The sequence below is a fragment of the Poecilia formosa genome, unplaced genomic scaffold, assembly GCF_000485575.1.
Source record: "Poecilia formosa unplaced genomic scaffold, Poecilia_formosa-5.1.2 Scaffold11, whole genome shotgun sequence".
NCBI lineage: Eukaryota > Metazoa > Chordata > Actinopteri > Cyprinodontiformes > Poeciliidae > Poecilia > Poecilia formosa.
The window spans coordinates 1,260,069-1,330,164 of record NW_006799950.1 but is presented as its reverse complement, the minus strand read 5'-3'; the positions used below and the strand labels follow the sequence as shown (position 1 = coordinate 1,330,164).

Below are 70,096 nucleotides of genomic sequence, written 5' to 3'. Positions count from 1 at the left end.
TTTTCTGGTGATATTCACCTGGTCAAACTTCTTCTGCTTCTTCTCCAGGTTGGACACAATCTGTCTCTGGTTGTCCAGGTCCATCAATGTGTCCTCCAGTTCCTGCTGCAGGCGGTTCTTGGTCTTCTCCAGCTTATCGTATGCCGAGGCCTTCTCTTCGAACTGAGTGCTGGCCGCCTCCAGGTCTCTTTGCAGTCGCTTTTTCCCCTCCTCCAGAAGCTCTATGTTGCCCGACATCTCTTCCATTTTCTTCTTGGCATCTGACAACTGTCAAAAAATAGTAAGACTATGTTGTTTTTACACTCAACTCTGTTTTCTACATTTATAAAAACAACAACTGTGTGGAAAAGGTAAATGTGACTCCTGACCTGGATGTTGAGGGTGGAAACGTGTCGCTCCACGTTCCTCTTGGCCTCCATCTCCTCCTCCAGCTGCTCCTGCAGGCTGTTCTTGTCGTCTTCTGCTTGACGCAACTTTGTAGAGATCTGCAGTTTCTGACGCGTCTCCTCGGCCAGCAGCTCCTGCAGATGCACAGCGGCTCAAGAGAGTCATTGCTTTCATCACAAACTTGCGCCGTTGGAAAACATTCACGCCGGAAAAAGTTACACACGTTTCAGCACAAACCTGCGTGTCTTGGAGCTGCGAAGAAAGGCTGGTCACATCTTTGCTCAGCTTGATGTTCTTGCCCTCTGCTTCGTTCAGTAAGTTCGTTACGCTCTCCAGTTCAACCTGCGCAGAGAAAATTCTCAATTATTTCTGCACCCTGATACTTTAAAGTTCCCACTTTATTTCTGCACTGGTGCTTTTAATAAAAAAAAAAAAAGGGGAACAAAAACAAAAAGAGAAGAAAATAACTTGCAGTGATCTTGGAGCAGCGCTCTCCCAGCTCAGCCTTCTGCTTCTCGCTGTCAGAGAAGCGCGACTGCAGATCTGCCACCTGACCCTCCAGCTTCTTCCTCTTGTGCTCCCCGTCCTGTTTGGCCTGAGTCAGTGAGCGCACCTCCATGGTCAACTCAGAGGTTTCCTTCTCCAGAGCTTGTTTAGCCTTCTCCAGATTGGACTTCACCTGAGCAGAAGATGGTGACATTAGCATCTAGTGGGATAAAAAAAAACAAAAAAAACACTGCGCATGTGTTTAGTGACCCAGGCGTACTCGTTTGGACTGCTCCAGCTGCTCAGTCAGCTCCTCCACAGCTTGGGTGTGTTTCTGTCGCATTTCCTGTATTTGGGCCTCGTGCGTGCGGTTCTCCTCGTCAATGGCTCGCTTCAGCAGGGTCACCTCTTGTTCTCGTTTGGCTCTGCAGATGGACGGCGAGGCACAACAGTTTTTATGTTTTGTTTTTTTTTAGAAAGAAAAGCTGTTCTTAACATGTTCTTTTCATTTCCATTTGACCAACCTTAACTCTTGTTGAGTTGCTGTTGTGTCCAGAGTGTCTTCCAGCTCCGATTTGAGCGCCTCCAGCTCCTCGCCGAGGTCGCGCTTGATCTTCTCCGCCTTGTTCCTGGCCGCTCGCTCCGAGTCGAGGTCCTCCTGCAGGTCGGAGATGTGTCCCTCCAGCTCTCTGATCTTCTTCAGAGCGTTGTTTTTCTGGGCCGTCTCATCTTCTAACCTACGAGAAATGGGGGTAAACCTGGCGTCAACTTGAACTCAAGCCAATACTTGGTTACTTTTGAGATCTGGTTTATTTGTCACGTTGCAATTCCAAGTTTCATTTTATGTAAATAAACAACTACCTGCATATTTGTGGTGTGGAAGACAAAGGAAAGACGATACTTGGAACCGTATTTCGCTTAATGTCCAGTTTAAAATATAAACAGTTAATTTGCATCATGCACAAACCTTTCGAACACCCAAAGCCTGACATTTTACTCACCACTGTTCTCAGAATGGATGAATAGCACCTGAGATTGTGTCAAAACCTTAAAAACGATATTTAAAGTTAAATTTAACTCCATCATTCTTTCAATTCTGGCCAGGCAGATTCAATTTATATGCTAAAATACTTCTGAGAGAAATCAGCTTAACTTGATCTTATTTAGGACAATCTGAATGAAGGTTGTTGAATTCAAATGAAAGCCAACCTTTTCTGATCGTTAGTAAAAAATCTTTTTGAAACGACGTACCATTTTTCTTCCACCTCATGAATAGAGCAACAGAATTATGCCCATCACATAAATTCAAATACTTTATAACAAGACAAGAAAAATCAGTAAAAGTCCAAGGGGTATGAACGTTTTGCAAATGCAGGGCGTCACCTGGACAACGCGTTCTGTAATTCTTCCTCCTTCTTGGCCAGCTGAGCCTTAAGGTCGGCGATCTGGGCCTGCAGGTCGGCTATTTGCTCTTGCAAGTCGTTGGACTCTGCCTCCAACTTGCGCTTTGCCTTATCCAGCTCCTGCCGAGTTTTTTCTTCTTTTTTCAAGCGGACTGGAAAGGCAGAAAAGTCAGCTCAGCAATCTCTTAAACTTTTTTTTTTATTTCTTCACACTACAAGACCTGACTTGGATTACCTTCCAAATCCGAGATCATGGACTCGTGTTTATTTTTGAGCTTTGTGAGGTTTTTGGATTTCTCTTCTTCCTCTGCCAGATTGGCACTGAAATCAGCAATTCTTTCCTCCATCAGCTTGCGCTCCTAAAAAGCCATCACAAATAAAACCCCCTCAGTGTGTGACAGCCAGAAATCTGGAATAAATTATTCTGGGTTTGCAAACCAGACCTTCAGCAACTTGTTGTTTTGGTCCTCCATAACCAGGATGTCGTCCTCCAGCTTTTTTATCTTCCCTTCACACGTCACTTTCTCCAGCTGCAGCTTTTGACGGGCATCCTCCTCTTCTTCCAAGTGCTCCTCCAGTTCCTTTAGGGGGAAAAAAAACAAAAAAAAAAAACAGCCATTAGTTTCATCACCTGCCAATATTGACAAACGAGCAGAGAAGAGACGGATCAGATCAGACCTGCATCTGCTGCTGCATCTTCTTCTTGTCCAGCAGCAGTGTCTGAGCACGTTCTTCCTCTTCATCTAGCCTGGCCTCCATCTCATGGAGGATTTCCTCCAACTCCTGCTTCTTTGCCGCCAGGCGGACCCTCATCTCCTCTGCCTCTGCGTACAGCTCGGTCTCGGCCTGGAGCTGCTCCTGCAGGGCGTTCCGCTCCTCCACAATCTGCAGGGTACAGAGTCAAATAGTCAATTCTTATTATGTTTGTTTAGAGATGAAAAGAGCTGGAAACTTCATGTCTAAACATCTAGCAGAAAGGTCTGGAAAACTGATTGTAAACCATGCGATTGGTTGCGTCATCCTTTACCTGAGTGTGTTTCAAGGTGATTTCTTTTAGCTCCGATTCAAACTTGGTCGCCACCTCCTTGGCTCTGTTCAGCTCTTCCTCCTTCAGACTCATCTCCTCCTCTTGTCGGGTCACTTGCAGCAGAGGCTTCACCTGTAGGTGGCAAACGTAGGAAAAATATTTTTAAACTGATTTTAAATTTAAAATCATTTTAAATCGCTTATCCAGTTATTTCCGGGTAAATTAAAACAGATGTATGTAGTGCACAAAAGTGCTTAGATGAGCACGTTTGTAAGTGACAATGTTTTGTAATTTAACTCAATAAGGTTTATTTAAAATTTTCATGCAGCATAGAGCTGCATCATTTCCCTCAAAGCGAAAAGCTTTCCATGTGTGACAACGTTTTCTGTTGAAGACATACATTTGTGCTGAATTATTGTTGGTAAATTATGCCTCTCTATCTATTTTAAGCTTAATTTAAACTGCAGGCTTGTGGCTCAGCTCTAATTAAAGCAGATTATATTGAGTTGTTGCTGCATCAAAGTTCTGGTATTACTCTGCAACACCTGCTGCAGGCCAGGAATCTCCAACTGGAGAAAAAAAACAGAAACTGATGCCGACATGTTTCATCATGAGGAAGGCGTTTAAATAAGTTAATATTAAGTGGTGTGAAGAAAACTCAGAACTAAGGATGATCTTGCACAACACTAAATATAAGCTACAAAACAACGCTACACTGTGACATTGTTGTCCGTTAGGAGCAGACCTTTGTGAAGAGTCTCCACCACTGCCAGTTCCTGAGTTTAAGGTAAGCGGCACAGTTCCTTTGGATCACTTTCATGGCCGTTAACTGCTGCTGCCTCTTGGCAAATGCCCTTTGAAAACAAAGCGGTTAAAAATAATTAAAAAAAAGAGAACATGAAATCATAAATATAAAATCATGTTAATGTTGAGTAAGAGCAGACAAAATTTTGTGCGTGAAAGCTTGTGTGCTCCCTACTTTCTAGCCAGGAAGCCTCTCGCCTGAGCCTGGAAAGCGATGATGATCACGGTGATCTTCAGATCTCTCTCCTCTTCCAACTGGGCAAGCACTCCAGTTCGGAAGAAGATCTTACTCTGTCCAATCCTGTACAGGTTGGGGTCCAAGTCAAGATGCTTGATCTGGACAGACGCAACATGTTAAAAGGACTTTTTAGGAAGAGCAGCAGGATGAAGGTCGCTGTGAAGATGAGATTAAAAGTTTTAATTGTTCCCACCATGAGGCAGCAGGCTTGTTTACCGTCCATGAAGCCTTTTGGAATAGCACTTGCAGCCAAGATTTCATATCTGTAACAGAGACGGACAGAAGTCGCAATTACCCAGATTTATCATAAGCTGGACATCAAGACCGATACAAATGGTTCTACACAGACCTTTGACGGAACTCCTGGAAAACAATACGGTTTGGAAAACCTTGCCGACAGATTCGGATTCCCTCCAGCACACCGTTGCACCTCAGCTGCTCGAGCACCAGGTGTGCATCCAGCTTTCCTGCCTGAAAAGGTTCGATTTTAGTATTTTAACAGCAAGAGCTGTAGTATACGATGCAAAAGCTATGCGTTGTGCTTAACCCTCTTCTCGTGGTTCGGGATGATGCATCTGACGAAGTTGGGCTGGGTGTTGTGTAGTGTTGTCATGAGTTTTGCCAGAGACTCCTTGTAGAGCTGTCCCACAGTACGAAACATTCCCTTCTTGGTTTTTGAGCCGCCCGCGGAGCTGTCCGTCATCTTGGCTATCGTGTCCAGACCAACCACCCGGTCCGCTGGAGAACAAAGCGTAAACAGAGCTTGTACATTTACACAATAATATGTACGTTTCCATGAGGTTAAAGTAGGTTCACTTATCAGAAATAATATTTTTTTTGTGCATTTCATATCTCACAATCTTTCCAGAGGTCCTGCACAAATTGGCTGGAGGAGTTGTTGAGCAGTGCTGTGACGTTGTCATTTAGAGGGTCCATGTTCTTTGTCAGCCAGGCTGTGGCGTTGTAATCTACCTAAAAAACAAAATCATTACACAACCTTAGTGGATTTTCCTCCTTCCTAGAAGGTGTAAGCAATCAAAGAGGAAACTGTTTTCAACAATACAGTAGAAAAAGTTTTAATCTAGTCTTCAGAGATACACATTTTAGCTTTGTTAAAATAACTTGAAGGTATGAACAGTTTGATAATGAACCCATTATAAACCAGCTTTCTCTGTCACAAAGAAGCAACCTCAAGTCGTCTTAATTGGCCTCAATGTATGAAAATTACAAAACAACGATGTGACAAAATTTTAGCTCCGACAGTCATTAATAATCAAGAGATGAAAATTTGGGCAACGACATGTAATTAACTGAAAGATATTTATTACAAAAAATGTAAAAAAAAGAAAAAAAAAAAAGAAAAATCACCCAAATTAAAAAGAAAATTCTTCAGAAACTTTATTTTAAAAAAAAGACCATTTTAGATTAAAAGAAAATCTTTCTTCTTGAGAGCAATACATTTAAAAAAAAATGCATGAGTAAAACAAGAACGGGACGCATTTGCCTCGTTTCTTCACATTCACCTTTCCAGCATAGTGAAGAATGGAGAACTCTGTTTTGTCTTTGAGCTGCTTCGGTTTGGCAAACTTCACATGGCTTCCTTGAGTGTTCATGAGTTTCTCCACAAAAGAGACATCTGTGGCTTTTGGGAACCAGCACTCTTCATCCAGCAGGGCCAAGATGCCTGGAGGATTGTTCTGCAGAGGATACAAAACGGGGCTCAGCAATAAAACACCAACTAATTTTACATTTTAAACTTCCTCTGTGTATAGAAGTGGAACTTGTGGTTGCAACGTGTTCATTCCACGGGCTATTTTTAACGTGTCGGTACTCGTTACCGGCCTCTCAATGAGCTCGATGCAGGGCTGCAGGTCAAGTCCAAAGTCGATGAAGTTCCACTCGATGCCCTCCCTCTGGTACTCCTCCTGCTCCAGGATGAACATGGTGTGGTTGAAGAGCTGCTGCAGCTTCTCGTTGGTGTAGTTGATGCACAGCTGCTCAAATGAGTTGTCCTAACACACACACACAGCAGAAGATGCACATCGCATGTCCTCCATCTGTGCAAAGCATTTGTAGTCACGCAGTGATGAAATGTGACTGATGTTTATACCTCAAAAATCTCAAAGCCGGCAATATCAAGGATTCCCAGGAAGGAGGCTCCCTGACGTTTGGTCTTGTCCAACGTTTTGTTGACGCGGCCCAGGATCCAGCGGAAGAGTCGCTCAAAAATGGCCTTAGCCAAAGCTTCGATAGCAAAATCAGCCTAATTTAAAAAAAAAAAAAAAGATAAATAAATCCACAATAAATCAAAAGCACTGAGTGTTATATGGACTTCAAAATTAACCTGCAGTGTGTAGTTTTAATTGGTTTTACCTGCTCTTTGGTCTGTGCCTTCTGCACCACCTCTCTGCCCACTTTGATACGAGGGGTGAGGATTGCTCTGGTGAAGTCCGTCACGTTGATGCCCTGCAGGTGGCAGACCTTCTGCGCCGCTGGGGACGTGAGAAAAAAAAAAAAAAGAGGTTAAGTAATAAAACCAATAAGCACAGAAATTTGTAACGAAAACATTATTTGACTCGTTGGACATAAAAGTTTCTAACCAGTGTTGTCCGGCATGGTGGCCTGCTCTTGATTCCTCTCCTTCTTGAACTCAATGTTTCCCAGCTGCATTACCGTGGAGCAAACCTTCAATATATCTGCATCATTAAGAGCAAACACACAAAGTAGACCGATAAAGGTGCCGCCGCTGCGTGAGATTTGCAGGCATCTCCATGCACAGGAACAGAAAAGCCGCCGTTACCAGTTCTTTCCTCCTCAGTGAAGCCCATGATGTTCATCGCCTCCATGGTCTCCTCGTACAGTTCGTCGTCTTGCTGTCCAGAGATCTGAACGTGGCCTGCGCTCAGGAAGCGGTAGTTACTGAAGGGCTCCAGAAGAAGGTCCTCTGATGATAAAATAAGCAAAAAAGTTAAAAAAAAAAAAAAAAAAAAAAACTTAATTACTTCTTTGGGAGCATGCTCAGCTTTCATTTAATTTTTTATTTTTTTTTCATTTGTAAGAATTTGCAACTCTTAAGTACGATGTGAGAACAGTTTAAAAAAGCTTAAAGATAATAATCATCTAACCTTTCAGTTTGTCTTTGGCGCCAGCGATCATGTAGTAGAAGATGTGAAAAGCTCTTTCCGTCTTTGCCTGCCGGATGCACCGGGACTTTTCCAGCAGGTCTGAGAGCAGCCCCTAGTTGAGGATCACAAATGTGCATTCAGAGTAAACGGCATATAGATCCCTGTTCTCCCCCTTTGCAATTATGGATTGAATACGCAGACGTTTGTGTTCGCAACAAACTACGGAAAACTTCAAGCGGCACGACTTCATATGCAAGACACAATCTGCTAGCCGTCATTTTAATCTCTTCTGTACTTCTTTTAAAAAGAGTTGTGGCGCGATGAGACTGCAGGTGGGTTAGTAGCTAGAATAACTGCAAAAAATCTCATTAAAAGGATACAAGTCTCAATGTTGGCTCCAACGATGTAGCCCGTCACATCAAAGTTAATGCGGATGAATTTTCCCTGAGAAAGAGATGAAAAGGAAAAGTGAACTTTCCAATCACGGACTGGAAGATATTGTACATAAATAAAATATATATTTCATTAAACCACAAACTCACAAATCGAGAGGAGTTGTCATTTTTGATGGTCTTGGCGTTTCCGAAGGCCTCGAGGATGGGGTTGGCCTGCAGGAGCTGCTTCTCCAGCTCACCCTGGTGACACAAGCAGGTGGCTCTCGGTGAGTGTTTACCACGATAATGACATGGGATAAGAGGAAGAAGGCATCAAATAATTCATCTATTTGATTCGCCGCTACTAAGGCATTTTATAGCGAGCAGTAAAAGGCATAATTACGCAGAATCAAGAAAAGTCTATATTAGTTTAGGGAAACTTATTTGATGGATTTCGATGCATTACGAATTATCCAAACATATTTTCCAGAGATGTAATTTGTCTCCAGCAGAAGTAGCTGAGTGAATGTCTGTAACCGAGGCGGACAGCCCATCACTTTGAATCGAGATAATCCTCCTGATCACAGTGGCTCCTTTTGTCTGCATCGATGTCAGGAGCTCAGGACCTCTACATAAACTTTCTTAATTAAAAACACCCACTGTGTAAATGAGCTAAAGCCTGGAAGAGAAAGGAGGGAAAAAGGAAAACTGTATAAAGAAGTAGCTCTTTAGATAGACGGTAATTGATTTGTAGTCAAAGTTCATTTTACAAAGGTCTCTCTTATTTGAATCCCTGGAATTTATTTCGATCGTATAAATTTGATGTTTCTGGAAAAAAAACAACTTCTGTACCAAATGTGGCAAAATAAAAGTCACTCTTATGTTTTAGGGAAAAGGAGAAAATACAGACTCACTGATGATGTGCAGTTCAGAGTTCAGGAAAACTAGAAAACAAAGGGAAGAAGACAGAGCACAGCAAGGTGGAAGTAAAGGGAAAAACTTGCATCTCATGAAATGCAAATATAAACTTTTAAGACAGATAAGCAGCAGGAGTCATAAAAGCCTGAAAAGGACAGAGAGGAAAAAAGGAAAAGAAAAAAAAAAAACATTCCTGAAACTATTTCTGTTCAAACTGTGGGAGCTTCTGGAACTTAGAGGAAAGAATAACCAGGCAATATTTCCTCTAGACACCCAAAACGTGTGTGAGATTAGTAGAAAAGAAGTTACTCAAAACATTAACACACATAGCCTAATGCAGAATATGATCACCAAAACCTTTTCCCCTCGCTAAGTAAAGGCTTCTAAGATTAAATGCACACCACATCAACAGCACAACCAGGAAATTCACACAAGATAAAAAAAGTAAAAAAACAAAAAACTCCATGCAACAAAAGTTAAGTGTAATAAACTGGAACGACACAGGAAATAAGCTCTGAACAGAAAGTACAAAAAGAAAATGTCTGAAATCTGCAGTATAAAGCATTTCTGCTCCTTGTCAGAGCAAATGAACATCAGTGGGTTTAATCCTCACTGAAATCCCATCAAATCAAAAGCATCTCATGATGGATAAAAACGGAGAACTCAAAAGCTTCAAAACTTTACTGTGGCAAAAAATGAATGGCACTGGTTTCAGATTGCTTTAGAAATTTCTTAGCCATGACCAGGTGCTCCGAGGAGTTGGTTTTAGAAAAACCTGGAGGCAGGCACCGTTCCCCCCGCCCCACTAAAAGCAATAAGGAATGAACTCCATGCACAGTCACTGCTGAAGGATGTTAAAGTTTACCACAGAACATTCGGACAATCCAATGAACTAGAGGGAGAACATAGTCTGGTCTTAAGAGACCAGAATTACATTTCTGAATGTAACAAAATGCACCGTGTTTGGAGGACAAACTGGAGCCAAGGTCAAGTGACGGTGACGTTTGGGTTATTCTCGACAAGGTGAGACAAGTGTGGATTTCAAAGCAAAACGGACTGAAAAAACATCAAAAGGAAGCTTTTAATTGGTTTCAAAGCCAGACAACAAAGCCACTGATGTCCTAGTTAATCTGACTCGAGCTGAAAAACCTACGAAAGTGTGGATGAATCTGTTATTTTACCTTTTCTACCTGGTGCTACAGAAATTTTCAGTAAATATCTCCTACACTTCTATGCTGTGTGACTGCACCCAATTTATGGAATATTTTTGTTTGTGTGATTGTGGCAGAAATCTGGTGCAAGTTTCATGCCAATGACCACATGAAAAAAAAAAAAAAGAAGAATCACTTCACTGAGAAAAGATCGTTTTTCGCTTCATTAATTTTTATGAATCCTCTTTTTTGCGCCGTTTTGTCTTTAGGCAATGTGCCATCATGGCATGAACACTTTCAGAACATATGTCATGAAAACATAAGATAAAACAATAAAATCTATGTTGTTAGGGGATCTGTTAAAAAAAAATGTGATGGTATCTGGCAGCCATTCATGTCTTATGTTGAAATAATATCAGCAGATAAATTTGTGTAAAGGTCAAATGTTGGTTGTTTTACTTATGCACAAACCTCTACCTTTCATGGGCTGTTTTATGAATACAAGGTGGATGCATGTCAGGGTGCTAGATCTGGTATAGGAGGGATTTCTGTTGTGTGTGCATGAGTCTTTGTCACCGTTTTATGAGGTCTATGTAAGAAAACAATAAAAAGACATTGATAAATAAAATCTGCAAAAGAAGAGTCAGTGAACACTTCCCGTGAACCTCACAGGTAGATTATATGCTTAGGAGTCAAAAGGTTGTTGAATTTTGACAGACAAAAACAGGAGATGGGCATGCTCACACTGTGCTCGATGATCTGTGAGAGACTGTTTCGCTGCTGCAGAGAGTTTGGTTTGATCTCCAATTTGGTTGAAAACCACCAATTTGACAAAAATCCCATCTCAAGTTAGGAGAAGGGGCCACGTTCATCACTGCGTGTCAGTACTCTACTAACCATCATGCAGTCCGAACAAGCCAGTCGCCAGAGTAAAACGTTGCATTTTGTTTTAGGAGGACTTCCAGGAAGTATGCCATCATTTTATTCCAGCGAGGAGGCCGTTCTAAATAAGCTACAGCTACTAGTGAGAAATGTTGAAGAAAACACCATCTGATTTTAGAAAACTGGACACCCTGGAGGTAGAATAACACCCATTTGGTGACACTAAACTTCATGCACTTTTCTAACACACAAATGGCACACGCAAAAAAAAACCAAAAAAACAGCACACTTCAGGCATTCCCCTTTACTCACGTATGCAAACTGTGATCCTGTTTGTTGCTATTTGAAGGAAATATACAGAATTAAACTGGGAAGGTTTCCCTTAAGAGTGAGGGAAGTGACTGACGGATCCGAACACGAGTTCTGCACACAGATACCTACAGCGCTGCTGTCCTTTTTGCCTTTGTGAGACGAGGCCACAACAGCCAGATACTGGATGACCTTCTTGGTGTTCTCCGTTTTCCCGGCACCAGACTCTCCTCTGAAGAGCAGGGGAAACAAAGTAAGAACAGGATTAACAGATCCCAAGAGAGAGAAAGAGACATAAGGATAAATAGAACTGACAGGATTCTGTTCACAGTTCAACAGTCCAGTTTAATTTGATGGGAATCATGTGCTGCAGAGATAACTTCACCATTGCCTGACCCAAAGTAAAATCTGACTTGCCGTTATGTAATCTGATCCTTTGATAAGGTGGAATTTTTCAAGTCTGAAAATTCAGCTGATCTGGGATTATTTAAGTAATTTCAGTCTTTCGGTTTAGCATTAAAACAGGACAAGTAGGGATCAAAGTGCAAACGTTTACCGACATCAATCATGGACATCAGGTCAAAAATGATGCATATAGTGGGATGCATCCTATATTTGGATAAATGCCACTTTTCAAGTCACAAAGAATTAAAACATGGTTGTGGGAATCAAAAACAACCTGGAATAATTCTGGCGTGATACAATTACTCCTGTAATAAGAATGAGCAGAGATAATTTAAATGAGTTGTTGTCCTACCAAGAATTTTACTTTTAAATATTCTCAAGAAATTGGCAACAAGGTCGAGATTACTCCAGAAGCTTGATGTTTGCCGGCTTTATTAGTCAAATAGTTTATATATCAGGTTGGGTTTATTGCCCCTTTAATATAGTGTTCAGGTTTTAACCATCCAACCCCCAATTTCACCCTCAACATTAAAAAGAAATCTCTTCAGGACGTAAAGAAAACGCAAGAACCACTAGCAAAGATTGACTGAAAGGATGCCAACACCTTCAGGCTTGACTGACATTTACAGAGGCTCACATGGACGAGGGAAATGTTTTCTGCAGATAGTTTTATGTTCAGAGGAGACAAAGATCGGGTGTTTATTAAAAGCTGCAAGGGTCACAATGACAAAATAAAAGTTTGAAGGAGTCCAGGTGGCTTTCAAACCTCAACACACCATATCAGGCAGGCCAAACTAAGGCTCGTTACTCGTCCCTTACAAATCTCTTTTGGACCTAAATGAAAGTTGCGGCCATCAGACCGCTCCAACCTGAAGTATGTGCTGCTACGCCTTTTCAAAGTCACTCAAATGTTTTCACAAAGCAACACAGATGGATTCCTTCCCTCCACACAACAAACTTGGATGCAGGAGTCTGATTAAACCCAGAGACGTCAGGCAGAGCACACGTGCAAGCTTGTTCGAGGGTCCTTAAAAGGCATGGGAAACTCTGTGTGTTAGGGTTTGGCAGCTCCGAGAGGAATCCGACTGTGGTGTCATGTTTGGGCTGAGTAAGGACGTACAACATCCAGACTCGGGCTGCAGACATTTGAGAATGCGGATTAAAATGCATCCAAGATTTTCTTATTCATTAATTGGTGACTCGTCATCACTGGAAGTGACTTGACACTTCCAGCAGCAACTTTATAATTACGTTCAAACTCGTGTTGAGAAACGTCTATGGAGTTTTACTTTTTCCTTTTAAAGAGGAAAAATACCCACATTAAAAAAAAGATAACATTTTTAGACTTTAAACAATATGCTGACAGACTGTCGAGTGTCAGAGCACAAATATGGCAATGCGGTTTTGTTTTTGCTCTTTCAGATTAAAAAAAAAAAAAAAGTAAAATATTATTGGGGGGGAATGTGTGTGGGAAGCTCCTTGTACTTTGTACTCTTCATAGATTTCACTCGCATGTCCTGCCCCGGCCTCCTCCAGCTGTCCATTACACCGGGTTTCCATCTGCCAACTTCTGCCTCAACTTCTGTCCAGCATCCATCATTATTTAATCTCCTTCAGGCCTCAAGAGTGACAAAAGAGGAGGCAACTAAGGATATTTTGCAAGCAAACTTTTTATACTTTCCACCAAAGCTGATCTTTCCATTCTGCATTATTAACATTAATATCTAGAGAAAAAGAAACCATGACATTGCTGATATGTCAACATCTACAAAATGCTTTTACTACATTTCTAACCATTTTCCACACTAAACTGAGTTGAAGGCTATTATTTAATAAAAATAAATAAATCTATTGCCAAATATTTCCACTTATTACTCCAGAACTGTAACATTAACTTGTCGTAAAATATCACATAAGACGCAAAGTAACCAGTGAAAATTCACAAATGTTCCGCGGTTTTAAAGTAGAGGCCTGTTGAGGTTTAGAAACCACAATGGTCGTATAAATACGAGGTACAGTTCAACATCCTGACAACTTCTCCCTCTAAACCGTTTTCATTCATGCTCCACACAAATTTTCCCTCAATAGCGTTAACCATCTGATATTTGCCTGCTGGTATAGAGTTATCTACACTTTTCCAGTTTCCCTCTGATAAGGAAGCATAATCGCTGAGGAAATTGCTTGATGGGAAAGAATGCACTGCATCCTGGTTGCAATAAATTAAGAGCAAAGATGGGGAAAGCCCTTTTCTCTCAGCTGGTTCAGTTGAACTCAGGACACCGAGACGTTTCTGTCCAGTTATTGAATGAAGTTATGCAATCAGATCTCTCTGAGCTCACTTTGAAAATGGAAACATTAATTATGCATTTTATGTAATCTGTTGATGTGTGCATTTCATTTGTACAGCTAGTCCCCTCCGCCCCCCTTGTCTTTACTTTAAGTAGTTGCATGCAACACACCTGTACTGCCACTGGATGAAGCTGGGATATGACATTCAGCTTGAATGATAAACCTCATTATTATATTTCTTTTTTTTTTTCAGCAAATAAACAAGCCAAAATTTAATTAAAGATGATGCACCGATTATCTCTGGATGTCTCTGCAACTGTTCAAAAACTCTCAATAATTTGCTCAGCTCAAATAAACAGAGCTGAGCCCAAACATTTGGAGAGCTAATCTGGTTCCCCCATCAGAGTTCAGGACACACTTCCTGACCAAATCCCTGGGTGACAAGCAAGGACACGGCTCTCCCAGAGAACTGCAAAAACTTTAGCATGAACAGACAAGACAGGAGTTTTCATTGAAACTTTTTTGGCGTTTCATTTATTTTTGGCATGTGGTTTAGATCTCTGCTTGCATCAGCGTTATGCGAATGCTCTGTGACATCAGGTCACATAACGCAACGCAAACGCGAGAGACATTTGGAGTTCGTTTCACTTACGTGCAGAGAATGGACTGGTCCTCACGATCTGCAAAATCAAAGAGAGTGGCGGCATTAGATATTTATGGCATGCGATTCAGCAGCATGTGAGCGATGGGATGAATTCAGTTCATCTGCAAAAGAACTAAAACTAAATGCTATCTGGGGTTTATACACCAGCTGGTGGTAACGGAGGTTCTTGTTTTGGTTCATCGATGTGGTAAATGGTCTGAACTTGCAGTGGTGAGAGGAAACATTTCCACTCAGACAGATTTGTTATTTTTGCTCTTTTGGTCAAACGTGAATGTTTCAATACAGCTCAGCTTATTTACAGAGCACCGATTTGTAAAAAATACAACATCTAACGTAAAGGCCACATTGCAAAAGAAAAAAAAAATTCTCCTCTTTATATAGAGATACAGTCATTTCAGTCCAATCATACAGATTCAAAGTGACATCCATGTGTTACAGTTCAATGATTGTTAAATTTGTTGGTAATGGAGAACGTTTCACTCACAAATGAAGAAAAATGCAAAGTGTGCATTTACATCTCACACACTCTTGATCAAAATGTGTTCTGGTCCGTTGTTCTGGTCTGCGCTTGACTGGCAACTCGATAACGTAAATGTAAACAAACCACAACATCTACCGACCACAGACTGGTCTTTTTTCATCCAGAGTTTCCTTGCACTGCACTGGCTTGCATAAATAACCAATCAAACAGCAAAGCAAAATACTGCACCAATAAGCAGACCCAACTAAACAAAAACTAAAGGAAATTTGATATAATAAATATTTGAACTTTGCACCCTGGGGATATTTAGTCATGAAGGCTTAGTCATGAAGGCTTATTCATGTTCATGCACAGCACAGTCTATTTTAGGCAACATTTATTTCAACTTACTTTACTTTAAAATGCAACTAATATTACAAAAACAAAACTAGTGTTTTATTGGATGTTAAACTTTGTGCCAAGAGAAATTTGGAAGTAGAAGGAGTCTGTAAGAGGGCAACTGTTCTTGCACAGCACTATACATAAGTCATGTCAAATAAATGGCGTCCATGATGCATTCAGTTCAGCTCCGTTTATGATACAAATGCAGTTTGATTAGCTATACAGCACTCTAAAAATACTCCTGTGTGAAAACCTGAAGTTCAAGCAGTGTGAAACTAACATCACTTAACAGTTTTTTATCTAACCAGCTAATCTGAATGATTATTCATGCGATTCAGTCCCTGTATACAAAACACCTCCAAGCTCAATGCTGAATAGTCTAGAGCAACTGCTGCAGCAGGAGCGTCACTTCATTTAATGTTTAAATGTCTGGTCAAAAACAAAGTTTCTTCACAGATCTGCCCCACATATAACACAAGCCAGTGTAGACGTGGTTCTTTAGAGCCAACTTGACTTTGGCCACTTCCCTCCATTCCTCGTAGGCAGTCACAAAACATGCAGCCGGTTCCTACTCTGCACTTCCTAATTAAGGCAGAGGGAGAGGGAACGTGTGACGGTCAGATATGTGCGTTTTTGAACACTGTCCAAAAACACTGCTCCCTCAACAAAACCTAAAAGGGAACAGAAATGCTTGAACACGTCTACGAAACCGAGTCAGACATATGGAGTCAATACGATTGTCAAAAAAAGGTCGGAGATCTCTACACCTGTAAATGTAGTGGGGAGCACAGAGGAATAAAACAGTTTTCTGCTGCAATGAGACAGCAACGCCCTTCTGGGAATTTCACATTTTTTATCTGCTGCACATCAAAGACTGAAGGGTAATTTTGGAGGCCTGGGATCTCGGCCAAACTGGAGGCTGAATGTTTCAAAGCTTAGGAGAGTTATCTGAATGACTCCAACATGAGAATTGTTCCTGCTGGACTAGTCGGTGTGAAACATCCCGCTTTACTAGTTTCAACTTCATGGGAAATACAGCCAGCATTAACGCCACATAAACTTGCCCTTAGGAGCAGATTTATGTTTCATTAACTGAGAAATGTAAAAATAACTAAGCTGAAACACACATTAAGCATTACTGGTCATCTTGGAGGAACTTTTAGGCACTTTTCAAAATAGAGAGCCATTCTAGTCGGGCAAATACTTGTTGGTTTCCTCAAGCAAAACAACATCTAGAAGTTAACACGGAGCTTGGCCCCAGACTTCTACACATACCAGAAGATTTTAAATAAAAATCCAGTGAACTCTGCCAGAACACAAACAGGCAGTCGCTGTATCTTTCAGCAGAATGATAATCCAAAACGAGGCCAAATCAATACAGAAATGGTCTCCCAACCACAAAGTTCAACCTTTTCATAAAGACCTCTTCGTCTCCATGTCTAAATCCAACAGAAGACCTGAGGGCATAAAAGGCTTATAACATGAGTCCCTGCGTCAATGAGAGCGAGCCAGTTTAACCTTGTGGTCAAGCACATACCATTTTTAGCTCAGCAATACCAGAGGTCCACTCAGAAATGCACAGCTTCCACTAAAGCCACATAGGGGGCGATATTGTGCAGGTTTATACACTCCCTCAGAAGAGAGAACAAAAAAACAATAAGGGGATTTCACACCACAATATCACTGCATGTTTTCGATCCCAGTTTTCCCTGCGATAATTTATCCACACTAAGAAAGCAGATTTCTGCTTGTGGCACCCCTGAGGCTGCAAGTATTATTTCCCCGCCATGCAACTCTGGGCTTTGTGCGGACATCCGCAGAGACCTCTCATGGACCCCGGGGGGGCGGGTAGAGATGACAAATTTTATTCACACGGTCATAGAGCGCACTAGGAGGTATGAATCTTGTGAAATGTTACTGGAGAACATGTTCTATTGGCAACAGGTCAGGTGAAACGGTGACATTAACAGGAAAGTGATTTAAAAAAAATAAATGCATAAAAAAAAATGTATTTTTTCCTGATTTATGTTTTTTTCTTTAAAAGATCTTTTCTTTTTTTTTTTAAATATCTTTACCAGAGGTCACAATGAAAACATTATTGGAAAAGTTATTTACAAATACAAAGGGGTGGTCCATAAACTAAATTATGCAGAAACTGTAATGCGTCATCCGTCCTAAACACATGTTTATTCTGAAGTATAAGCATAAAGTTAAAAAGTATTTTTTTCTCCTGCTTTGAGCATGTACATTCCTGTAAGGTACACCGATCAGTCCTGAGCTGCAATGGTGCTTCTTCTGCAAAGGATAAATTGACGACACATAATCCAAACACCAGCAGAAATACCAGTCAATCCACCCGTTTTCTTGTTTACCTCCACAGCTACAGTGTGTAAATATGAGCCCTCACGTAAACACAAACTTCCTGTGTGCTGGTTTGTCCCAGGAAGCCTTGGATTATGGTTGATCAAATTTGATAACATAAAACCATAAATGGTTTCTTTATATTTCTTACAAATAAAAATCCGAAAAGTTCAGGGTACAAATGAATTCTGCCCCTTTTATTTTGACTGCTCTAAATAAAACAGTTCCTTCAGTCGGGAGTCACCCACTCACCTGGGTGTAACTTCACCTCTGATGATCTGTTAAGGTCTCAGTGGTTTATTAGAGAACTGCCGTGTGTAAAGTATTTGTTCTGCAATTAGAAACTTCGTTTCCAGCCCCGTGCCACAAAATGATGTGCCGTTGTGCAAAGCACTTACGAGCACCAATCGGAGAAGCATCCAAGAAGTTTGTTGCTGCTCCGGCGGTGTTGCAGAGATACACGGCTTTTATGCAAGAGCAGAAAGATGGAAAACCACTTCTGAAACGCAGCCAAACAGAGGCGTCCCCAGTTTACCACAATTGATGAGGGGAAACACAGCGAACATGTTGAAGCAAGTTTTCTGCGCAGAAGAAACAAGTTGCTTTTTGGGCAAACTAAGGCTGCACGTAGCTCTAAATACAACACATGGTGGTTCACTTCCCACTAAGACGGTAATCCTACAACCAGAACGTCAAATAAATCCCTTAGATAACATGTTAATGTGTTTGAATGGCCAAGTCAAAGCTCAGATCTGAATAAAATTTACAATCTGCAACAAGAATTGGGAAAAGAAAAGGAAAAAAGGGCATTTTAAGCAGAAGAGTCAATAAGAACGATAGTCCTTACATGTGCAAAAATCACAGCAGCAACTTTTGCTGCTGTAAAGTTGGTTATCCAAAAGTTTTCCCTCATATGGGATTTTCCAGATTTTTATTACTGAAAAGTTTGAAAACATTACAATTCCCTTACATTTCCCAATTAGGCACTGCTGTGTGTTTGTCACACTACATCCCAATGCTGCTGTTTGTGATTAAAATGTGACATTTAAAACTACAAATCATCCTTCATAAGTCTCTTTCAAATATTCTGTGTCATGAAGAAGAAACGGCAGCAAACTGAAGGGGAGATTTTGGACGAAGGAAATGCTTTACTGCCCTCCGCCCATCTCTCAATCCAGATGTCAACTCCTTTGAGAAAATGTCCTCATGTCAACATGAAATCAAGTGGTGCAAAAGCCCCCTGGAAACAGATTCTGTGGGAAATGAGCAGTTATGAAATCGCATCACTGCCGTTTGAGCCAAGAGCCATTTACTGTAAGCACGGTGCTGCCGAGGCCACAGTCGTCACCTCTCTGATACACCGACTCCGAAACGGGCCTGAAAATACTGTTCAGGAACCTGCCAGTTTCCTCATCGTCGTCGCACAGCAGCTAGCAGAAAGGAAGCTTAGAGGAGGATTTTGACTAGATAGTTATCACAGGTCTGCAAGAGAAACTGAAGTTTAATTCAAATAGGGGAAAAAAAAAAGAGTTTAAACAATTAATTATACTGAACATAAGATGATCAGGAAATTCCTTGTTAGTTAAATTCACCGTTTTACTCTCAGTAATTGTTCTAACCTCCATTACTATCCACTGACCAGGAAACACAGTCAGGCTGCAAGGGCGAAAAACTGCGACTTGATTCTACTTCATCTGAGGGGTTGAACCATGATTTCACACACTCTTAGTTTGTGCACATCTCTTTTATCAATTAAAGCTGTAGCTTTCCTGGGATTTCTCACAATAATTAATAATGTATTTGAAACCATTTATATTTTTAACACCCATCTGTCCTTTAAATGGCTCCTCCACATCCTATGTGAAGTTAGTATCTTTCAATTTAGCTCTTGATTAAAGAGAAACTTAACCACTCTTACAAACTATGAATTACAGTTGATCCACTCTACTAAAATACTTGCAATGATCTGCATTGTTTTATATTCAAGGTTTTACAAAAGCTCATTTGCAAAGCTTTTATTTAATTTGAAAACCTTCGGGGGTCCAGTTTAAATATTTTACCACAGATCAACAAAAACTGGACAAAATATGAAACAGGTTTAATAAAAACATTGCAAACATTTTTGTTTTTGTTTTAATTAAGATTAATTTAGAATGAGTTAATCTTAAAAGCTAACCAATCCACAGAGGTAAAACCAAACATGATAAGTTGTGAAATATATAATGTAATATTTAAGAAAACTGACCCTAACCCAAACCAAAAACAGCCTTTATATTAATAAACAAACTTCTTTTGTTGCACAAATTATAAAACGGCTTCACTATTCAAAGCATAACTCAGTCAGTATGACGGTTTTTAAATAAACTGTTAGAAATTAATAAAAATATTCAGTTTCACAAACTCAACAAATGTTTCAGAAATTAACTTATAAAACAATATTTAATACATTTAAAAGGACATCAATTTAATATCCACTTATTTAATTATGATTCAGAAACTGAGTAAATTAAAAATAATCCTCCAGTCAAGAGCCGAAATGGACATTTAAATCGATTTTAACCTCACTGCAGGGATTTAACGGAGTGACAGAGAACCAACATGAGGGGAAATCCTACCTTGCATCATGTTTCTGTAGGCATTATCCGCTATGGCGTAGATATGAGGGGGGACTTCATGCCGTTTCTTCCCTTTGTACATGTCGATGATCTTCTCGGAGTAGATGGGCAGCATTTTATACGGGTTCACCACCACACAGAACAGGCCAGAGTATGTCTGAAAACACAGAAATGCCACATTCAAAACTTGGAAGATGTTTTTGTTTTCATGGCTGTTAGAAGACAGTGAGTAAGGAAATTATGGTTTTATAAGAAAATGTGTTTATATAAGGATATTTCAGCCAAAAAAAAAGTGTAACCTTCAGATTCAGGTCAAACCAATATGCACAATCAATAACACTCAATTTGCATGTTTTCTGTAGCGTACTTACATAAATGAGCCCGGAGAAGTACCTCTCACGTAGATTGTGCAACACGGAGGCTTCATTAAGGCAGGTGAGCTCGGCCATGTCCTCCACCTTGCTGAACTTGGGCGGGTTCATCTTCTGGATGTCGTCCTTGTTGACGGTGACCTTCTTGGCGTTATCAGCCAGCTCCACCAGCACCTCGTCGCCGTGCTCCTCCTTGACGCTGGCCGCCTCGAAGCCGTGCCTCTCCGAGGGGATCCACACCAGCTTCTTGGCCGACCAGTCGGCCTGAGCCATGGGGCTGTTCAGGAAGTCCTTATCGACGAAGAGGAACTTCTCGTCCTCTGTTGGGGCCTTGTTGGACATCTTGGCTAGTGGTGGAGGGCCAGATGCTAAAAAAAAAAAAAAAAAAAAAAAGAGTTGGTGCATTAAATGTTAAAAATGGATGGTGCGTGGAGGAGCCACGTTATGGTCGAACGACGGGGATCACAATCGAGGTGTAAAGGTTCTCATTTGAGGGTAGAGAGAAAGAATAGAGCGGACATTGGAACAAGTCCGTTCAACTTCTTCATATTTTCCACACTGCAGCTGTGTGCTAAATAAATGTTCTTACAAATAACTTCAGCGTGATCTGCATTAATATTCATAATCAGAATGAGCCTGACAGCTCTCTATAAAACCTCTAGGGGAAAACTGCTGTACAAAACAAAGCAACCCATTTAAATCGAGTAGAGTACTGGTCAGAGAAGTAGCCAAGGGGGCAATGGTGACTCTGGAGGAGCTTCAGAGATCCACAGCTCAGGTGGGAGAATCTGTCGACAGCAGAAATATTAGCCGTGTACTCCACAAACCTGGCCTTCAAGGAAAGCCACGAGCAGCATCTCAGGTTTGCCATAATCCAGGCAGAGAACACAGTAAACATGTAGAGTAAGGTGCTCTGGTCAGATGGAACTCACATTTCCCCCATTAAAACATGGTGGTGGCATCATTAGGCTGTGGGGATCCTGGTGAGCACTGATGACTCATTACTGAAAAATAAACTTGTATTAAACAACCTAAGGCTGAGATAGAGGTTTACCTTCCAGCAGGTCAATGGTCCTGAGTCTCACAGCCGTACCTACACTGCTGAGGTTTAAATGAAACCAGTTTCATCTCTTAGTCAAAGTCCAGATTAAAATGCAGTTGGGAATGAGTGCTCAAATGCTCTCCACACTGTTCAGATTTTTATTTGTAAACAATAAAAAAAACGTACTTTCCTTTCTATTCATATATATTATATTAAATACATTCAAGCTTTATAACATGACAAAATGTGAGTAAGATGATAACTGAATACTTTTCTAAAGATCCGTAATCCAGTAAAATGATGTCTTTCTTAGAGCTAAAAGACATAAAATGCTTTTTTTTGTTTTTTCCCCCCCATTAGGGAGTTTCAGAAGGCAGCCATTCTCACGGACGTCCACCTCCCTCTCGACCCCACACGTCACACGGGAAACGAACAAACAATTCCCCTCTCAACTGCAGACATAACGACTGAGGCTGGGAAATTGGTTTTAATTAACCTCACAACATTGTGTCAACAGATTTATCTGAGAGACAACCCAAACAACTCATACCGAGCGACTTGTTCTGCTACTGAACCATCGAGATCCTCTTAAATTTAATAACCAACTTTTTTTTTCCCTCTGTCCCTCCATCTCTCTCTCTCTCCCTCTCTCTCCCCCTCTCTCTCTCCCTTCCTGTCTCTCTCCCTCTCTCTCTCTCAGTCTCCTGCTTAGGGAAGCTTCAGTCTCGTGCTGCGATGACCATATAAGGGCTCCTTCTCTGGATCACGGCTCCTTTCTGCGGACCTAAACAGCAAGGCAAGTGAATTCCCAAACAAAGCCCATATAGGGAATAGTATGTCTCTGGTCGGCTTTGTCGTTTACTGCAAAATGATAACAGCGAGGCAGAGAGGCTGAGGGGGGCTCGGGATTTTAACAGCCATGCTTCACATGGGCCCCTGTTGGAATTCATTTTTAAATGTTACAGTCAATGGCTGCATTATGAACAAGTGTCTGGCTTTTAGAGAGACCTGCAGGGGAAGGCAGCGTATAACAAACTAGAGTAGCTGCATCCTTCCAAGCGCTTTGCAGAGAAAGTAAGAGTGTAAGGCAGACGGGCGTCTCCCGTGACTCCTGTGCAAGGTGCAGCAGCTTTACAGCTTTTCTGACTGAAGAAGACGATCCCTGCTTTTTAGCCTTCGGACAAAATGTGTGGCATAAAACCAACTCGACCATCGTCACTGTGAAACATGGTAGTGGCAGCATCATGCTGTGAGGAGGTTTCTCTTTAACAGCAAGAAGAAAGCTGAAGGGGAGATAGACGGAGCTTAATTAAACTTGGAGGAAATTATTTCTTCCATGAGGTTTCCATTAGTAAGACTGTCTGAACCGGCATTGTTTGGGTATAAACGTGATATGGATCCTATTTTATAGCATTCTCATCGGACGACCGTCTAACTGAACACAACAGAACTGAAACCACTGATTTAGCAAACTGCTTGTTTAAGACAGCGCCCACTTCTCCATCACAGAAGCATCAAATTTATTCAACAATTATCAGTGATATTTTTCACCCCTTAATTACTGGGTAACTCAACAAATACAGATAGTTTGGTTAAATAAATCTAAAACAAACAAACAAACAAAAAAAAAACTCCAAAAAAACAAACTTCTGTATTCATGACAAAGTCTGTGAAGCTTTCTGGATGGATCATAAATCACAAATCTTTCTCTCTGCAGACCCTTGCTTTTATCTTTTTATTCATGGAGCCTGCTACAAACTGAGTGGGAACTAAGTAATAAAAAACAGCCTCAACCTTCCTGAGAACGCTTATAAACCCTCCACTGGGACTAAAAAAAAAAGAAAAGAAAAGCTATCCACCTAAAAAGACTATTTAAAAAGAATATGACCACCTAAAAACCTCCCATCAACCTGTCAAAAGTGGCCAATGACCAGAGATGAAAGTCTTTGTAAGGGATTGTGAGCGACGGGGGAATCAGCTGATGCTCTGATGGTCGGCAGACAAAAGTAAACAGACATTTCCTGGCACACCCCGTGTTTAAAGGAGACGCTGCTCCTCCAGCTTTCCTTTTACGCAATTTCGTTTAATACCCACATCAAGCCTTTGATCATTCAAAAATGTTGCGTCAAAGTTTTTGCATCTTAAAGACTGACTGACTCAAGTGGTTGTGAGAGTTTGACATAAAGAAACTAAAAACCTGAGATAAAACCCCTCATAATCAGTTACAATGTCTATAGCCAAACTATAATTAAGCTAGATGAATTATGTTAAATATCATAATTCAGTGTAAACACCATATATTTTAGAATATGTCTGTATAATTCGTGTTGCAATAAAATTCCCCAACTTAAAAAAAATGTGTGAAAAGTAATTTTGAAGCATTAATAATGTCTCTGTTAAAAATAAACTAGTGAAGATGCTGCCCTGGAGACTCTATAACCTTTCCATTTGTGGTTGGGGAAATTTGACCTTAGAGGCCAGTAAATCATGTTTCTAATTTCCTATCTGAAATGCTCTACAAACATTTGTTTTAAGAAACCCAGATGCTCAATAGCATTTTTTTAAAAACACAAAACAGAATCATGTTTTTTGAATTTAGCACTTGATTTGTGCAAAGAAAGGGTTCTTATCATAAACTATAAAAATGCAGAACCATCAGGCTGAACACAGAATACAAATGTAGTGAAATCAAAACTCCCTGCTTCTTCAGTGAGAGCAAATTCCTTCGTGACAGCAGACAAATATAATGCCACTGTCACAAAATAAAACCTTGATGTCTTCCCTCATCTTTCAAACACCCGTTAAGGTCTAATTGTAGTCCAAAAGGATTTGGCCCAAAACCCAGTAATAATTTCACGTCTATGTTTATGAGAACAGGAGAGCATTTCTAGTTAGCCTTGATATTCTGCATCTCCGGCCTCCAAATAAATTAAACGTGTTTGTCATACAAGCATCAACTTCACAGGACTATATTTGGAAAGCAGGAAACCCCATTAATGGCCAGAGTCATGGTTTTGCTGAGATAAAAGTTGAACTTCCTTCTTATTCTCAATCCTGCGTCTCTCTATGCAACAATTCGGTCTGTTGAATTAGCAATAAAACTACTCCTTGGTCAACCGTATTTGTTGTATTCACAAAGCAGCTTAGTATAATTACCGCTCTAGAGGTAGAAACATTGTGCAACTTGTCTTACACATATTATCTGGCCTGTCAAATAACAAAGCAAACAAAACCAGCTGAACACGAAACAGACGAAATAATTAATTAGCCAATCCGAACGCGTTAATTGGTTACTCATAACAAGAACACGAGTTGACTAATAACTTACGCTCACACAATTCAACGGGCTAATAAGCCAATTATATCCAATTCCAGAAAAAGTAGGCAAAAAGAAGCACTGTAGCGGATTGCTGAAGTCTGACAGGTGCACTTCAATCAATTTAAAGATATCCCTCCGCTGTAAAATACTCACATAACGTGAAGAAAGTTCGGATTTGGAAAGCTGGAGTTTGGAGATGGTGGGCGTCGACGAGGTACTCCCCAAGCAAGCAGTCCAAATGACCCCCGTCAATTTAAAAGCCTTACCATTTAAACTGTTCCCCCCTCTCGCCTCCTCCACCTCCTCTGTCAGCGCAGAGGACAGAGGCTGCGGACATGCGCAGTAAGGTCCACCAGTGGGTTGAACAGAAGAAAACTAGTGTTGATGAAGTTACAGAGGATAAAAAGTCATATTTACGCCGCATGCAACTTTGTATTATTATAGACTGAAATACTTATGAAGATTACCCTGACAGTGGATTTACTTGTGCTACACAGTTTAATTTAGGTCAGTATCTGTGTTTAGACGCAATAAAGAGAAAGAGAAAGCACAACTAGGGTTTTGCATATCACAATTCACTGGTCTTTATGCCAGACACTAAAATAATTTATCTCTAACCTCAAGCAATACCTGGCTGGTAATTAGCAAATACTGTCTACTTTTCAAAAGCATGTTTATCTCCTTTTAAATGGACACGAAGGAAAATGTATTTAAATTATTTGTTTAAATCAATCAGATGTCCTCATATTTTAATTTGGTCATATGGTCCAATCAATGACTGCAAGATGTCTGGGGTATTTGGCAACAAGACAAGCCCAAATGATCACCCCTCCATCACCACGCTTGACAACTAGAAGGAGATGTTTGTGATCAGACCAGTCATATCCTCTTTAAGCTGAAAGGAAGATGTATGAAATCAGGTGCAAGTTTGAAAACATAAAAAAAGATGGTTTCCCCTAGCAAAAAAAACAACAAAAAAGAACAAGCTTTATTCAATCTTTTGTGTTTGCACTGTAATGCATTAAACGTGCTGATTTAGATCTGCAGAGTGTTACATGCTCTGACCTTGGGGTGTATTGGTCGGGAGGCTCAGTCATGGAAAACTTGTCAGCTCTTTCAAGTGTTTGCTCTTGAGAATTATTCTCTCTCACTAAAAAAAATGACAGACTTCACATTGTCTGGAATGGCCTTACAACTCTCCCCAGACTGAAGGACGGCAACAATCGCTTCCCTGAAACCAGCATTGGGTCTTTCCGCCTTGCCATTGTGTGAACACACAACTATTTGTTCCAGACCAGCAAAATGAAAAAATAGTGTTATCATCTTCTTTCACTGAGAGGGTTACACTGATTATCAAATGATTTTCAAAACACCTGGCTGATCCTTTCTTCCTATACTCAGTGAAAGTAGCAAAAATGTACTTAGTTTGTCAAATTTCTTTCCATTTTGTTTCTGATGAAAAAGTAAAAAACATGTAGATCACTTTCTTTATCCCCCAAATACCTAAAAGAGAGGTGGACTGCTTTTGTTCTTTCTCTTTGCCATGATTGAATGTTTTAGTTTTCAGATTCTCCCTACACAACGGGTCTTTATTTGTTAACCATTACACATTCACCAACTCATTTAATCATTATCACCATATCTGTGGTTCAAGGTTTTTAGTTTTTCTTTTCCAGGTTCCCATCATTTTATCTGTTCTGTTCTCCTGCTTTATCTCCACCTCTAGCTCATTCATCTGCTTGCTGTGTTGATTTTGCAGAGATTTTGGTTGTCCAAACCTGCCTGTCTCTCTGGTACCGCTGTCCACTGTTTTGGTAATTCTCCTCCTCCTTACCCGTAATGTTCTTACGTACCAGCTTGGAGCATCTGGAGTTGGTGGAAGCAAAAAAGCTCTGAAGTGTACAGTAACTCTGCAGCCTTACACTACCAGACATGTCATTAAATATTGGCATATCTTGGAAGACAAGCAGTTGTGACGTTTTTGATGTAACATGACAACACTGATGAAAAAGGTTTAGAGTTCTTCATTTTAGTGCTTAAGATAGTGAAGTAAATAAGCTGGAGTTAACATTTTAACTTCAACTTTTAACTGATCTTCTCTAAATTATGAAGAGGAAAGCAAACAATACCGATAGTGACAAGGTAGAAGATAAAAAGCAACAACTTCATCAAAGAAATAGTGAGTTGGTCAGGATTTTGTTACAGTTTGGTTCATTTTTTTTATATCACACTTTAATATTATTATCATAAAAAAGCCAAGATTTCCACTTATGGGTTATTGCAATAATTCACATTTTCCTTTAAGATATGTTATATATTTATTCTAAATAATAAAACATGACAAAGCAGTGCATTATTTAGCCAGTGAGGCTATGAACAGTTCAGAAAATAAAGTAAAGGCTTGGAGAGTCTTGTTACCAGAAGGACACAACACGATGAGTAAAACACATAGTTACATTTAAGCCCCTGGAAAGGAGGGTTTTGGTAGACCTCTCCATAATGGTTCTATTTTGAGAAACTGAGAACTGTACCTGAACACATTTGATGTTGGTTAAAAACTAAACAACGTAAATTATCTAGCGAAGACAGAACTGGCAACGGCCGCCTGTGGGCTCCAGTCCAGGGTATGGATCATGAAATGTGTTCCCTGTCCTGATAAGGAAAACCAGCGCAGGATTCCCCTTCTCTGTAATGTCTCTGGAGTGTTTCCTCCCAGCACACGACTCGCAGCTAAACCAATTAATGTACGTTTTCTTTGTGAGTTTTCCATTTTTACACCCTCCACATTCCAGTATGGAAAACAAATCCCCCCTCCTCGCTGCATCCGTCCTTTTCCAGTTTCTCCCCAATGGAACTTCCTATATAAGGACACCGTTCTGTTTGTTCCAATAAATCAAGCGGTTTTCCGATGGCTGTGGCCTGTTTAGTCCCAGATGCAAAAGGAAAAAACGCTGCGCTGTGGCGTGGCGCGTGTGTGTGTGTGAAACCTGACGATACACCAGCATCATGAAGATGGGGAAGTGTTTATGGAGGAGGTACGGTGGCTGAGAAACGTGGAAGACGAAACAAACGCAGGAGATGAGAAGAAGGGGGAAAGTAAGGCGGCAGATGCGTGGAGCAGCCAGGCTGCAATGTGTGCCATATAAGGAGAGTGGAATCTCTGCAGCTTTCCTTGTTGCTTTCAAAGTCTCATATGAGCAACAACCCCAAGCCCTGGTGACTAAATATGGTCCAACAGCATCAGCATTGTTGAAACAAAGATGCCTCTGAAAGGGATAGCTCTGACAATTTCCCTGCAGTCATCAGTGACAGGTAGATTTAGCGTTCCTTAATATGTGAAGGTAAGAAGGGATTATAAATCAAGGGAGGAATAGCTGGTGTTTTTCTATTAGAGGAAAGATTAGCAAAGGGTTTGATACACTTCAAGGAACCGCGTGGATAAGTAACAGCAATTTGACTTCGTTTGATTTCGTGTGATGGATCGAAATGTCTCAAGATATTGAGAGCCAACGCGAGGCATGAGCTAAGAAACAACTACATAATTATAGTCAGAATTTAAAAGTACTTACCAGCTTTCTCGATCATATAATTGAAACTCGCTTCAATTATTGTTGAACATGTGATGACAAGTTTTTCTGTGCCATTTTGTTGAAAAAGGTTGATAATTCAAGACAAAATCTACTTTTCCAAAAACACTCTATGCACATGGTGACGTCAAAAAAGGCACCTGAAAACTTATGAGGAGTTCTTTTTTTGTACATCCACCTATATTTTTCATATTTTTATCCTATTTATTTATTTATTTATTTTACAAATTCCCATCTCAACAGTTTACATTCATATTATCTATATTGTTTAATCATGCTGCCTGATCAGCTTGCAACATCATCGACCCAAATACACAAAGCAGAGTTACCTGTTTGTTTCGACAGTGCGATTCTTAGGGAACGTTGGAATTTGTGAAACTCTGTAGGAGAAATCGATGCTTCCTAAACGTTTGTTACTGAAAAGAACACCTCTGGATTGTATCCTGAAAGTTTATTGCTGTGTGTTGAAGTCAAAATGAATGCAAATGCAAATTACGTAATAAATGTGTGGAAACGGGGCCCTCTTTCTCTGGTCTACATGAAAAGCTGTACTGCTAGACCAAATGAATAAATCACAGAAATAACCTTGCCTACACAACTGATTTAATGCTACTATTAAAAAATATTCAAACTGGAATTAGGGCCCCAAATCCAATTGAGGTCAAGGCCCCTCATAGACTTTGGTTGGTTCTGTAACAAATACATTTTTTTGGTAAAGAGAGACGTAAAACATCATGAAACTAAACTGCAAGAACACAAAGTTTCAGAGCAGAGCGTTCTAAAACAAAGATCTGAACTTTACTTTGTCCAAACATTTTCCCTTCCTCCCTCTAAGAAAAAAAAAAACAAACATCTGACCAGTACCTCAAATTAATTATTAAAAGCTGGGGCAAATCCAAAAAAGCAGGGAGGGAGATAACGTGAGTGGAAAGTCAAGAATCAGATCCAGCGAAGTGAACGCATCCAAATGGAACAAACTCAGGAGTATTTTTAACGACTCAAAATAAAACGTTATTTTGAAGAGCACTTTGAAGTTACGTGAGGTCACCGACAAGCCGTCCATCACCAAACCTACATAAACTGCTTTGCTTGTGAGCCTCTCATCAGGCTGGTGCGTCAAAATAAATAATAATAATAAAAAAAGGACAAAATATACAAGTTTTGTTTTTTACATATAGAAATTTTGATCACAGTCCTAATGTTTCATTTTCTTTGCCTTTATGGCCATAGATGGCCATCCATTGGAGCAATAATATGTTTAAAGATATGTTTGACCCTCTTGGAATGCAATTTCATTCTAATTTGAGCTTGGAAGGAAACATAATTTTTCCTCTGCTGCATGTAAAAGACAAATGGAGTCAATGCGACTACAAAAGTCGTCCTGTTTGCAGACAACTATTCCACGAAGCAGAGGAGAAAATTCAACCTGTGAAAACAGGAACATCGGCTCCAACGGTCAACATGTAGCTTTATGGGCTTATGTGGCACTTTCTTTCTTCCTAATGCAACATTTAATAAGGTTGGAAACTTACAAATACATGTTCAATATCAATTCAAATGTTCTACAGGTAACTTATGAAAACAGTAGAGCACACTATTTTCTAAACATGATCTGTTTAGTTTTCTTTCATCCTCAAACTATGGCAAATTAGCCACTGGATGCAATGTGGGCTGAATTCAATGGTGCCAAGGCGCAAGGTTAATCCAAACCGATGAGAAATAACGATTTCCGACATGGACGAAACTCTGATTATGACTCCCAATTACGTTTGAGTTTTGTATTACCATAAAGACTTTCAAATAAAATGTATGTTAATGTAACTTTACGGTTTAAATGTTTATAAAAACAAGTAAACTATGAAAACATCTGTAGATAAAAAAATAAAAATAAAAATCTGGATCTTGGAGAAACCAGGCAACTAGCTACAAAAAAAATATAATTTAAAAATGCACCATCTAAGGTGGTAGTGTCCATTTCTGGCTCGTGTCCCGAGGCTTTTACACAAGTCCCTGATGCAGCACACCTCATTCTGAATAACTGAAACACTACACCTGCTACCAAGCTCTGCTGATACATGTTAGCATCCTGTATATCCAGGTTTACTGAAGGATTTTAAAACGCCAGTATTGGGATGGGTCAGGTTCTCCTGATCAAACAGAAGTCCTCACCATTTCAGTGGTGATATCGCCACCAGGTGGCACACAATTAAAACAGCACCGTTCCTGAATAAAGCTCAATATGTCTTAAAATAGAGAAGTCTGTATTATCAAAACAGTAAACAGACATATATTTGTAAACACAAAAAATATCAATAAGTTGAATTTTTGTACAAAATGTATTGTTCACATCTGGTGTAAAGAAGACATGAAAAAAAAACCACAAAAAAAAAAACCCTGAAACCCTCCACCCACACTTTGAAAAAAAAAAAAAAAACCCTCAAACCCTCCGCCCACACTTTGACAACTTATAAAATACCATTTTCCCCTCCCTCCCACCTTTAGGCCTTTCATTCTGCAAGTCTTCTACATTGCAAAATAAAGTATTAGAAAATAAGTTGTATTCAGGTAGGTGGTGCAGAACTCCTGGGAGAGCCAAAGCGACTTCTAAGTCCGTGAGAATCGCTGGTCAGGAGCTGAACGTCACGAATCATGTCCAGGAGCTGAGATGCTCACAGCAGCACCTCGCAGCAAAACCTTCCCTCGGTTATCGCTGCTGTTCAGGAAGTGAGAAACCAGCCCGTACAGCAGAGGTCTATAAAATAAGGATAATAAAAACAGCAAAAATGTAAGTGTATATATTTTTACTTTCTTCATAATTTCAACTATAACAGAAAAAGAAACGGTTGACTGATGCGGTTCTGGGTCAGTATAATGTGATTTAAAAGATATCAAACTTTAAAGCCAAACCCTGATCTGAAGCACAGAAATATTATTTACTGCTGCAATTAACTCACTTCACGTCATCACATCGATCGAGGTTCACTGAGATATAAAAACTGCTAAGATTATCCCCAGTATTTTCAAGTACAAACTGGTATTTAAGGTATTCAACGGATCATAAACAATTTTTGGTTACAGCAGAAAAGACAAAAGCTCATCCTCAGACTGACTGGATTGTGATTTTTGAACAAAGCCAGAGAGTTAAATAAACGCAGTGAGATTTTCTTATTTTAAAATGCTGCAGAAAGTTTGTAAAACTCTGGTATTTTTATTTCAGATTACACACTGTGAGGATAACATTGTGTTTTTTGCCAAGTTCACAGCAGACTGCTGAGATTTTTCAAATACCGACTCGGGCCTTACACAGACTTGGAGCTCGCGTCCTCCGAGACTCTCAGCTCAGCGGCCAAAAACTGTCTGTCCAAGGGAGTTTCAGGTTGGCCTGACTCTGTGAAAGCAAACATTGGAGAGAAGTAGCTCACTGGTGTGAAATCAGAGCAAGTTAAACTAACAGAAAGTGAAATCTGAAAGGAAAATACACATTTTCTTAGGTGAAAAATGCCCATGGGTTCTTATGACAGCATGTGTGCTTGATCTTGACACAGTCAGCTTGGGTTCGTATTGAAATCCTTGTCATTAGATAGAGCCACGTTTGATGAACTTACCCACCTGCTGTGAGCACCGACGCCGTATGCCTGTACTTGTTGAACTCCAGGTATTCCCGGATGAGCTCGTTTATGAGCAGGTTTTCGTGGGACAACGACGGCCGCGCTTCCCGCTGCTCATCCAGGGCGCTGAACACCTCCGCTCGGATCCGAGCCTTCAGCTGGCCCATTACGCCACGGGACTCCAGTTTCTGCCTCATGGCTGAAAGGTTCAGTCTCTCTCTGAATTATGAATTACAATTCCCTCCCCATTCAAATGCAAATTAAACTGGTATGTAAGTAGGATGACAAAGTTGCTTTAAAACCACAGATTTATCTTTTTTTTTTTATTGCAAGAAAAAAAAAATCAGTCACCAACTGTACTGTAAATAACATTGCTGTGGTGTAAAATAACTTTCTATAGGTTTTACTTCTTAAGTAAACATGAAACAGAGCTTGTTAAAGGGGCCAAATGCTTCCAAAATAATGTGTTGAAAAGGCTACATATTTCCATATCAAAACTCCATACTTTTTCACCCTCAAATTTCCAGTTTTTCCAACCCATTTTTTTATATTTACTACTAATGTGCTGCAAATATTTCTACAGTCATCAGCTTTAAACATAGAACCAGTCAAACCTGCAGGAATGAATGGACGTAAGAGCTGATAAGAAACTCGATCTGAAAACACAAATATTTTTTTGTTTTCTTTGCATACTCTGACCTGTAAAATACTTAGAAACCCTGAAAATAAAAAATGATGTGCGGCAGATGCCAAAATTCATTCAATTATTGAATGAAGGTTCGGATTTTCAATTCCTGACTTGTTAAATACTACTTATAAAGATGGGAATATGATCAAAAGGCAGTTTTTAAATCGTAAGAGAGCTTAATACTTCTACTTCTAGTTTTAATTACTCAATTTTCCACCAGAAACAACAGGTCATTGCAGTTAGCTAACTAGCTCGTTGCTATCTAGCATCAGTAAACTAACAGGAACTCGAGGTAAACAATACAGGTTTTAGACTCAAGCTTTAATGTTTGAAATGTAAATACAATACAGAAGAGACTATCATTCATCAAGCCCTTTCAGTAACTGTAAACTCTTGGCTAAAGTGTCCACGAATCGATAGGTAAAACAGAGCTTTGAGTTTGTTATGACGCTAGCCAACCAGTCCTCTTTCATTCAACATAATTCGTGACAATTAGCTTGTCACGACACAAGCTAATTGCGTCGTGACTCGTCCTTCACGACACAACTAGGTTTTATTAATAATTTTAGGTCTAAAATAAATAAGGAATTTGACTAAAAGAGAGCGCTTACCATCCTTCAACTCAGAGATGGTCGCCATCGTAATTAGTGTAAACAAACCCTGGAATAACGGTTGGCTATACAAACATCTGCCACCTAGTGGCCAAGTTTTATATGTACAACAGTGACTCGAAAGACTACAAAACAATACACACCGATGCAGTCATGTAAGGTATTTACCTTAAATAACTGGATATAGGACGCAAAATAAATAAAATAAAATAAAAAAATAAAAGCCAAATAAATAAGTTCTAATAAGATATATTTTGAGTTTGTTTGTTTTTTTCCTTTCAAGCTCTCCCGTATACTGCCTGGTTTGTAAGAGGGATGTTAATTAAAAAAAATATACTCCTCCATCAGTTTTTGGACATACTTTTCAGAGGGAATTTAAATGTCTTTCAAACTATGATTGAAAAACAAATGTTACAACAATTATGAAGACATTGTTTCTTTGTTCTTTTCCCTGCGGATTCACTGACAGACTCTATTAACCTTTACCCAGTGCATTTTATCCCGTCTTTATTGTCATTCATCATTATTATTCAAGTGTGTGTGCGCCACATTGTCTGAGGGGCTCAAACTGTCTTTGATGGCATTTTTTTGTCAATACCCATTTGTCTTATTTTTGTGTGTTATACTTTTTTGTGGGACTTTAGAAATTTTTGAGCAAAAAATGTGGTCAGTTATTTTTATTTTCTGAGCCTTTTTGGTGATTTTATGTGAAACATTTTGGTATTTAAAGTAGTTCTGCTACTTTGTGGTCTTTTGGATTTCCACATCTACTTTTGTGCCTCTTAAGGTGCTAATTTTTTTATCATTTCTGTGGTATATAGATATAGTAACTAATTACCAGAAAGAAAAAAAAAAGTAAAAACATGAGCACAGCAGGCAGACAGATGAAGAGAGGATTAGCCCAAAGGTTTGGTGAAAACATAACATCACCCTGAACTTACTATCCCTATTGTGAAACATGGTGGTGGCAGCATCATGTTGGGTGAAGCAGGTCAGTCTTGAGCATCCATCAGAACAATAATCTTAAACCTTCAAACAATGGTTTTGTTCAGAGCCATATTCTTGTCTGTATAATATAAACACATGAAGGTTCGCTGTTAAAACTTTGCCCTGTTTACTGCTGAAACATAAGCTTTTTTTATTCTCCTTGAAAAAACTCAATGAGAATAAATAGTTTTGCAAAGCTCTGTAAGTTGGTCAAACAGATTTAAAAGAAAAAAAAACAACAAAAACTCTGAGTCAGACATAACAACATATTCAAATAAACTTTATTATCCAGCATTATATAGAACACGACAGTACATTAAAGGTCAGTGAAAATAAACAAGCTTCTTATAAAAAGTATAAATATAATATATTCCTCAGAATTTTAAGGACAACTAACACATTTCGACGAACAACATAAATAAACAGTTGGGCTTCTCTTACAACACATTGTCTAAACCAGTAAGACAAAAACAGTGAATGCTTCTTCTCTTTTCAAAGTTCATAGGGTTCTTTCCTTGAATCAACACTCGTGTGGACTATTTACAGTCCATCATGTCAGCACCTTGAGAAAAATACTGTTTTTTTTGTCGCTCTCTGCGTATGGTATGGCCTGAGTTTGTGTGGCCTAGGCAGTGACGATCCCGTAGAGATGTGTCGCCATTGTTATAAAGAGGCATTCTCTTCATTCATGGTGGTTTTCACTACCGGTTTCAGGTTAAGTCTGACCAACAAGGTCTGTTGCCTTTTTTTTTATGCGTTTATATTGACAGAAATAAACTACCAGCCACAGCATAGTTGGACTACGGCTAATGTCTTGGCTTACTTTACCGTCTTTTTTTTCCCTCCGTCTCCCTGACATATAAAATGAAAACGGCCTCAAGTTTTGACTTTTGAAGCCTACGAAAACCCCGTAACCCTCGGCTTTGCAAGCATAAACCTCGCAAAGGTTAATGTGTCAGGATATTTCCCATCCCAATCCCGAAGAGAAGACAAAAATATAGACTTCTGTCAGTTTGCAAGTACAAAAGTGCCTCTTTTTTTTGGTATAGAAGGCTAAAAAGTATGAGTAAACATCAATGTCTACGCCTGAGACAACATCAACAAATGTCTTGTGCTTTACAACACAAAAACTACGCAAATAATACATCTCCCATCCTTAAAGAGAATGAAAAACATAAAAATTTGTGGTACTCTTCAAGCCTTTGGCTTCTAAACCTTCACTTCCCTATGTACATTTAGTTGTAGCTTTAAGGACTCGACAATCCTCCAGAGCTTTGGTTTGATTGTCCGTCCTTTGAGGTTAACAAAAGTCTTTTCCTGAATTTGAGCAAGGTGTCTTTGAGTTTTTAAAATGGAAAAAAAATATATATATATATTAAAGGGACTGTGTCAGCAGCTGCTCATGAGATTCATCGACAATGCCCTTGCTGGAATAGTTTGGAGATGCAGCAAAGCTTGGAAGGGCAGGATTTCATGTTTGCTGAAGGGTCACACAAAAAAAATAAAATAAAAAAAATAAAGGTCCCACATCTGTACATCAAGGCCATCAGTTCATTGGTGTGAGGAGACCTAAACCAGTCCGGCCTCCAGGCACATTCGGTAAAACTGTCCCCGCTGTGAGATGAGGTTGGCTGGAGAGTCCATCTCAGAAACGTGGCCTCTGTCCATGACAATCACCCTGCACAGAGACGCAGATTTAGATTATGAATGTCTACAGTTATAGACCCTATAAATAATGTTGCACAGTTAAGTCAACTTCTGAGCAGGCAATGCATACAATCTTGAATTCAAAAACTACCACTAGAAGTCTTTGCATGTGTACATTTTTTTTTAGAAAGTCTTTTTTTTGCTTTCTTATATATAGTTCATTCAGTCAATAAACACCAAAAAACAAATAAACTAGAACTGCCAGTATTTTCGTTAGGAAGCCAAGCCTTCTGTAGCGAGCCCGTTCCTAAACACACAGATCTCCTGGCGCACTTCGTTTCTCATGCCACGCTATTCCAAGAAACATAGGCTCTAAACAAACCCAGTTGCTTGGGTCGTTGCCCAGTAGAACATACCGACCACAATGAGAAAAGAGTTTTGATATTGCCAAAACCAGCAAGTTTCACATCAATTTTAGCCTTTAAATTCTTATTTTCTTTATTTAAAGGCCGTGCACCCTCCGGCGCTTAGCCGTCACTGATCTTTGCACATTAAATTACCTTTGATTTCTCTGATTAATTTCAAGCTTGGGGAATTTAATAAATATAACCTCAACACTGACCTCATTAGGACAGATGGCTAAGTTTTAGTTTAAAGGTCAGCTTTTAATTTTTTCCCATCGTAAGCCAGCCCCACTTTGGCATTTATTTTCATATGGTGAATATATCCTCAGGTTATTACTCTGAGCGTAAGGACTGCAGTGAAAATTCATCCCATCTATGTTGTAGTACACGATTCAGTACCCTACAGCGCCCTCTGGTGTTAAATGTTTTCAGACTCAAGATCACATCTGCTCTCTAAATGCATTTCATTCAAGTATGTATTACTATATGTGAAATATTTCCAATTAATCTTTCAGTAGACAGCAATAAGGCTTTGTTTGTACATAACAGAGACACTTACAAAATTCACTAAGACTTGACAGTACAGCAAACATAGACTTGGCCTAGGTTAAGGTAAATTGACTAAAATAAAAATAAAACAACCTAATGCGCTCTAAAACTACATTTTTTTCCCCCATAATCTGTTTATAAAATGCTCATTGCGTTCTCAAACTACTTTGATAATTGTGGCAAATCCTTTAAAGTAGTGTAAATATTTACAGGCGTATCTAACAGCTTAAGTTTCCTATCGAAAGCATCCAGTGCGTTTAATCTTTCTGCGGATGTTTCCCCCGTCGTTTTACCAGCACTCGAGAGAAACGATTCACACCTTAATGTAAATTGGTTTTCACAGACTCTGAACACTGAGGCGGCGTACCTTGTGTAGTCCATGATAGTGTTAAGTCGGTGAGCGATGGTCAGCACAGTGCAGTGCTCAAACTGTGTGCGGATTGTCGACTGAATGAGAGTGTCCGTTTCCAGATCCACAGCTGCCGTTGCTTCGTCCAAAACCAGGATCTTGGTTTTCCGCAGCAGAGCCCTGGCCAGGCAGACGAGCTGGCGCTGACCCAAGCTACACAGAAAACGTGGAGACACACAATTATACTCAAGATGTCTTCATTGTAGCTCCTATGGGACTAGTGTAAAAAAACAAAAAAGGACGTCTAGTGCTGCAGCTCCGTTGCAAAACATCATGCGGATATAGGGATGTTTACCTGAGGTTTTCGCCTCCTTCTGAGCATTCGTAGTTGAGTTTATCAGGCAGATCAGACACAAATGTCTTGAGGTGAGCGAGCTCCAGAGAGCTCCAAATTTCCTCATCTGTGTAGGTGTCGAAGGGGTCCAGGTTCATCCTGAGGGAGCCCGAGAAAAGCACGGGATCCTGTGAAGAGGAACAGAAGAAATGATTATTGTAAACAGTTTATCTAACCCTAAAGAAAGATGTGTGGCTACGGCAGTTTACATGACAAAACGCATAACTTGGTTTCCATCTGCGCTACTTCACCTGAGGAATAATTGTGATGCGTGATCTGAGGTCATGGAGTCCAATGTCGGCAATATTCACTCCGTCAATGAAGATCTTTCCCTTCGCGGCCTCAAGGATCCTAAAGATTCCCAGTGCGAGCGAGGACTTCCCAGCTCCTGTTCTGCCCACAATTCCAACCTAATGAACAAACATTTCTGAAAGTAAATACAGGAGCGTTTTTGCAATCCAACATTTTAAAAAAAGCGCTAGCGATTGCAAACAGCAGACGATAAATCACCTTCTCTTTTGGGTTAATGTGCAGCGTAATGTCTTTCAGAGCGAGCTCCAGGCCTTTCCTGTACTGCAGCCCGTAGCCCTGCAACTCGATGGTGCCGCTCTGGGGCCAAGCCACAGGCAAAGAGCTGCCCTCTGTACTCCAGCTGGCCTGTGAGAGACAGTAGCAAAGGGTGAGTCGTGATCAAGACGGGTCCCTGCGGTTTTCTGGTGAGCGTTTGCTTGTAACCGGAGCGCCGACCTCTTTGGGAGTATCGACATACTCGTTGACTCGCTCCACTGAAACAATGTTGTTTTCCACGTCCGTCCAGGACCGAACGATCCAGCTGAGGATTCCCGTCACCTGCAACACACAGTGCAGAGCGGTTCACTTCACTTGCGGTATCCAGTTACTGACTAAGCAAACTGGCGAATTTTTCATGTTTTCGAAGCTAACTGGCACCGAGTTGCACATTAAAAAGGGGCTGTGCTTGCGTCTGCCAGGTTCTAATGTTCTTTATGAATTTTGGATAGAATGTTCGCCGCTGTGCAAAAGTATAAAGTAACCTCTGCTGCCTACAAAGAGCCAACACGTTTTGCAGTCTTTGGTGGGTGGTCTGGCTTAATATTTACTTCAGGTTTTTGGATATCTTTGAAAGTTTTCTTCTGGATTTTGTTGCCGTTTCGCTCATTTTCTTTCTACTGCCCGTCATTATCCCTGCAAGATCTTCCAAAAGCCTGAAGAAAAACTGAATCAACCCCACTTTTAAGGATAAAGAGAAAAACCCTTTCGAGCCCTCTTCTCCATGTGTGCGAGGATATAACGTTCTACCTGGAGAGAATGTGACACGGCCAAACCGACGATCCCTGGACTCAGAGTGCTTCTCCCCATCACAGAAAGAATGGCAGCAGCAAGGACCACGACGTTACCCACAAACTCCAGATTGACCGCCAACCACCTATGAATGCAATAAAGATTTAGCACTGGTCAGAAAAGTGCTGCTACCCGCCAACGCTAGGGGAGGCAATATGAAACTAAACACTCTTGGCATTTCCATTAACATTTTATGAACTATGCTTAAAGCCATAATTCCTCTGGGCAGGAATCAAACTCTGACAAGCCTTCGACCAAAGACACAAATCTGCTCACCGAGTGGCGACAAAGCGGGGAAAGTAGGAGGTCTGATTGAAGTCGACCCTCTCATTAGCCTGCAGAATGAACCTGGGCTGCTCTCCGAAGGCTCGGATCACGCTGGCACCCTGCACGGTCTCGTTGAAGTGGGTGTAGATGGGCGAGCGGCTCACGGCCTCCAGCCGGCGCAGCTGACAGGATGTGGCGACGTAGAAACTCTGCGGACCCACAGTGGAAAAGTAAAACACCAGCTTTCACAGGCAAAGACAAAAAAAACAAAAAAAAAAAACAAGGAGCACGGAGGGCTTTCCCATAATTCAAAGTGAAAGCGAGTTAAATTTATGTCAGCAGAGTTGATTTTGGATCCCGGAGGATTCCAATAACATACGGCAAAGAAATTCAGATTTTGCTTCTAAAGACGTTATTTGTGGGAATCATTGCCGCACGTACCTGGACGAAGGCGTAAAGGAAAGCAAGCGGCAGGATGATCACGGCCGCAAAGGGCGTCGCCATCATTACAATGATGCAGACTTCCAGGAGTTTAAAGACGTAGCTCAGCATCATTTTCAAGCCTTCGGGGACCATGCAGTCGATGGCATCGATCTCTTTGGCAAAGCGGTTCAGGAGGTTGCCGCTGGGCGTGCTCTCGAAAAACGACATCGGAGAGCGGAGAACGTTGACCAGCAGGTCCATGTGCAGCTGCCTGGAGGCAATGATGCCGCAGACGGAGATGGCAACAGTGGTACCAAAGATGGCGATTCCTGAGAGAGAAGATTATAATTAATATTGTTAAGTCGTCAACAGCCAGTTGACGCAGAATTAGTGTTGGATCACCAAACCGACTCACTGACCTTGCACAAACCCCAGAGCCCCAAACACAAACAGTTTGAGATCTGTGTCAATCTGTGTGCCGTTAACAACTGGATCATCGGCCCACATGCTAAGCCAGTAGTTGTAGGCCAGAGAGGCGCCCTGCTGGAAGGCGTAAAGGAAGACGATGAGAATAATGATGGCCAACCCGATGGTCTTGAAGTACTTCTTGTACAACGCCAACCTCACCTGCAACACAAAAAGATAAGAAAAGACAAATAAGTCAGACCCAGTCACACTCATCTTATGTCAAGACGCTGACCAACCGGGGTGTTTTTAGACTTACTCGTCCAGTGCGAGCTTTGTCCACCTGAGTCAGCCTCCCCAAGTCCTCTGGTATCTGATCCTGGTCAGTTTCAGACACAGGCTCCATATTTTGCAGGTTGGTATTAGTGGTGTCTCCCCTGAATGACACAGACAGGTCAGAGGTCAGTTTCAGTAAAAAAAAAAAAAAAAAAAAATTCCTAGGATTTCAGTTCACTCCTGTTTTCTTTTTGCATACCCGATTAGCTGCTCTTGTGACAAGTCTCTAGAAAAAGGCATGAAGTCAACCATGCTGAGTCGAGCGTTGGATCTCCTGGAGCCAGCTGCGAAAACAGGACTTGTGTTTAAAGAATGCTTATGATTATCTTGATTATTGGAGGAAAAAAAAAAAAAAACCTCGACGAATAATTAATCTATCAACAAAATGCACCCTCACCTCTCTGTATGACGCTCTCTTTTCGTTCTGTGCTCGCAAAAGTGTGAATGAAGTCTGCAAAAGCGCCGTGGCGGCCGAGCAGCTCCTGGTAAGAGCCGCTTTCTGTGATTTTGCCGTCCGCCAGAACGAGGATGAGGTCAGCCTGCGGCAGGAAGCTCATACCATGGGTCACAAGTATGCGGGTCTGTTAAGCACACCACAACAGCAAGAGAAAAAAATATATAAATATGTATATGTGAGCACAATCCAGCGCTATTCTCAGCCTAAAAAACAAAAGACTCAGCAAAGTGGTGGTTTCCAGTTTGTGGCAACAATGGCATGAAATTGTTGGTTTAGGTGTAAAAGTGTGCTTGGCTGTTTGTAGACATCATTTTTTTTTATTGTCTGGAGTTACCTTGTCTCTAAGGACTCCCTTTGGCCCGATGACTCTGTCAAAGATGTGCTGACCCACATGAGCGTCAACAGCAGAAAGTGGATCGTCCAGCAGGTATACGTCGGCCTTTCTGTAGACGGCTCTGGCCAGACTCACCCTCTGCTTTTGCCCCCCCGACAGGTTAAGTCCCTGCATTAGAAATAATAATAATAATAATAATAATAAAAAAAACATCGATGAAGATTTTTAAAAAATTCAGCAGCATGTGTATAATGACATGTTGGAATATGAAGGCGCCACTGTATTTCTTGCCTATGTAATCTGTCTTGCAAAGCACTTTCCAGCTGCTGTCAGCATGTGACTTTTTCTGGTGAAGTAAGTGTAAGTTATAATTATGAGCCCCAGAAGTGATGGCGAGCGCTTCAAGCTCAACACCCTGTACCCATTGTACTTTTGAAACCCTGAGTTTGACATAAAAACGGATGTCGGAAGAAGTCCCATTGGGTAAATGGAGAGACCACAAAACTGGCTGGTTGACAAAAACAAATAAAAGCATTCATCTAGCTTAGGTTAGAAATAAGAAAAGTTGAGAGAGTGACAGAAGAGATAAGACGTGTACCTTTTCTCCAATTTCCGTAGCGTCTCCAGCAGGTAAGATGTCCAGGTCGGGCAGCAGGGCGCAGGCCTCCAGCACACGCTGGTACCATGTTTTCAACTTGTCGCGGCCAAATAATATGTTGTCTTGCACTGTGGCGTTCTGGATCCAGGCCTGCTGAGGCACGTATGCTACGCTGCCCTGCATGAACAAACGCAGAAACTGTCAATATTTGTGAAAACCACATGGCTATGAATAGATTTCCCTGCCATGGAACATTAGCCGTGTACCTTGACAGTGACTTGGCCGCTTCTTTTCTCTGTTTCGCCGAGCATAGCAGACAACAAAGAGGACTTTCCACTGCCCACATGTCCAACCACAGCAACAAGGGAGCCTCGTGGCACACGAACATTTATTCTGCCAATAAAAAAAAAAGGGGAATTTCTCTGTGAGACTCCAATGATTTTACCACAAGGATTTTATTTTCATCCTTTGATTCATACCGTTTGAGGCACGGAGGACCTTCTGGAGTCCAGCTGAAAGTGCCACTCTCTATCAACACATCTTCACCATCTAAACAAGGAAAGAAGAATCAACTAAAATTACCAAAAAAAAAAAAGACCCTGCAATAAAAGGGACGTGTTCTTTTAAACTACGCAACAAATGTTCCAAAAAAAGCAGCTTCCCCCCTTGAAGTTTCTCATCAGAGTGCTTGCCTGGGCGTAATTACAAGTGAATTTTCTTAATCAGGCAAATTACAGGGAGCCGTTGTCTTTTCACAAGCCGTCTCAGGAAGTGTTGACAGATCTTAGACAGTGAACTACAGTAGTCGTTCTTTTTATTCCTCGATGAATCATGTGTCTGAATTTACGCTGTGATTTAAGTTTAACCACTAAACAAGGGGATATCCTATAATTACCCCATCTTCCAGTCAGCTGGGGACCCAGGAAGTGACAGTGCATATGATCCATACAAGGCTGTGGTGCTCCACAGTTATAAACAACAGGATCCGTGTGGGTTGTTTTTATTATTGATTACGGCGTTTCAGGCAGAATGGGAGCACTTTGTGGGAATTCACTGCATTAGGCCTCATAGGACGATTTGTTGATTGGTTGGGTTTAGTGGTAGCAGTTCTTACCGGGGCTCAGTGGAGCCTTTGAGACATTGTCCACCTTCAGTTCCTCTGAGCACAGGTACTTTGCCAGGCGCCTCAGTGAAACTAGAGCCTGAAATATCAAAATGTCAGAAATATGAGCGAAATGCCCAGACGACTTGGAGCAATCGTGAGTACCGAAGAAAAGCTACACCCACCTGCATGGTTGTGCTAATTGCAAACGGGAGCTGGCTAAGCGGAGTCTTCAAGATGTTGATCAGCGCCATGGAGACAAAGACCTTCTGTGCATCCAGGACGTTCCTGTCGTCCAGCATCACGTAGACTCCAAACATGGCAAAGGCGATCTTAGAAGAGAGAACAGGAGAGACTGTTATCTACACATCTTTGAAATGTTTACAATTGCGTGAATTATGACCTTTCAGACGTCTTTGGGGATAAGCCGAGGCTCGATGTAATTTCACCTTATTGTCAACATACTGTGTCCCACGGTGAGATTAAAACCGCAGACAGCGCTTTTGTCAACTTTCATTTCTTGCTGAATTTACTGCTCTGTTGACTGCGCTGCTTTCCCAGGCTTTCCTGCTCTCAGACGCCTGGGAGGACGAGCGCAACCAAAAGCCAAAAGAGGTTCATTTAAGCATAACGCGCAGGGAGTCAGAGTGTTTTCATCTTGGGCTGCAGAGTAATTACCTCGTGATTTTTGAGAACAGGGGTTTAAAAGTAATTTAATAGGTTTTACTTATATTTGTTGAAATTGCTCAGCTGTCAACAAAGTTGTTTTAGCCGAGATGCCCAGGGATCATTTTGTTTATCTGTAATTTCGTTGTGCTTTTTCCTGACGGAATCCAACTTCTTTCTCATAGTTTCCAGTGGCATTTCTCTTTTGTTTTCTTTGACTCTTTGGACTTTGACTCCTTCATTCGTTTCTTTTAACCAGACCTTGTCCATAACTATGACTACATGTTGTACAATGTTCATTTAATACGATATGGAAGATGGACTAATGACAGATTAATAGTATTTAAATGTGATATCTTTAAGAAGTGGAAAATTTTCCGGTCGCAGTACAGTACACCTTCATTATCAAGGTTTCCAGACGTATTAAATAACGTCCTTTTTGTCTTAGAGATGTTTAAAGTAAGTAGTGGAACAAGTAGTTTGCAAAAATAAAGAACTGTGTCATCAGCGTAATGACTGAATATACAGTTGTGTCTTGCAAACCAAGCAAATTGTTCTTCAGTGAATCGACTTCTGCATGCCGTGGTTATTACTAATACTACGCTGGGGATCACTTTGTTGGCGTCAAAATACTTTTTCATAATTTTATAACTCTGATGCTTGTGTACTGTTCACTAGCTCAGTGACAATATGGGGTTTTGTGCCATATTTAGTGTAAAATAAATCTGTTTTGATTAGTTCTTCACCAAGTTATCATTTCCATCCGGGAGCTTTTTTCATGCTTCAAGTGTCTTGACAAAAAATATGTTGTTTTATTGGAATGTTAGGCGCAACACTAAAATAATAATAATAATAATAAAAAAGAAGTTAAAAGCAAATGTTAAAAAGACAATTTACAAAGAACTGTTGATCACATTCATTACAAGAAGCTCCCGCTACTAAGAAGCAAGTTAAGATGAATGACGACTCGTGACTTTTGCACAGCACTGAATCTCATTCAGCAATAGTTTACCCTTAAGAATATATGAGTTAAAGCACACAAAAGATGTAATTTTCATTTGTCCAAGGAGTCTGAGAACAATCTGCTTAATCTCAGACTTGGTTCTGTTGCAATCTTTGTGCAATCGGTGTGGAGCTGACCGAGCCTGCGAGCGTCATCGCGTTAACGCCTGAATTAGCAGGCCTTCCCTTTAAGTTTTCTCACCAAGAAAGAGGACGAGTTGAACGAGGCGATGGAGATGGAATAAAGAATCTGGGATTTTTTCAGGGCCTTGAGCTCTTTCTCCCTGTAGCCCAGAACCTGCTCCAGGAACGCCTTCTCCCAGGCGTAAAACTTCAGGATCTTTATTCCGTTCAGGATCTCGTTCATCAGTCTGATGCGGCCGTCCATGAACTTCATTTGGATCTCCTGTTGACCAGATGATAAAACTCTTTTATTACCCGTCGTAAAGCCAAAGCAGTGAATTGACAAATACCACACCAAAGCGAAGCGAGCGCATTCCTTTGCGCACAAAAGCTTGTCTGCCCTCGTAACAGCAGCGGTAGTCTCCTCTGAACGCCGCAGAAATTGTCTAATTCAGTCGGAATTTGTTACTTGTAACATTTTAGTTATTTTTCTTTTATTACGAGAGAACAACAAAGAGGCAGGAATGCGGTCTCTGCGCTCAAGACAAATTTTCGATTAAACCGGCATCTAAATTTACAGAAGCCTTCTGTTGTTTTTCCAGGAAAATGAAAAATTATGTCTTGCTACTGCCCACCCTTTCCTGTCATTGTTTTTCAAGCACATTATATGAGCCAGACATCAAAAGGACAAGAGAGAATGTAGCACTCAGGCCAAACACCCACGCAGCGCTTCAGCCACTATCTAAACCAGCTGTGGCATCCCCCCCCACCACCTCCACACACACACACACACACACACACACACACACACACACACACACACACACACACACACACACACGCCTCCCTCGTGATGGGATGTGCCAGATGTCTGACCTACTGTGAAAGGATTCCTGGCTTTACCTGGAGCTTGCTCCTTTTCTTTGCAATGAATCCATTGAGCGGGAAAATGAGAATGACCGTGGCGATTCCTGCCAAAGCAGACGGGCCTAGATGCTGGTGGAGAGAAAAAAAACAAAAAAAAAAGAAAGAAAAAAAAAGAGAAAAGCTGTCAAGACATTGTTGAGCTAAATTGTATGAATGGAAGCCACTGAGAAAACATCGCATTTCCACACACACCTGCCAGAGGAAGAAGAGACAAAGAGCGATCTCGATAGGAGCCAGCCAGACAGCGTTGAAGTAGACCACAAAGTCCATGAGCTTCTGAGTGTCTGCAGAGACCAGGTTCACTATCTCACCCACGGTGCAGGTCCTCCTGGCAGAGCTGTTTATCACCAGAGACTGGATAGACAGCAAGAGACATTCCAGCCAAACACTTTCGGTTAACGGTATCATTTTATATGCTCTTGTAAAGACTACACAACACCAGTCACCCTTGTAAAAGCATTTAATCATACACCTTTAGTCGTTCTCGGCCTGAAACGAGACAAATCTCCTGTTTATGCCAAGAAGCAGTGGCTAAATGATGCAGAGTTACTCACCTTCCTGTAAACCAAGCCCATAACTGCCGTCTTCACCCTCATGCCGACCGTGAAGCAGGTGTACATGTACTGGTGGTTGAAAAGGGACTGCAGGCAGGAGAGGAGGAACATCAAGGTGGCGTAGAAGTAGCCCTTCCACAGAGGAGCGTCTTCATCCCTCATGAAGCCCAGAAGGAGACTGAGGACAAAGAGAAGCAAAACACAAATTGACTGTTTTGTTGAAAGCATTAAGAAACGAGGTGTGACAGACATATTTCTTCTTTTTTTTTTTTTTTCCTGAAAACACAAAGCTAAGCAGACAGAAACAGGCTCGTATTGTGTCAACATCTTTCTCTTTTCAGTTTGATACTGAGCACCGCTGTGGCTTCTGGCTGACTGGCCGGCTGGAAGCGGCTCGCGTTGCACAATGGTGCTCAGGCTGCGGCCGGGCTGCACTCACACTTGGCCTGCGGCTCCCTTATTGTGGTCCGACAGCATTTCTGCCATTTAGAGCCCTTTCTCCGTTCCTCTACCCTCGTCCTTCCTTTACTGGAGCTCTCAGGGCTGTGGTCTCGCCTGCTCCTCTCACTCACAGCTCCACGACCGTAATTATCACTTCCACTGATTCGGCGCGCAGCATGAACAACAACATTCCAGTCTGATTGGTGGGGCGGCGAGGCAGCTGGTGGTGGGTCAGTCGTGACCTGTTTTCACCGCTGCCAGCTCCTGGTTTTGTTTTATCGATGAAGTTGTAAATCATGGAAACCCCCTCGGTAATTATGCACAAAAAGTCTTGAAATAAAATAATATTTTACTAGACCAACTTTTTTTTTTTTCAGTGGGGGAAAAACACTCGCATTAAAAAATAATGATTTTATTTTATTACATTTTTTTTCTACAAAGTGACCAGCGTTACCCTTATTTGCACTTCTAAGAGCTGATTTAAAATACATCATCCTGACATGTTTTATTGTTATTTTTTTTTAGCAAACTTTAGCTAACATATCTACAGACTCAGCTCTAATCCAACTGTTCAAAACATAAAGTAAAGTGCAGACCTGGACGTTGGAGTCAACATAACTCCATAAAGACCGCAGATGTCTATGTACAATCACAAATGTGAAAGGCTTGATTGTCCTAAATGCTACTCTGGGTTTAATTAGAGCTGTGTGCTGGGAAATTAAGATTGATCTTTACTTGCAAGAAATTTGGGTCAAGTGGATGTGATGGGAAACAAAAGATCGAATGTGTAGAAAAGCTCCCAGCGCCTGATGCTGGGTACAGTAGAAGTTTTCTGGCATTTTTAAGAAGACACCATCTTTAGCTGCGCTTTTTTTTTCTGTGTAAAATTCTGACTTTTTGTTTAAAATATCAGAACTGGAATGATCGGCTTTCAGCCGAGGATCTCATCTAAACTGAAATCTCAGTGAAGAGGAAATATGTTGAAGTTTGGACATAATTTGTTGCAGCTTTCAGCACATAGAGCTCTAAATTATTTTCACAAAGTTAAAGGCAGTAACTCTGTCCACATAATTTACAGAGTTGCATGCACAAAGCTAATTCTTGCAGTTGAACTTGTTGCTCATCGTTAGTAATTAAAACTTTGTTAATACAGCACCTTTCAAGACATGGATTTCAAAGTTTTGCACTGAAGAAAACTAAAAGCTTCAGATGAACTATTCCCAGCAGTTTTTGTAGCTTGTCGTTAAAATTAAAAGCAGCTGCTTTGAGGCATGTGGCGCACCACAGATCGGTCCCCGAGTAATATCAAATGAAAAATTTCATTTCTTGAAATTGTTTTTTTTACCTCAAAACCTGAGGGATGGCGAACATGAAGGCATCGTGAAATATGATGCACAAGGTGCCCGTCAAGAAGTACGGGCCGAACTTGCGTGCCAGCGTCCTCAGCAGGAAAAAGCCAGAGCTCTGTTCCTTCTGCAGCTTCCTGAGGAGCTGAGCCTGGTCTGGCAGCCGGCTGCCCAGAGCTGCGCCTGACGCCAAGGCTTTCTGCTGCCTGCATGAGGGAGAGAAAAAAAAAAAAAAAAAAAGGTCCAAAAACAAAATAGTTACAGGCAAGAAATTAGTGTCAGAGATGCACAAAGCCGGTGTTGGCTGCTTGAAACAGACAGCAATAAAACGTTAGTTTTTCCTGCCATCACTGATTAACCAAGTAATTCATCAACAGCTGTGGAAAGTATGGTTTGCAAATAATAATTACGCTTAACGACGGCTGTTCAAAGACGTGGATTACGTTAACAAGCTTTAAAAACGATTCAGGGTTCTTGTAACGACACTGCAGTACCTTTGTCCTCAAGTGACTGTTTCGCTGTCTTTTTTTTTTTTTTTTTTAGACCCAAATGTTTGTCCTTGAGAGATCCTGATTTACACTTAGGCGCAGCCACATGTCTGCTCATTAACTCAGCTGGAAGCGTGCCAGCGGGGATATAAAACAAGATTATAAACCTGAACTGAATCTTTGGATGTGGACCTATGACAATAGTTTGAGCCTTTCCGCAAAAAAAAAAAAAAAAAAAAAAAACTCCCACAAGACTTATAGCATGTGTTCCTCTGATGCTTGGCAAGTTTTTTTTTGCAAAGAAGCAACAAACCAAATTCATAAACTTTAAATGTAGCTAAGAAGATTCATAAACTCTGACAAAGTAAGGACCAGTTCAGATTTAGAGCAGATCATGATCTGCGTCTGATCAGACGTGTTTCAGTCTGTCGGGTCTGACAGGGGACTTGTTTTTCACAGGAGATGTTTTTCTCAAGGACACAACACAACTCACAGACCTGGATTTTCGTTCACTTTTCTGACATTGCAATAATAAACTCTAGTACAATTTATTATGATTTTATATGCCAAGTGTGAGGACGAGCATAACATCCTTTTCATGTAGAGTTTTGGGAAACATTCATGCTTTTTACATACTTTCCGGTGCAGGTAGGATACTGACTACTCACTACACTAGACTTGAGCAACTAAAAAAAACACAAATCTTCACAGCATGATACTGACAGTTACAATGTGCAACCAGAACATTTTTTTAATGTTTTTCCTTCGATAATTGCGCTTTTTGTGCATGTCCAGAACGACCTTGGGCATCCTGGCATCTTCACCTAAATACCGTCTGTTAATGTGGACAAAAACATCTTGTGACACTTTCCAGACTTTTTGCTTCTAATAAAATCTTTCGAATCATTAATTATTTCCTCGTGTGGGCTGTTCCCATTAAAACTCCTAACGAGATACAGAGAAATGTGTAATTAAAAACAGCACAAAACGTAAAACGTGAATACTAATGTTTAATGTCGCAAAGCGATGTAAATCTCATATTTCAAAAGATTTCTCGTCATCCGAGATGCGGCGCTTACGTCGGCGAGAATTGAAATTGCTCTCACATTACGATCGTCTCTATCAGTCAATTTCTAGTTCTCACTTTTGGAGCTTGGCGCATTCATCTGTCCAGTCCTGCTGCAGCTCGGAGATGATGTTTTTCGACGTGTCTTCCTTCCTCAGGGTCCACAGATCTTCTGCCTCCAGCGGAGTGCGATACCCTTTGACGACGAGCCTGAAGGGAGGTGGCAAGGCAGACGCTTCACACACCGAGGTCCATCATCAAAACACACATTATTGTAAACAAGTAAAAACTGCAGCCCATACGTGAGTCATTATGCGTGGAAAAAAAAATGAGAGGTTTTCAAAGAACCATCTTACCCAGTGAACCACCAGAAGAGGATCTTTGACAGGAAAGAGGCATCTTCCACGGGACAAGGGTTCTGCAACAGATTAAAGACCAGACTTGATAGTTGGTTTTGCAGAAAGTGCTCACCACCAAGAGGTTTTTTTTTTGGGAAACACACGCAGCCTCACTGAGGTAGAGCTGGCTGACGGCTGAATGCTGTTGCTTGTGAGGGGTGTGTTTGGGAACGCCAATGTCTGTAAACAAGCCGGTAAACTCAGGTGGTCCGCTCTGCGGAACGGAGGCCGTGAACTCCCAGAGAGCAGAATAAATAGGGGGAAAGATGACGTTTTGAGGTCTAACGCAGACGGAGCGGAAATATGTCATAGCAAACTTTCCAACAAACACAGCACGCACACACACACACACACTTCGTGGAGAAACATTGTGTTTTTTTCTGACACAGACTTCATGGCATCTCCTCCCTGCCCTCCCGCCCCCTTTCCCGTCCTGGGTGTTTTCGCTCCTCGTTATGACACTTTTACTTTTTTATCTCCGGACTTCCTGTCTTCATGTGAGTAACTCTAACCAGAGCACAGGAAAGAGAGGAGGTGGAGGAGAAAAAACACGAGGAGGACACACCACTGGGTGTGTCCACCTCACCACGCCAGACATTGGCTCTTGCACCCCACAGCTCCTCACCGCCAGCCAGGAGTGGGTTAGGGACTTTTCTAGCTCTTCTGACACTCCGTCACCAGGGAAATATAACATCACATGCCACTTTGATTGATAAGGAGCTCATTTTCGTTCATCTGTCAGCTGCCAGGAGTCGAAAACTTTAGCCCATCATGGCTTGATGGCACAGTGAGATCTGTGTTGAAGTAATGGCTTTCCTGTTGTGCGGCCACAAACTCCACACAGTTAGTCGTGATGTTATTTCACAAAGCCTATGAGTTGTTAAAAAGGTATGCAGGAGCTCCGTGTCAAACACACGCATACACTCATTCACGCTCCTCTTGTAGGAAGTTGTTAAGTGCAAGAGGAATGATGGGGGAGGCGGACCACATCACTTCCTGCAAAAGGCAAAACTGTCTTGACAACAAAAGTAAAAAAAAAAAAAAAACCCACAAAATAGCTACTTTGGTGTTTTTGCTTCCTGGGTATTGTGTCATCATAGATGTAATAACCAGAAGGGGGATACACTCATTTCGGCCTACCTTTTCCAAGACGGGTTTTCCTTGTGGAGGCTGATCCGCAAAACAGCACAGGAAGAGCTGGGCCAGTTGGATGGAGAAGTAGGAGAAGAAGGCGAGGTACCGTACAATATCAGAAGCAATGCCCTGAAAAATAAAACGCAGGAGCTGAAGATGCTTTTAAGTTGTGGGAATGACGCGTTTAGTCACTCTTAAATTTAGCTGAGTTAATCTGGTGCCACTCAAGGATGGAGTCTTGCAGAAATGAAAATTGTGGCAAATGTAGATTTGACTTTATTTAATAAAGTCTAACACACCAAGGTGTCCACATGCAGTCACTGGCCACTTTAATGACCTTTTGGCACAAATAAGGAATCGGCCGCATGGCAGCAACTGAATCCAATTAAGCATCTGAACATGGTGAAGTTGACTTGGTTAAGTCCAAACAGAGGACCGGAATGAGGGAAAAGGGAGATTTAAGTGACTTTGAATGTGGTATGGTTATTGGTGCCAGATGGGCTGGGTTGGGTGTTCCAGAAACTGCTGATTCACTGGGATTTTCAGGACTGCAAACCACCTTTTGGGTTTACAAACAGGCTGAAAGAAGAGAAAATATCCAGTGATCAGCAGTTGTGTGGGCCAAAGTGCCTTGTTGATGTCAGAGGTCAGCGGAGGATGGGTGGATTGGTTAGACACCAGGCATCAGAAGAGTCTGAAGAGCAGAGCCACCCGTTTCTTTGAGCTATCGTAAGGCTGGGTCGTCAACACCGTGAGAAAACAGCAGCTGGCCAGCTTCTTGTTCAAAATCTGAAGTAGACTTTTCCAAAGCTGATTTGGAAACTACTGCACTGAATGAAGGTTGATGTGTGACAACACTGCAACTTCACAAGCAGTTTATGTATTTTACAGCTTTTTGAGGAATCTGGGCTGCAATTAATCGTCTTCTTTCCAAAGTGAAAAATACTTAGATTTATCAAATCTAAACTGGATTAACATATTTCTGAAAAACAAAACAAACAATGACAATTCTTGGCTTCCCCACTGCCCCACCAAAAAAAAACTGTTGCTCTTGGTGACTTGTTGTCACCTATTTTAATGCAACACTTTTGCCAACACAAACGAACACATAATAAAATACTGAAAAGCTTCAATGATGTAATTATCTGGCTAAATGACTGCCATCGGACTAAAGGGAATAACTAGATCAGAAGAAAGCCCATGAGTTTTATAGTAGTGGCTCATTAAAGTTTTAAACAAAGTTTCTAACTTCCTGCTCCAGCTAGCTGTGCTGCGTTGGTGCCAACACCAGCAACACAAAAAAATATACATTTTTCACCTGTATTTTATTTCTACTTCATATTTTCACATTATCTCGTTTATTATTACAGCTTGAGTAAAGTTAAAGTGGACTTGAGCTGCCATATATATATATATCAGCCACCACAATAGGGAGAAAAGGTCGTTCAGCCACCGCTGTTGCTTTACTTCCTCTGCTAATGACAGCAAACGTAAACAAAACGTATTTTTAATACAGTTAGATGGTGCTTAGATGACTGTTTTTTTTTCCCAACTTTCAGCTTTAAGAAAATTGAGAACATCCTGTAGAATATGGGGTAATTCATCGCACGTCCCATTTTGTGTGCCATTTTGCAACCCCCCACCCCCACCAAATTCCTCATATGGCTTTGGCTCGCCTTCCACATCGTACAGCAGTGGAAGGTTTATATACCAAGATCACAGACTCAATAAAGATTAATTTGGACTTGTAAGCAACATCGGGGTGAAAACCCAACAGTTTTATTGGTGTACTTTATATAAATGAAGCAAAAGCTGGAGCTGCCTCTCAGTCACACAAAGGGCCTGTATCTGTAAATAGGGAAATTGTGGTTTTGCAAACCAGCACCCTCACTTCCAATCATGGGAGCAGCTTTAATATTAACCGCCCTGAGGCTTTTGTAAAAAGCAGGATGTGTATGTTATTCTTGACATACAGAATTTGTGGCTTCTGGCAGCATGCATTGTTTACCGCTGGGTAAATGCTGTTGCCACAGCCAGCCTGTTGAGCAGCAGTGTGTGTGTGTGTGTGTGTGTGTCAAAGTGGCAGCCCTTGCAAACAGTAAAACTCTTTTTCGCTGAGAAGCATGGTGCCATGCCCAGAAAGCAGATATAAAGGGGCCAAATGGATCTGGCCACACAGTGACAAACAGCCGATTCGGTCAGACAGCGAGTGGGAAAAATGTAGGTCAGGTGGCTAAGAATGGCCAAGGTCCACAAACATGAACCCTGTCAACTAGAGGCATCAATGTTATAACAAGAATTAGGGGCTTTAGTGGTAAATGTTAAAAATATGGTATTATGTAAGCTTCGATGTTGACAGGTCAGAAAACTGCCTAGCTGTGCTTCAACTTGTTCTTCTTTGCATAAGAATCCATTCGGAAATAGCAAGAGAGATCTATATGTAAAGAAGTTAAAAACTGCGTTTAGGTGAAAATTTATAGCTTGATATTATATTAAACTGATGCAGTTTGAGATATGTGATAACGGTTCAAAATCAAAGAAGAAAAGCTAAATCATACCTTGAACTATCATACTGTAACGCAATTGTAGTGAAAATACCCTGTCTTTAATTTCAAAATTCACCAAAGTTTGCTTCAGCTATAATTTTTAATTTCATTTAAGTTTTAATTAAAGTCTGATAGGCTTATAGTAAAAAAAAAAAGTTAAACCAAGATTATAATAGAAAACATGGATCAACACTTGAGCCTAATGATTTTGTTCTGATTCTACTCACCGAGGCTGTCCTCTGCTGGTAAGATACTGACTGCTTACCATCCATCCATAGAGCCCCACTTTTACTTTACAGCAATGTAAAGTAAAAGTGGTCCTTTATGTCCAGATATTTAATACTGTACATAAAGGACCAGTATTAAATGTCTGGTTCTTTATGTCAGGGGTGTCAAACCCATTTCATTTTGGGACGTAAATATCCTTAAGGGGCCGGCCGTGCCAAAGCGTATTGGTAAAATACCCTCTGGCATTAACAAAATGTTAAAATATTAATCGTAGTGCCTGCATTCACGTTTTAAGAATAAATAACATTGAACCCAAATTACATCAGTGTTTTTATGTTGATGTTATTTGGCAGAATACAGATAAAAACGGTTTCGATTTGATTGATAATATAATAATTAAGCACACAACTGTGCTGTTGATGTTATTTTTTTAACTGTGAGATAATATAGTTGCATTCCACAGAAAAATTGAAAGGCATTCATCTGCTTCCTTCCACCTTACAAATTACATGCAACTTTAGTTGATATATCACTTAAATCCCTAATTATAAACTTTTATTAGCATCTGTAATTTGTAAAAAGACTGAAGGGAGTTAATACTTTTTCCAAGGCTCTTTTACACTGCTGACATTCAAATGTGCATAATCTTCTAGGCATCTGCCGCATTATATTTAATCACAGTCTTTAAAGACTAAAATGTTTCATTTCAGTGTTTTAAATTCAGCAGCTGTTGTTGTTACTATAGCTGTAAAAGAGGCCTGTCAAACCTAGAACTTGGAGGCTAAGAATATAGGAGGTGCCGGTATACGTCCACTATGTTCACGTCTGTGGTTGCGCAAAATGAAAATGTCTGCATCTAAGCTGCAAATGGCTTTGTATTATGTGTGAATGCATACATTTTCATCTGGCTGTGTTTACAGCGGTGCAGCCCCATAAACACAGCGCTGACGTTTCTCTGGTCTGACCCTGGGCTGCCATGTCTCACCAGCATTTATCCCAGGGCCATCATTACTTTCCCCCCCTTAGCAGTGTGGGAATGTCACGCTGAGGACGATAAAACAGAAATATAGATGCGTGTGTTTTTATAGAAATGCAAATGCTACTGCATCACGGCTGTGTGCGTGTGTGTGCATGCACACGCGCGCTAACCTCTCCATACAACAATGATTGCAATGTCTGACAGGAGACACAGGAAGAAAGGGAGCACTTAAACACTCACAGCCTTGACCAGAATTGGCAGTGTCATCCTCCAACACTTTGTGTTAACTTTAGCTTACCTTGGTTAAAACTCAGGCAAGAAATAGAAACTCTTTGCTGACACAGGGTATATCGCACACTGTGCTGCTGGAGTCTTGTGTCTAGACTTTTGGTAAGAATAGACCTGATTAGATATTGTAGCTCTTTGTTTTGACACCGCTAGTTCACAGGGTTCAAACTGGACACACAAGCAAATCCAAAGTAGGTCATTTCCAATTAAGGATGCTCTTTTTATCTCTTCTGGCTTGTATTTTTAAGTATTGAAATCATATATTTTGGTGTCTTCATATGGCCCCAGCTTAGGATTAAAAGTCACGTTGCTATAAATTGTACATATTTAACTGAAGTTTGTTTGAATTGAGTCCATTTTACTGCTATTATAAATTTTACATGTTAAGTTTGGTAGATTAGAACTAGATTCCGACTTGTAAAAATATTACATAGGGAAGCAAAGCGAGCGACCCAATCGCCCATCCTTAGTTAGAAAGAACAAACAGCGGGGTCTTTCTACCTACCTCGTCTATGGCCAGCTGGATCTTTGCTCTGAGAGGTACCAGAGAACAAACAACAGACAAGACCCAGAACAAGAAGAGGAAAACGGAGGAGCGACAGCCTCTTATTCTTTCCAACTGGATGATGCATAAGGCCAGGATCTGCAGGAAGACACAGAAAGGAAACAAGATCTGAATTATCCACAGAGAGAGTCTGGGAATGGAGTTGTTGCAACTAGTTGCACATTATGCAATATTGGGTTTAGGTAGACTCATCTCTAAGCTGTACTCTGATCAGGTACTTTTGTAGTGGCTCCTTTTTGGAAGGGGAACATATTTAGATTTATTTTGCATATGTATGATGGTTGTTTTCTTAAAAAAAAAATAACCTAGGTCTCTGGGAATTCCCTTTCTGCAGACTGAAAGTGATTTGGCTGACATTCACACATGCCTGGTATGCCGCCTGCCTCGCACACATTTTTCTGTGGAATCATAAACAAACGAAAAACATTCTTCACCTCAATGTTTTTTTTCTTTTCTTTTTTTTCCAAAATACCAAAAAACCGATTTAGTTCTTGGACACCACCGTGTGTGCACCATTGACGGAATCATGCATTTTCCTGGGAACGGCTATAATCTGCCCCTCCCCACAGAGCGGTTAGCTGAGTGAGTCGTCATGTTGTTCCTCCAGAAATCACGCAGTGCGGGAAGAGTTTTGAAATGAGTGCTCTGTCGCTAACTTATGGACGAGCCGCCGCTCTGTCTCATTATAAACTAGTTGAGGAAACTTTGTCATTTTTGTCAGCTTCAACTATGGTAAAGGACAGCGGTGAAGGTTAGCATGGCGATACGAACAGCATAACAATTTTTTTTGTATATATTCTCCACGTACTCGTCCTGTCAGCTGGTTCTTTGGCAAACCTCAGCAGAACTTTGACCTGCTGTAGTTGGACCATTTGAGTCAGCTGTGTTGGAACAAAGACGTCTAAAAATGGCAGCTCACCGCCGGCCCTGTGGAGGACTGCGACTGGACCAGTGACTCACATATATTTGGCATGTTTAATATGTTTTATGCACTTGCAAGAAATGTGCATTATTAATTAATTCATAGGCTCAACATCAGAATTTGTGTCGACACTGATACCTGTTTATGTCCACATGAACAAGGAAATATCAGCAGTCATTCTCATTTGGCTTAGTGCTAAATCTGATTTACGTAGCGGCGGTTTAATTTCTCAACTACAACAGCAGGGATTTAAAATTTCAACAAACCACATACATCTTGAGACATTCTCTTTTTACAGTTTAAAATATTCTGAATAAAATGCCTTGCCAGGCTTCCCCTGATAGCTTAAAAAGGAGGAATTGGCTAGAGCTAGCGGCAGCTTGTTAGCCTATCAGATTTGGAATCATACGTTAGATTACGTAACTTAAGAGGACGTCAGATCTTACTGGATCTAACGTCCAAACATTATTTTGCACTTTCACTTCCAGTTGAGCTGGAAACTTCTTTTTCTATGGCCCTGAGACAACATGGCTGCCTACAGCTCCCTTGCATAACGTAGCAACAAGCTGCTTTCTGCTTTTAGCCTCCTGCTCCGACTCCCCTGCTGCTGCAGAGATCGTCTCTGTTTGTTTGTACAACAACAACAAAGGGTGGAGCTAGCGCGATCGCTAAGGTCTGAAGCAAAACCCCGTCTTCTAATTAAACGGGAAGTGTGTTGTGCAATAGCGAGGAACACAGGCTTTGCGTCATTGAGTTACTGATTTTAGCTGATGATGTGTCTATTTCTCATTTGTAGTAACTTAACCGCGGTTATACTTTAAACAAACAAAAAAAAAGGGCAAGAAACAGAGTTGGTCTGTTTCATCTCCTGTATGTAGGGAGCAAGATGCTATCTTAAGCACCGTGAAGAAAACTCTGTCTTTTAATAAAGACAAATTTGGTAAGTGAAGGGAACTATTGGTGAGAGACTCTTTTTTTTTTATTTTTTTTTTTTTATACAGGATATCGCGGCTGTCTGTTCTTTAGCCTCCTGCTGCGACTAATTATATCCATGAAATAGAAGATCTTTTTTGGGGCGCATCCCTAAATACAAGAGCCGTCTCAGTGTATTTTTGTCCAAACACGTGCCGGTGTTTACTCAGTCGTCTGAAAAGACCACAGGTCAGTAAAACCGTCTGACCTTAAGAGAGGGAGACTGAGCGGGACCTGTGTGTGTGTGGAGAGAGAGGGAGAGAGCGAGAGAGCTTTGTGAGCGAAGCTCTGCTGCTCTCTCTGGACTCTTTGCAGCCGTTCAGCGCGGCCTGTTGCCGTTCTGTAGCTTTTGCATCCACTCCTGCCAAAGCATAAACAACATTCTAACTTGTCATGCCACCCAAGTGAGGCTGCACCACTCCTCCCTCATTTTGCCTACACATACAGGTTAAGTGTAATTTTACAACTGCTGGAAATGAGTAAGATCCACGTTTTGAGAAACAACTGCAACTAGAACCTTTCTCTGATTGCATACTAGCCCTTATTTCCTATAAATATTGTGTGTCCCAGCCAGCCCTCATGCCACCCTGATGCAGGTCACACAGGCCGTGGCAGTCTCTTTCAGGATGTACAGACGTAGAAGATAAACAACATCTGTTGAGCGTAAATACTTTTTTTTCTTTTCACAGCTCCAGTCCCCTCCAAAAGCGTGCGCGTCCCTTCAGCTTCTTTCGCATCTTGTTCCGTTGACGAGGTTTGATTTATTTTACTGATGTGTGTTAGTTCGACCAGTCCAGGTTAGTGCAAAGACAATGTCTTTGTAAACCTGTGTGCTTGTATCTGACCCCATTTACTCTAATAAATAAAATACAGTTCAGTTTAGTCCCTTTAGAAATCACCTAATAGTAAACAGAGTACTAAATAATATGACGCAGATTAATGGGACATTAAAACACAGAATGATTGAAAGGAATAAAGGAACGTGAATATTTGAAGTCTGATTGAAACCTTTGCGATGGCGATTTACTTACTTTTTCATCTTTCTGTTTTTGTTTAGTTGTGTTGTCCTCTTTTTAGGTTTAGTTTTAATAAAAGTGTTAATTTAAGCCCTTTTTTCTCCTGTTCTTTATTTCAAATAGGTAAAAAAAAAAAAAAAAGATAAACAATAATCATCGATATCGATATGATCTGAAACGTTTATACCACGATGCATTTTTCAGCCACGTCATCCAACCTGACTTGGAAGATTCTGATGGAGATTGATCTATTTTTCCAGAAATGTTAGTCAGTGGCCAAAAAGATTATCAGCAATAATTACAGAGAATTTAGTTCTGTAATCAGCTCTAAATACAAATGCATGCAGACTGTACTTTTCATATGAAATATTTATCAAAATAAATTAAAACCATGAATAATTTTCCTCCACTTTAAAATCATGCATATCTTTCTTTTGGTCTTCCACACTAAATCACAACAAAATACATTGAAGTTTGTTGCAACATTCCAAAAAAATTTGTTAGTTTTTTTTTTTTTAAAGTCAAAACACTTTTGCAAGGGACTGCAGATCTGAATACCTGACCTGTCTGAACTTTTTTCAGATGCCGTAATGCCTATAATGGATTTTGGGAGCGTGGCCAGGAAAGCGTTCATATTTGGAGAAAAAACTATTGTTTTTCTTTCTGCCGAGGCGGTAAAAATGAACCACATTACACCTTAAATACAGTTCAGGGCAGAACAATGGCGCTCAGTGCCTCCTGTGCGACTGTACACCTGTAAGCTATAAAAAGACTAAAGCCGTCTGTGTAATTAGGGTCAACACAGACTACAATTGTATATCTTAAACTTTATATTTGGTGGTTTTGTGTTTTTTTTTTTGTTTGTTTTGTTTGTAAGACAAACCAAACAATTGGAGGAAGACCCAATGACAGGAAAGCAAGTTCATCTTCATTAAATACAATTATAGCATGAACTTTATCTCGATGTACCTTTATGATTGTACGCTTGAGCTGCAATATATGAGAAATTCAATTCCTTCTGCTTCAGACTGATGTCCTGCAAGTAAAAGTGCTTATCCTGTTTGTTTTAGCTTCATTTTCTCTCATAATATCAAAAATATCTGGTTTCCCACTGTGTGTTCTTCCTTGTGACACATGGTTTGTTTCTGACAACGCATTTAGAAAGGTTTTTCATGCACTGGAAAAACCTTTCTACTGGAAACTTTGCACATACGTACTTTACGCTGACCCCTTATCAGTCTGGAACAGATGTCATGACATTTTGTACTCTGCGCTCTGATGATTGATTATCCAAAATGTGTAGTGTTTACAGGTCACTGCTGTATTTACATAGTCTGTGACATCTTAAGTCCATACCTGGTTAGGCATGTTTGCACCCAAGTGCCCGGTGAGCACACCGTGTTTGCTCTGTGTGTATTCTTTCATGTCTTTGCAACGCGATGTGAACCGGCAGGACGTGAAGTCAAATATTCCCAAAAGTTCTCTGTTGCTCACAGAAACTCAGTAAGAGTGAGAAGTAAGAAATGTCAGGCACAGCTCTGCAGGCGGAGCTTTTCGTCTTTCAAAAGGAAAGCTCAGATGTGAGGTCTCTTTTCATGGCTCTATAAAAAAATTAATAGCAATTTGGTCCGAAAATGGACAATGGTGATACGTGTGTAAAAAAAAAAAAAAAGACACACACAACTTACCACTGTCATGCTACGCATGATGGGGCTTAGTAGGAAGACCATGTGGTGCTGGATGTCTTGGCTCCTCTCCAGCAGAATGTAGAAGAACTCAACAAAACCGAATGAGGCCAGCAGGAAACCCAACACCTGAGGGAAAAAAAACAAAACGAAAAGAAAAAAAACAGGTTAATTGCCACTAAGAGTGAATCTGTGAACGCATGTTTGTCTTTTTGTTTCTTTTAGGTGGACCTGTGAGAAAAAACAACCTGTCCATTAACCTCTGAAGGTAAGCACCAGCCCCTCCACTTCCACACAACCATGCAAGGATTAAGCTGGTATAGTAACGGTTCATGCAGGATCAGCACAGGGGTGAAATTCTTAGCACCACTGCCCTGCAGCAAGATGGGTCTTAAGTTTGCATCTGTGTGTTTTTTTACATGTTCCAGCAGGTCGACTAGCCTTCCAAAAACATGAATGTCAGGTTAGCTGATCTGTCTGAGTTGCCTTTGCTTAATGTGTGGTTGTGTGTCCAGTTTTTCTGTGAGTTGGTCTGTAAATGCCTATCTCACTCACTGACTGCTGGATATAGGCACTGGTCTCTTTGCAGTCCTGGACAGATTAAGCAAGTGTAGAAAATGGGTGGATAGATGTCTCATAAACACTCTTCACAGTGAAACAAACTTCTGGGTGTAAAGGTCTGCCGGTATGGTTGCCTTGTCCTGTGCGACTACTTGTTTGCCCTGTGGAGGACCGGCGGCCTGGCTCTCAACCGTTGACCTCTGAAGATAAACAGCCGTCCCTCCAGGCCCCTTTGACCTGGAGGGGATTAAGTGGGATCAAAAGATGAGTGGCTGGAATCTTACCATCTTGGCACTGCAGAGGCAGGACATCTGGATCCGTCCGCGGTCATGGCAGTAGAGATGAACACAGTAGAAAGGAACCAACAACCACAGGTAGACGCATGGGACCCACACCAGCACTGTGTTCTGGAAACACTGAGTGAGGTCGGGGTTAGCTGTGTACCAGGTGCGGTTCCAGTCCTGAAACAATGAGAGGGGGGTGGGGGGGAGACAAAGAATTGCAATGAGTTTGGTCAAGGGAAAAGACCCAGATTTAGCCATTACTTTTTACAATTCACAAACTTTCTGTGCAAATTAGCCACAGTGCAAATGTTCTAGACTTTAATGCAGCTTGTGCATCGCAAGTAAGCCAAGTAGGAACCAGAAATATGTGCTGAATCCTGGCGATCTTGGCTAGCAAAACAAACAAACAAAAAAAACAAAACAGCTATTTCTTTTTTTTACAGGGATCCAAATCAGTTTGGGGAGTGTTCTGACATTTCGGTCTGGTCGGTCAACAAAGTAGGAAAATCCGGTGTAAAACTGCCATAAAAGATACAAGCAGAGAGTGGCAGAACTAGGTTGCGATGTCTTTGTTTAAAACAACATGGTGGGATAAGTGGCTTGTTGTTGTCTTGCTTCCCTTGTTTATCACTTCACTTGCCTAATGAGGGGCAGGGTGTCTGGCTGTGCTAACGAGACTGCCCTGCGGAGTCACCACAGGAAGCGGTTTAAGGCTCTGAGCATGGCAGTGGAGTCTAGTCCCGCTGGTAGACTCCCAGCTAGGATGAAGCGGAGTAGCCACAATTGGTGGCAGCTGTGTGACTATTATGTAACAACCCTCCTCCCACAGTGAACCAGGGCAGGTGAGTCAGGCTTTTGTTCCTTGCAGCACGTTTGAGGATTTACCAACAATTGGTAAATCCTCTGCTTCTTGTTTCTGAAACCACAAGATCTGAAAGCAGGATCTGCCCCAAAGGACTACACACACCGAGCACATTCGTAGATCTTCAAATCTCAGCTCATTAAAGTTTTTGCAGTTGAGCAGACCGATTTGCACGTACACACATAGGTGAGCCCTTGAAAGGACCGCCCGAATCCTTTCGAGTGATGAATCTAAATGAGTGGGAGGCTAGTTTCACAGACCCTTACGACTCCTGTGGTTAGTGACAAGTAGATGTTCAAAGCCCTTTTACGAAAAAGTCCAACCTGCCACAACTCAATCCAAGCACTTTCTTCTGCATTTTGCTCAATCCTCGTCCCGTTTCTCACCCTTTGCCGAAGTGGTTTCTGAAAACTTGCGGATGCCAGGAGCTACTGCAAGGCGTCTATTTTTACTAGACAAACACAGTGATGTGAAAGTGGAGAGCAGAGACACATCTTCTGTGCCACTGCAAAAGTGCTGAATTCATAATATTTTTTTTTTATAAATTCACCATTTTGAAACCCTTAGAGGCAGAAGATTGGTGAAATCCACAAGGATTTCCAGTGTCTTTGCCTATAAAAACTGCATCAGGCGAGTGATGTGTCAAAAAAAGAAAGACCCGTTAAGTTAATAAATGTCAACCTTTCTGTCAACTCTTAGGTCAGCATTGCCTTTCCTGTGATTCAAATTACAGGAGGTCAGGTTGAGTAAAGAGGGAGAACATCAATATTTACATATCTTACTGGACTAAAGTTTTTATTTTTTTTAAATTAGCACACTCTAAGAATTTAGGCTTTCAGTTCAGACAATGTAGAAGGTCAAATCCATATTGTCTGAGTTCAGTTCCAATTCTTTATGTGTTTTGCATTTATAGCCCATTGCTATTTTTGACACGTCAAAGAAAATGGGTGACGTTTCACTGTGATGTTTCGAAAATCAGTTTGCGATGTGTACTCGTTCATTTTTGGTATCATCTTGGCTATAGAGATCTGTCGAAAGCTTCCTAAAAAAATGTTTTTCAGAAGGATTTCAAATTATTCTCAACACCTAAAATACAACGTGACACGTTGATTCTTGGAACGCTGTTAGGTTTTTGACGAGAAAGACCTGCGCAACTTGCGTGTCGTCAACTTGCAACCATGTGAGACAAAAGGTGGCAACACTTTGACAAAAACCAGAAAGCAGCTTAAAGGCACAGCCCGTGAACTTTTTAGTTGTTCTCAACATTTAAAAGGCATTGTGATTTTTTTTTTTTGATGCATAGAAAATGTTACGCTTTGTTGAATAAGACCTGCACGTTTTCCAGAGAGGTGGATTTGTTTGCCCGGTCAGATTTGCTTGTGAAACCACGTCAGTTGTTGACAAAACCAGACGTTAGTAGTATCAGCAAAAATAGTCGGGTTGTTCATCTCAGGCGAAGCACGAACTCAAATTGAATCCAACGTCAACGCGAGACGTCAGTTCGAGTAACGTCATTACAGCTTTGATAAGAAAGACCAGTGTGATTTCCTGTGATTGAGCATGTGACCTGACCATGCTGGATGGTTGGACAGAAAGTACAAGTAGTGTTGGCATATTTAGTTGTGTTGTTTTTTTCTCACTCAAAATTCCACATGAGTCTAAAAGGTCATTCTTGAGACTTTCTGGTTATATTAAATATCTAGAAGGCAAGGTGAGATGGACGGCAGCTCACAGTAGCACTAGAACACATACTTTGCTGTAGCATTTATCGTTGAGACTGTTAGGTACTTTCAGCATTTAGAAGGCAATGTCACACATTGATACACTGAAAAGTACCGTATTTTCCGGACTACAGAGCGCACCTTACTATAAGCCACACCCACAAACCATTTTTCAAAAACTGGAAAAGTACATTTATAAGCCGCACCGGGCTGTAAACCGCATGGTTCAAAGCATGGGAAAGAAGTAGTGGCTTATAGTCCGAAAAATACGGTAAAAATCCTTCAATCTGCTGTTTAAGTTATTCAGAGAGATTCAAACACCCAGAAGTCTCTACACGTCGAAAATTGGCCTCATTTCGCCCTCATTTCGCCCTCCCAGCTACTCAATTCGTAAATCTTGTACTACCTGGGGGGAGAAGCTCAAAAGTATGAATAACGCTGACGAAAGGTTAAATGTTGCTGTTTGAAAGGTTATGACCATTGGTCTTTTTCCTGGAAAGAGGATTGACTGTGCTGTTTAGCAATCGAGCTAGTCTTAGCCAGCTAAGTATCTGCAAGAAGGTGTAACATTGGACAGAAAAGTGGCATCAGTATTACTAGTTTCTGCATGACGACCTTCCTTGTGAAACTATAATTTTGTAACATCCATCTATAACATTGGCAACGTTAGCCATGTTAGCACCGTCACTCTAGCAAGCTCATCCAAATACCGACACACTGGCAAGACCAATGTGTGTTTGTTATAGATGAGCATGGAGAAAATAAAAATCCACAAATCTTGGCTCAAAATTTTTCTTTTGAATTCCTTTCAATTACTTTAGCTCCTCCAGTGGAAAATCTCGTTTTTTTTTTTAGCTGATAAATTAACAGCAAAGAACATTTTGCCCTCCACCACCCTGCAAGTAAACTTACATCAACTGAGGCTACGATTTCAACTTTAAAAACATGTTTATGTTAGTATTATTTTTATGTGATGCAGTGACAGAGACTGAGCTCTCACTCTCTCTATTTGCAGATAAATGATGTTATGTTTTCCACATGTGTTGCATGCTTTGCAACAGACCAAACTAAATGGCATTCAACCTCTTTCCAGGCATGTTTACCTATTGCTGAAAAAAGTTCTTTTAGCTCGGCTCACTTGTGAAGTGTGTGAGCAGGAACTTTGAAAGTATTTTAAAAGCATGTAAAAAGGTTGACTCGGTTCGTGACGCAAAGTACTGTGTGCGGCAAACATAGCACAAAAAATCAACAACAAAAAAAAGCGTGTTACACCATCCAGCACACTGTCACAGATGTAACGTCAGCGTGTTTTTGAAGTTTCATGCAAAAGTGGCGTGCACATGATGAAACACAGTTTACGCTTACTTTCTCCGCAAAGCATGATGACCACCGTTTTGATGTTTTGCAGGAGCAGAGACAAAAGCATTAGCTGTAATGAGATCCAGAACAAAATAAAAGGGGATAGAGGAGGGCGGGAGGAGGGGGCATGTTGGGAGTGAGTGCTTTCATTTCCAGCTGGCTCACAGCTATTCTGCTATTTTATTTTTAGCTAAGATCCAGAATGTGGAGGTTTGCTAATAAATGAGACTTAAAAAAAAAATCATTTTCTAACCCAGACAGCTTAGACTATTTGAGTTCTCATTATTCTGCATTTCAATGAACCGAATCTGAGTGCAGAATGACGGGTAACACACCTCCAAGGCAGATTATGGATAATCTGTCTTGCTCCCATTCACACATGCAACAACCTGAGAATGCTTTGGTAATTTTTCATTTTACGCAGATGAGCTTTGCAAGACCTTGTATTGACATTTCTTCTATGCTGTACAAGATTCATCATTATCAGTGTTGCTATGACAGTTATTGCCGTTTTCTGAAGCTTTTCTGATAAGCAGACAGCTAATAATAATAAAAATAAAAAATGAATGATACAGATGGAAGCAATCATTTAAATCTTGAAGATGATGCACGATCAGAAAAACAATCAAAGGTTTTAATCCCAAAAATTCTTCCCGTTATTCAGTCTCAGAAACAAAAATATTTCAAAGCAACGCTACGTAAACGTGACAGAAATTCAGAAAGAAGCGATTAACCGAGCTGCATATGGTTTAACTCTAAGACTTTCGAGGCAGGAAAAACACCCGGTGAGGAAATGTGACTCCAGGGTCAGGAAACGCATCATAAACTCACCCACAGAGGGTCCAGGCCACTCAGTCTGCAAAAGGCGTCCATCCACTCGCTGGTTCCTTCCACCACCGGCGCTCTGCTCGTTTGGGTCGATCAGGCCTTCTCTCCACTCAGCAAACTTTGCACACACTCTCACACTCTCTCTTTCTCTCTTTGCACCACCACCAGTATATCAATATATATATATATATGTATATGTGTGTGTGTGTGTGTCTGAAATAGTTTAATTCTGATCTCTTATTGCTCTCTTTTTCTAGTGGAAGCACAGTGAGTGTCGAGCCTCTGTGTTTCTTAGTGTGTGCTTCAGCTTTCCTTTAATAAAACATCTTCTGTCTGAATGAAACACTTTTCTCCCTGCCACCCTGACTGTAACTGCTGCTGCCCAGAGATCCGGTGTCTTTCTGACTCCCAGTCAGCCTGGCTGCTGCTTATGAGTGAGTCTCCTTGCTGGGTGGGTGGAAATATCTCTCTCTCTCTCTCGCTTACTCACTCACTCAATCGCTTACTCACACCCCTCTCTGCTCTCCCACATTTACTGGATTTTGATCAAAACACCACTTCCCTCAATGGGATGACAGTCCCACACCCAGACTCACTCCTCCCATTTTGACTCTCTGCCCCCTCACCTCCTTTCTCGGTCCTTCTCTCGCCCACTTTCCCCACATCCCAAACAGACCAGTTGTCTGGCCACAAAGTGTCTGGTTGAACACAGAAATACCCTTTAAACTGAGACGAGACACACTCCAATAAACGCCGTGCTTATAGGATTTGTTCTTCACATAAATCCGAGATAATAGCAAGTAAAGAAATTTGTCATTTATGGCACATAGTTTAAGTATCTGAGGACATGTTTTTCTCTGTCTCTTCAGAAAAAGAGAAATAAGATTATTGCCTTACAAAATGCACCTTAGACATTTCCGCAGTTCGTCGGATTACATTGAGAAACGTCACTATATTTTTAACGGAACGCTCTGCAACAGACCAACTCTAAGTGAAACATAATTATGAAGTGTGTTCGTTCAGTTCCCTTCTGCCCTGAAACACACATAGGAAGTCCGGTGGAATCGATTACCTTCAGGGGTCAACTAATTAGTAAAAAGGGTCCAGCTGTGTGAAACTTAATCTGAGAATAAACTCAAATGTTCTGTGAGGGCCTTTCACCCAGCACTGCTCAGTTCAACCGTCCATACATTGTCCCAGCCCTGGTCCTCAGGGTCCGCTGTCCTGCATGTTTTAGGTGTTTCCCTCCTGCCTCCCATCTGGCTTAAATGAATGGGTTATTAACAGGCATCTGCAGTAACAGCAGGCATGCAAAGGAGGTAATGCAGTCATTTCAATCACCTGCGCTGGAATGGGAATCGTCTAACACGGGGGTTGCTCAAGTCCGGTCCTCGAGAGCTACCATCCAGCCTTTCATTTGATCCAGGTGTGTTGGAGCAGGCAGGACGGTAGCTCTTGAGCACTGGACTTGAGCTCCCCTGATCTAAGACATGCAGGAGAGTGACGTCTGGGGACCATGGAGTCGGAGACTCTCTGCTTACCCTTTCAGGAAAACATAGAGACACACAAGACAAACAGCCGTGCACATTCACACCTAGAGCAGCTTAGAGTAACCAACTAGCACTCATTAAAAAGATGGAAACTTGAACTGTGAGGGCAAGCCGGAGTACCTGGAGAGAACCCAAACATGCACAATGAGAACATTCAAACTCCATGCAGAAAGACCTCAGGCCGGGATTCAAACTTTGAACCTTCTTACTGCGAGGCAGCGGTGGTTCCAGTTGAGTCACGCAGCTATGACGCAACTTGTCTGAGCTAAATAAAAAAGCAAATAAAGTGCAAACCTACCAAGATTAAGATGTTGTCTCGTATTGTCTCAATCTGTCTTCCTCTCTTCTGTTTCTATCTCCCATTCAGCTTTATTCCCCATCTTTCTTCCACTCTTTTCTTTTCTTTTTTGCCTTTCTTTCCCATATCTGTGTCCAGTGCCTTTGAAATAAACCCAAAGCAATTTCTAATAAATTGTTATAAATATATATGGGAATCAAACGCAGCAGAATCACAGGGAAAGCCGCAACACTCTACTTGTGCAAGTCTGTTGGCGTTCAGGCGCACTGTCCTGTCTGCAGCCTGGCTTAATATTCTGATCTTAAACGTCACGTTTTCATCAACTGTAAGCAGAAAATCATCATAGGTAACTGAAATAAAGGGTTGAAAACATCAGTCTTTGTGCAATTAATCTATATAATGTTTCACTCAGTGAACTTAGTTACTCAAATGTATTATGTTTTTCACTAATACTCTAATTTATTGAATGGATCTGCAATAAATCAACTAATGTACAGGTATCTTCTGATATTACATTAAGTTTCAGGATTTATACTGAGCGGAGTATGTTGCGTCTCCTCAGTGATGCAAAGCATCACATGTATTTCCAGGCATTGCATAACTTGCTGATACTGTGAGAAACAGACTGCATTTGGTTAATTAGTCATCCTGTTAGACTAGAACCTGCACTGTAAGTGGAAAACATGAAGTCATTCCATGGCATTTCGTCAAGACATCTAGTTCAATTGGACAATAAGTTTTAAAAGTCTATGTTCCTGTTGGAAAATCTGGGAAATATGGAATTTTGGCGGCGCAAACTGAAATTACTTCTTGGAAAATTAATAACAAGAGAGTAATTTTATCTAAAAAAAATAAAATAAAATAAAAATACATGAAAAAATGCCCCCTTAATTATAGTCACTCCTTAGAAAAGACATAAAACATGAGGGACTGTCCTCAAAGCTCTTTGTTGTCTGCAGAAATACATCACCACATGGAGAGATGCTGGTGAGTCTTGTTAGGAGTCGGGGAAAACTTCAGCTGTGCAGGAAAATATGACAGAGTCTGGACTGGGACTGACACCACCACCGGCATCATCATCATCACCGCAGAGAAGAAACATGGAAAGCTTGGCAAGGAGGCAGACCACCGCTGGGGCCTGGTGTCTCGCCATGTGCAAATATGGGATTATTATTCTTTTTTAAAGAAAAAAAAGGATTCATCACTTCATGTTTCTGCTCCGGGCTAGCTAGTGCCTCCAGCACAGTAATTCAACTAACTCCTGTAATAAAATGGAAGAGGTTACACAACAGAAGCCAGGATTTAGATGTAACTTCGTGCTTTTGTCTTAAAGTGACATTTCAAGGTAAATAAAGGAAAAGAAGTGCGGTGTTCTATGAAAGCAGTAAAAAAAAAAAAAAATCTAGGTTACAGTCCCTTGCTGTTTTGGATTCACCAGACCAGAACCCCCTTTTCTAAATATTTGCTGTGTCTACACGGCTTGTGCCAAACTGCAAACTGAACTTATCATGGCTTTCGTTCAACAATAGCTTTCTTTGTGCCGCTCTTACATAATGCCAGGTTTTTAAAGTGCGCAGCTAAAAATGATTATCTTGACATAGCAGAGTTGTTTGTTAGCTAACTCTTCCACAAACATCTGGGCCGTTCACAGAACAGCTGCTTTCATTCTACAATTAAATTACACACTGTTTCCCGATTCTGTCACTTCTGAGCAAAGTTGGTTAAGCTAGATTTAACTTGGGTGTTTCAGAGTTAAGGTGAATCCAATTTTGGATTTTTATTGCAAAAAACATTCTGAAAATCACGTGTCATTCTCCTGCACATGCGTTACTTTATGTCAGCATTTCACATAAAATCCCATTTGAACGTACTGCAGTTAAAATGACAAAGTTGCAAAGTGACAAAGGTTGTTATTGCTTTCACAAGGCGCAGTAAATGACCAAAGTGTGTCCTGCAAACGTGTGAAGGTTCGGGCAAAAATGCATCAGTGCATCTTTGACAGAAACTTAAATAAATAAGGTATGAACAGTCTATCCAGCTGTTGTTATGTCTCCCACAGTGTTGCAGTTACAGAGAAATGGTCTGAAACACCACAGCCACTGAGGTGTGAGGGGTGTGTGTCTGTTAATGTAGCGTGACATGAAATGTTT

The 70,096-nt window shown here is 41.0% G+C and overlaps 3 protein-coding genes across 5 annotated transcripts in view; all 3 read right to left on the bottom strand.

Annotated features, from left to right (window-relative positions):
* myh11a (myosin, heavy chain 11a, smooth muscle) overlaps window positions 1-25,313 on the bottom strand; it is a 30,763-nt gene extending 5,450 nt beyond the window's left edge. Inside the window, exons 1-32 of one of the 3 annotated variants that reach the window (XM_007543500.2) lie at window positions 25,186-25,313; window positions 20,672-21,039; window positions 20,301-20,457; window positions 14,451-14,478; window positions 11,237-11,336; window positions 11,108-11,134; window positions 8,013-8,105; window positions 7,851-7,914; window positions 7,471-7,569; window positions 7,146-7,289; window positions 6,946-7,041; window positions 6,719-6,837; window positions 6,456-6,608; window positions 6,184-6,357; window positions 5,869-6,042; window positions 5,203-5,317; window positions 4,893-5,083; window positions 4,695-4,816; window positions 4,539-4,608; window positions 4,283-4,443; window positions 4,049-4,157; window positions 3,304-3,435; window positions 2,955-3,161; window positions 2,720-2,857; window positions 2,512-2,635; window positions 2,257-2,428; window positions 1,398-1,610; window positions 1,154-1,298; window positions 860-1,066; window positions 625-729; window positions 369-521; window positions 19-267 (exon numbers count right to left, since the gene is read on the bottom strand). In XM_007543500.2, coding sequence (XP_007543562.1) covers window positions 19-267; window positions 369-521; window positions 625-729; window positions 860-1,066; window positions 1,154-1,298; window positions 1,398-1,610; window positions 2,257-2,428; window positions 2,512-2,635; window positions 2,720-2,857; window positions 2,955-3,161; window positions 3,304-3,435; window positions 4,049-4,157; window positions 4,283-4,443; window positions 4,539-4,608; window positions 4,695-4,816; window positions 4,893-5,083; window positions 5,203-5,317; window positions 5,869-6,042; window positions 6,184-6,357; window positions 6,456-6,608; window positions 6,719-6,837; window positions 6,946-7,041; window positions 7,146-7,289; window positions 7,471-7,569; window positions 7,851-7,914; window positions 8,013-8,105; window positions 11,108-11,134; window positions 11,237-11,336; window positions 14,451-14,478; window positions 20,301-20,457; window positions 20,672-21,013 — 4,383 coding nt within the window. In that variant the 5' untranslated portion in view covers window positions 21,014-21,039; window positions 25,186-25,313. The remainder of the gene's footprint in view (window positions 1-18; window positions 268-368; window positions 522-624; window positions 730-859; window positions 1,067-1,153; window positions 1,299-1,397; window positions 1,611-2,256; window positions 2,429-2,511; window positions 2,636-2,719; window positions 2,858-2,954; window positions 3,162-3,303; window positions 3,436-4,048; window positions 4,158-4,282; window positions 4,444-4,538; window positions 4,609-4,694; window positions 4,817-4,892; window positions 5,084-5,202; window positions 5,318-5,868; window positions 6,043-6,183; window positions 6,358-6,455; window positions 6,609-6,718; window positions 6,838-6,945; window positions 7,042-7,145; window positions 7,290-7,470; window positions 7,570-7,850; window positions 7,915-8,012; window positions 8,106-11,107; window positions 11,135-11,236; window positions 11,337-14,450; window positions 14,479-20,300; window positions 20,458-20,671; window positions 21,040-25,185) is intronic. The other 2 variants (XM_007543484.2, XM_007543491.2) reach the window with 2 other exon arrangements.
* Window positions 25,314-31,042: 5,729 nt separating this feature from the next.
* On the bottom strand, window positions 31,043-33,630 carry cep20 (centrosomal protein 20). The gene is made up of 4 exons (XM_007543471.2): window positions 33,527-33,630; window positions 32,229-32,426; window positions 31,923-32,007; window positions 31,043-31,371 (listed from the first exon to the last, which is right to left on the bottom strand). The coding sequence occupies exons 1-4, from the start codon at window positions 33,552-33,554 to the stop codon at window positions 31,260-31,262; spliced, it is 423 nt and encodes a 140-aa protein (XP_007543533.1). The 5' UTR covers window positions 33,555-33,630; the 3' UTR covers window positions 31,043-31,259.
* Window positions 33,631-34,775: 1,145 nt separating this feature from the next.
* On the bottom strand, window positions 34,776-66,143 carry abcc6a (ATP-binding cassette, sub-family C (CFTR/MRP), member 6a). The gene is made up of 31 exons (XM_007543461.2): window positions 66,102-66,143; window positions 61,329-61,505; window positions 60,487-60,612; window positions 55,829-55,966; window positions 51,289-51,411; window positions 50,107-50,168; window positions 49,829-49,960; window positions 48,196-48,402; window positions 46,410-46,587; window positions 46,048-46,209; window positions 45,832-45,924; window positions 45,008-45,211; window positions 43,323-43,469; window positions 43,150-43,237; window positions 42,515-42,584; window positions 42,302-42,428; window positions 42,036-42,212; window positions 41,438-41,605; window positions 41,044-41,227; window positions 40,846-40,930; window positions 40,630-40,747; window positions 40,325-40,532; window positions 39,924-40,234; window positions 39,492-39,691; window positions 39,174-39,300; window positions 38,604-38,705; window positions 38,367-38,513; window positions 38,108-38,266; window positions 37,818-37,984; window positions 37,481-37,675; window positions 34,776-36,191 (listed from the first exon to the last, which is right to left on the bottom strand). Exons 1-31 carry the CDS (start codon window positions 66,141-66,143, stop codon window positions 36,083-36,085), a joined length of 4,533 nt encoding a protein of 1,510 aa, XP_007543523.1. The 3' UTR covers window positions 34,776-36,082.
* Between the last annotated feature and the right edge of the window lie 3,953 nt (window positions 66,144-70,096).

Bases quoted from the DNA above. Each gene is read 5' to 3' on its own strand.
- cep20 (XM_007543471.2), bottom strand. From the start codon at position 33,554: ATGGCGACCATCTCTGAGTTGAAGGATG. The intron at 32,427-33,526 runs GTAAGCGCTCTC...TGAACCTTTCAG, and splicing joins CATCTCTGAGTTGAAGGATG to CCATGAGGCAGAAACTGGAG. The intron at 31,372-31,922 runs GTAAGGCCCGAG...CTTATTTTATAG, and splicing joins GACGCGAGCTCCAAGTCTGT to ACCTCTGCTGTACGGGCTGG.
- abcc6a (XM_007543461.2), bottom strand. From the start codon at position 66,143: ATGGACGCCTTTTGCAGACTGAGTGGCCTGGACCCTCTGTGG. The intron at 41,228-41,437 runs GTAACTCCAGAC...TGTGCTTAACAG, and splicing joins AGGGAGTCCTTAGAGACAAG to ACCCGCATACTTGTGACCCA. The intron at 40,931-41,043 runs GTGAGGGTGCAT...CTGTTTTCGCAG, and splicing joins AGAGAGCGTCATACAGAGAG to CTGGCTCCAGGAGATCCAAC.